Source organism: Marmota flaviventris, chromosome 20, assembly GCF_047511675.1.
Source record: "Marmota flaviventris isolate mMarFla1 chromosome 20, mMarFla1.hap1, whole genome shotgun sequence".
NCBI lineage: Eukaryota > Metazoa > Chordata > Mammalia > Rodentia > Sciuridae > Marmota > Marmota flaviventris.
The window spans coordinates 10,501,031-10,573,119 of record NC_092517.1 but is presented as its reverse complement, the minus strand read 5'-3'; the positions used below and the strand labels follow the sequence as shown (position 1 = coordinate 10,573,119).

The 72,089-nt window shown below is 42.4% G+C and overlaps 1 protein-coding gene across 2 annotated transcripts; it reads right to left on the bottom strand.

Moving 5' to 3' along the window:
• Positions 1-33,983: 33,983 nt before the first annotated feature.
• On the bottom strand, positions 33,984-59,913 carry Edem1 (ER degradation enhancing alpha-mannosidase like protein 1). Of its 2 annotated transcripts, XM_027931746.2 has the most exons (12): positions 59,244-59,899; positions 54,230-54,302; positions 50,903-51,006; positions 49,490-49,661; positions 48,311-48,494; positions 45,774-45,948; positions 44,103-44,223; positions 43,477-43,647; positions 40,787-40,860; positions 39,299-39,395; positions 36,756-36,959; positions 33,984-34,282 (listed from the first exon to the last, which is right to left on the bottom strand). In XM_027931746.2, the coding sequence occupies exons 1-12, from the start codon at positions 59,759-59,761 to the stop codon at positions 34,193-34,195; spliced, it is 1,983 nt and encodes a 660-aa protein (XP_027787547.1). In that variant the 5' UTR covers positions 59,762-59,899; the 3' UTR covers positions 33,984-34,192. The 2 variants fall into 2 exon arrangements, with proteins under 2 accessions (XP_027787547.1, XP_071462027.1); XM_071605926.1 differs by lacking the exons at positions 39,299-39,395; positions 40,787-40,860 and having other exon boundaries at positions 59,244-59,913.
• Between the last annotated feature and the right edge of the window lie 12,176 nt (positions 59,914-72,089).

Sequence of the window (72,089 nt, the reverse complement as noted above, 5' to 3'; positions counted from 1 at the left end):
AGGGTTCTCTTTTACAGAAGCCCGCTACATTTATTCTGTGTGACCTCAGGAAACAGAACTTGAGTCAGTGGGTGCATCTGGAGATCCCTCCTTCCTAGACCCAGTTTTTCAATCCCAATTGCTCTAAGGGTTGGCAGCCCACTTTTCACAGCCCCCCTCCCTAAAGAATTAGCACAATGAATTGGGACCAACTCTATCCTTTGGAGCCCCAGGTAAGGCAGGACATCATGGCAAAAGTGTGTGGAGGAGGAAAGCAGCTCAGGATATAGCTACCAGGAAGCAAAGAGATTAAGCTCAGCTTACCAGGGACAAAATATACACCCGCCCTCAAGTGATCCACCTGCTCCAGCCACACCCTACCTGCCCACAGTCACCACTCAGTTAATCCATTCAAATGGATTAATGCACCGAGTAGGTTAAGGCTCTCATAACTGGATCATTTCACCTCTAAACTTCCATGCATTGTCTCACATGTGCTTTTGGGGGACGCCTCTTATCTAAACCATAACACTTCCTGCTGATATTTTATTTATTCCCTAAAGCTTTTCCCTGACTCTGATAAACTGCAGGTTGATTATTCCCCATCCCCTGTGCACACCTCATAGTGGTCTCTTTCCCTTAATTAAGGAAAGTTGGAGGTAAAAAACAAAGATGTATGGCCCTAGCAAAAAGCAGTTGTGAAAAACGTCACACCAGGATCAAATATTTATGCTGCACCGAGCTAGCTAACTGATGGTAACATCCAAGGATAATAAATCACTTGGAAAAAAAGGGAGAAAAAGCGATCAATGTGAACAGTATAATTTGACTTCCATCAGGGGCTGCTGAGAGTCTGATTTTTTTTTTTTTTTTTTTTTTTTGGTGGTTGTTCATCTAACAATGATCATTTCTGATTTTCTTTTTTTCTCATTTAAAAATACATTTCTTTCCCTCCCCCAAGCCACTCAATGTTCACTATTGTTAGATGAGCTCTGGTAAAGGAGGCATCAAATTCCACATTTTGTGCCCTGTGGAAGGAAACACGTGTAGTTTTCTGTAACCTCTGTCCGTTTTTCCGTGGCTCTGCAGTGGTGACACGATTACAAAATTGACTGAACTCAGAAATTGGAGCATTTTAGAGAACAGCCAGGTTCAAATTATAGATTTCAGGAAATGAGAATTATAAAAAAAAATTAACAGCAACCAACTGGCCAGTATTTTCATCCCCAGCCACCTTCTCCCTCTCCACAAGCCTAAATGAGTAGCAGATAAGAAATTGCATGTACATAATGAAAAAAAAAAGTGGGGGGATGGATAATGAACAATCTGACATCTCTAAGGGGATGTCAGATTGTTCATTATCATTTTTAAATGCTACCATCCATCTTGTTGCATTTTAAAATTTTTCTTTTGTGCTTCTATTATTAAAAGCTTCCTGGAAATGTCTGCAAACAAGGTCATACTTACAAGATGAAGCGCCCTAAGCTTTATCATCGGTCTCTTAATTGTCAGTGAAAATAACCTGATTCTTATAGAAAGCTGGGTTATAGAATTTGGTCCCATTTTTAAAATGTATTTATAACAACTATTGGGATATGTATGGTTCACCTCCATACAAGTTCACTTTTGAGGTCCACAATTAACTCAAAGGGTTTTAGTATATTCGTAGTTAATTTTTGTTTTTGTTTTTGTTTTTAAGAATAATTCTGTTGTTTTGTGTTAGTGTGGAGGAAAAGCCTTACAGAAAACTCAAAAAGAACTTTTAACCTCAGGAACAGTGAATTCAAAGAATCAACCACAACTTTTCTTCCACCCTGAGGCTTCCTTCTTTGTAAATTTTTGCTTTTGAAACTCTGTCTAATGTCAGCACAGACAAAATCCCACTATGTTAAAGTTACTCTGGAAAGTACAGTTGGCACTCTGTTGCTGGAGTACAAAAGCCTTCCTCCCCTTGTGCTTCTGACAGACCTTTATGAGCACCACTCATTGCAGACTGATCTCTATGACTCCACATTTGCTCAAGACAAGTGATTTATCAGGAGTAGCACAAACACAAATTAATAGAAGAAAAATCTTTATAAAATGTCAGTACACCAAGGTTCATTTCCACATGCACGACACACAACCATTTGGCTGTTTGCTGTGACACAGCCCAGCCCACATGTCTGATTCTCCTAGTTTTGTTTTGTTTTTTTCCTTTTAGAAGACCTTGGAGAGGTGGGGCCCCAGGAATCTGCATTTGAAGCAAATTCTCCAGGTGACTCTAATGCCCTGATACTGGATGACACTGGAGAACCAAGGCTGTGCCCTTGCACACTGAAGACTGGGTTTGCACTCAAGCAGCAGGTGGCTTCAGGTTATCTGTCAAGGAAACAGAGGCACTGGGATCAAATCACTGCCTGTCTGGAAGTGAGAACATCCACATCTGCATGGGAGATGAACATTTACCATTCACTCACACAGGGGCTGCAGCCCCGTGTCTAGTGGGGATGTGCACACGTGAACCAGTAATTACAATAAAGTACTATAAGTACAAGACCAAAAGCTCTGTATATTCCATGGTCAAGTTGGGGAACACCTTTGGATTTCCTTTATCTCCTCTTTTCTTCTAATAAGCAACCTTCTCATCCATCAGCCAAAACATGCACCCACCTAAGCAAACACACCACACACACACACACACACACACACACACACACACACACCATATCATATGCACATATGTGCACAGAGACAGATACCCTGGCCCACACACTCCCCAAATACAGTACAGACAGGATTGCTGAATTTAGCAAATACCATACAGAATAGCCAGTTCAATTAGCATTCCAGATAAACATATCTGGGATGCACTGACACTAAAAAGAAATGCATTGTTTTCCTAAAATTATTAGGTAACTGGGGAACCTGTTTTACCTGGCAACCTCATACACATTTCATACACCCACACCCTCATGCACGTGCACACCTCCATATAACTTTTATATTGGCCTACTTACTAAGTTGCTCAAAATCCCAAGATACTTCTGAGGGTCACTACCTTTTTGGGGGGGAGGGTGTTCTTTTAGTCATACATAACATTAGGATTCATTTTGACATAATTATAAAAGCATGGGGATAGAATTTGTTCTAATTCAGTCCTCCGTACTTCCCTTTTCCCTCTCCTTCTTCCTCGCCCTGTTCCCTTTCCTCTACTGGTCTTTCTGCTATTTACTTTTAGGTTGCTTTTTGTTTGTTTGTTTGTTTAATTAGTGTCTTGTGGATGTACATGATGGTGAGATTCACTGTGACAGATTCACATACGTACATAGGAAAGTGAGGTCAGATTCATTCCTCTGTTCTTTTATTTTTTTGCCTTTCTGTATTGTTTATGTAAATATGTTTAACCTACATGTGCTACCTCTGAAATTAGAAATGCAGAATCGTTTGGAAATATTTTAAATGCATATCTAAGTGTCCATTAAGCCCCCAGCATTCCTGAGAACATTCCCTCTCTTCAACAGTTTGTGAACTGCCCTAGAGGGAACTAGGGTGGGAGTTGGAAGGGAAAAAGGCAAGAACAGAGGCCCAGCAAAAAGAGCAGCTGATAATGGGTGCTGGAGAAGGCAGCAGGGGCCCTGGCATGAAGACGGTTAAGTGCTTTTTTTATTTTCCCCCAATGGTGAAATCAATTACAATAATAAGTTACTAAGACTGCAAGGTTTTGGTTATGCTACGTATACACTGCTAGAGCCTTGCTGGGGTGGGGGCAGCGGGGGGTCCTAGGGTCCCCCTCCACCATGCTTAAAGGGCATTTTTTTTCTAATTTTAGAAAGGCCCCATAGGGCCTAAATGCTAACAACTGCCTCAGTTACTTGGCATTTAGGACTAACTGTTACATGTTAGCTAGCTAGCTTGCTAATTTGACTGAAGATTCACACCTCCTTGTAGGAAGTTCCCTATTACAGAAGGAATACAGCTCTGGGAAACTTGGAGTGCCAGCAGATTAACCTGGGAACTAGTCTATCTAACACAATGACAAGGGTCACGCCTTGCTCAGGCTGGACCCTCTCATCCTGGACTCCTAAAGGACGGGTAAAGGACTGCTTTCTCCCAATGTGGCTGCAACGTGTTCTTCTACAAGGTGACTCTCCCTCCATAGGTGGAGTCTAATTCCCCAACCTTGAAACCAGGCATAGTTGCAAGCCATCAACTGTGCTCTGCTCTCTTCACCCAAGAGAGCAGAGCACAGTTGATGGCTTTGGGGGCCGGGTCATAACAGGTGAGGGAAGAGTCCACCTTGCTCCCTGGGCCCTTTGAGGTTGGAACACAGAACTACAATGTACATCCAGCTACCCCAAGGCCATACTGCTGTGAGGAATTTAAACCACAAGGAGGAACCAGGTGCAGATTATAAATCACCCCAGTGCAGGCACGAAATATGTGCAGGAATGAACCTTCAAATGAAGACCCCCAACACCCTTGAGCAGAGATAAGCCATCAAAAGAATGGCAGAACCAGCCTCATTTCCTGACCCACAGGATCCATAAACACAAGTGTTGGAGTCACTTGTTACACAACCAGTACACTCAGAACAAGATGACCAAATGACACCTGACATGATGAAGCCCAACGAATTCTAGCAAATTCTAGCTAAGCCTTCAGAACTGAGTGGTATGAGCAAGGTCCACTATCTTGTCCTGAAATCCAGAAAATTTGGGCAGTTTCCCTCTCTGGCCTCAACAGTACTTTGATCTAACCAAGGCAGAAAATACAGAACATAAAGAATCAGCAACTTGCAGGGCAGGGTGGTGCACACCTGTAATCCCAGCTACTTGAGAGGCCAAAGCAGTAGGATCACAAGTTCAAGGACAGCCTGGGAAAATTGGCAAAACCCTGTCTCAAAATAAAATTTAAAAGGCTGGGGTTGTAGTTCAGCGATAGGGCACCCCTGGGTTTAATCCCTACTACCCCAGAAAAATCAGTGACAAGCAAAGACGGCCTTATATCTCATTATTGTCTGGCAGAAACAATGGTAAACTTATATCAGATTCTTCCTGCACTACTGCTGCCCCCTAGGGAAGATGAGATTCTTCAATGGTCTGAACATTCCTGAGCCTCAGGACTTGCATAGCCCACTCAGCAGCACAAGCTGCTTCTCCCAAGAAGAAGGAATGTGATGCCTATTAATGCTTTTCCCTTAGTAGAAATTTTGACACCATGATGCTAGTCAGTCTCTATTCTCTTAAGCCACATTTGGGAGACAGTGCAAACTTTTCCCTGATGTGCAGAAGATTGTGAATAACACACAAGCATGATTTCTAAATAAAGGAGTGTTCGTCAGAGGTTCTGCACATATGATGCATAGTCTTCCCCTGAGTAGATAGGTTTGTAGTCCTTTTTTTTTTTGGAAAGAGAAACAGAAACCTGAGAGACTCCTAAAAAGTTATGGCAACAACATAGGTGTCCTTCAACAGATGAATGGGTAAGGAAAATGAAGTACATATACACAATGGAATATTAGTCAGCCATAAAGAAGAATGAAATAATGGCATTTTCCAGGAAATGGATGGAACTGGAGACTATCATGCTAAGTGAAATAAGCCAATCCCAAAAAACCAAAGGCTGAATGTTCTCTGATATGTGGATGCTAGCCCCCAAACAAGGGAGGCGGGGAGGGGACTAATAGAAATCTGTTGAATTAGACAAAAGGAAACAAAGGGAAGGGAGTAGGGAAGGGAATAGGAAAGACAGTAGAATTAATTGGACATAACTTTCCTAGCCTTGTATTTGGATACGTGACCAGGGTAACTCCACATCACGTACAACCACAAGAGTGGGATCCTAAATAGAATAAGCTATGCTCTATGTATGTGTAACTTGCCAAAATAATTTCTACTGTCACGTACAACTAAAAAGAACAACAACAACAAAAGACAGTTGGAAAATGGCCACAGCCCATTGATTCCATCAATTGTTCAGGGAATGAAGAAGTCCTTTCAAAATGTTGTCAGGGGGTCTCAAGACCCAGACAAGGGGGCTTTCCTAAGGGGCTCACTCAACATTTGTATGGATGTTAAATAAGCACTTGATGGGTTCTAGTTAGGTCCAGGAGCACACCCCAGATCACCTCTATACCTTCATGGGACTCACAGTTTAAGACACTCAATTGTCCCCAAGAAGCAGACTAGCCAGGATCAATGAAAGAGTTCTGGATCAACTGAAGAGGTCATGTACTGCTATCCAGAAACGACACCAACAACTCATTCTTCATAGCAACATCAGTGTTGTGCTTGGGATGCCAACGTCCCCCCAGGGTTCATGTGTTAAAGTCTTGGTCCCCAAGGTGGTGCTACTGGGAGGTGGTGGGACCTTTAAGAGGCAGGGCCTAGTAAGGGGTTTTAGGTCACTGGAAGAATCTCTCTGCAGCTAACTGTGGCTCCCCAGGCTCCTTCTCATGCTCTTTTCACTTCCTGGCCATGAGGTGAGCAGTTTTGTTCTATCATGTGCTCTCACTATAATGTGCTGTCTTGCCACAGGCCTAAAAGTGATGGATCTGCCCAATCATGAACTGGACCTCAAAAACCATGATCCAAAAATAAACCTTTTCTACTTATAACTTAATTATCTCAGGTATTTTGTTAGAGTGATAGGGAGTTGACTAACAATCAGCAAGCCCAACAAAACACTCCCACTTGGAGGCCCTGTTCATAGCAACAAACTATGAACTTGGTGGGCCTGGTAACAAGTTTCTGAAGCTTCAATTTAGCCAGACCTACTTATAAATCATGCTAACATGTAAGACATCTTTCTATCACTGTGATAAAATACCTGAGAAAATCAACTTATAAGGACAAAAGGCTTATTTTGTCTCCTGGCTTCAGAGGTTTCCGTCATGGCTTCAGCGCCCTGCTACTTTGGAACTCTGTCAGGACAGAACACCAAGGTAGGAAACATGTGTGGAGCAAAGCTACCACCTCATGGCAGCCAGGAGGCAAAAAGAGAGAAAAGAAGGGGGTGCCAATATAACCCCTTCAAGGGCACGCTCCCACAATGACCTAACTTTCTTCCACCAGCCCCACCACCCACCAAAGTCTCCACCATCTCCCAATAGTGCTATAGTCTAGTGACCAAGCCTTCAACATGTGGCCTTCAGGGGGATATTAAAGATCCAAACTAGAACTAATAATCAATCTAAAAAGGACGGCATTAACCCAGATAAATGAATGATGCAGACTGGGGTTGCAGCTCAGTAGTAGAGCATGTACTTAACATGCAAAGCCCTGAGCGCCATCCCCAGTATCTGAACGAAAAAAAAATGGACAATGTCCAAGGCACTCACAACTCTCCAATCCAATAAGTGAAATGACATGGTGGCTCAGGAACTAGCCTCAGGCAAATTTGAATCTCAGACTGTACAGTATCCTACAAGACCCTGACAAAGTCATGCTAACATCTTTGGAATCTCAACATCCAAACCTGTAAATGAGGCATCTGGATCAGTGTAAAATGTGTTTCTTAGAATACTGTTTCTAAGACCTTTCGTAAATTAAAAAAAGAAAAGAAAAAAGTGTGATCAAATAAATTATTGGGAACATGCTACACACTGAATCACCCTTTAGAAGTTCTACAAGATGCATAACAAAGCCGAGTTCTGAGAAGTCTTGTAGTGAAGATGCTGGTTCACCTTGCTTAGCTCAGCATTTCCAAAACATGGCTGACTTAAAAAAAAATTTTTTTTTTTAAGTACCAAAACATGGTTGACCACAAACTAATCCAGTAACTCCAATTAGCACTTGCAGAATGGTTTCCTGGAACCCACTTTTAGAAATGCTGGATCATGTTCATTCAGTCATCTACTCATTCATGAACACTTGTTCCCTCAGTCACCCCAAATTCCAGAATCCTTTCATTCCGCCTCAGCATGTTTTCTTGTTTGAGCAGGACACCCACAACGTGGATTGAAAGGAATGGAGTCAGAACCAGATCTGACACAAGACACTCTTTCTGCTGGATTTGGGTGAGGGACAGCCCCAGGTCTCATCATTAAGTCTCTGGTTATGAAAAAAATTAATAAATGAATTTTGTGGAGGGTAGCAGGGGGATCCTAATGGAAGCACTAAAAATAACTTCATCATCATACCCATGGTTTCTGTTATTCTCTGCAAATCTCCCAGCACCATTGAGCCTTGATTCTGTTCACCAGAGTAAACCATTCCTCCTTCATAACCCCCCAAAAAATAAGAACACCCTCTTCCTTACCAGAAGTAAACAACTCTGAGCAATCTTTCTATTGCAATTCTCTGAGAAATGAAAAAGTTTTTTGAAATTTTTTTATTAGTTGTTGATGGACCTTTACTTTATTTACTTATTTCTATGTGGTGCTGAGAATCGAACCCAGTGCCTCACACTTGGTAGGCAAGCACTCTACCACTAAGCCATAACCCCAGCCCAGGAAATGAATATTTATCTCAGATAAAAAGTCTGTTATAAATCCAAAGATAGCAACTAGACCTATTCTCTCCCCTTCTTGGACTATGGAGGAAAGGAGTCTAAGGTCACATCCACAGTCAGGATTTCCATGATTGATTAATGATGTCTGCAAGGGATCAGGGAGCACAGACATGTTCCATGGATTTGCACTCCTGGCTCTCAACTAAGGTTTAAGATAGGAGCCACCATAGTCTAGGACTATTACAAAAATCAGTCATAAATTAGCCGGGGAATTTTAAAGTGGATTCTTGTGTTTTGTTTTTGTTTTTAATATTGTTCTTTGTATACCACCAGCCCTTGAGGAAAAAAATTGTGAAAAATGAGTCCATTTTATTACACTCCCAGATCCTGCTACTGATTCTAGTGGGATTAGAGTTAATAAATCTCTGAGATGGAAGATTGAGTTTGAGTTGTATCTGCTGCAATCCCCATTTTATTTTGTTACAGATAATATGTGCTCACCAAAAGGAAGTTTATTCTTATTCTGACATATTTTATCTAATTCAGAAATGGACATTCCAGCCATGAAATGTGTGTGCTGCATGCCAACGTTTTTAGAAGCTTTGCAAATCCTGAATGCTAGTGTCCATGCTTGGCTCCTCTGGGTGAAGTATACCTTGAGTGGCACCATGATCAAATTCACATGAGCATGTTAGTGGCGGCTGCTTCCAGCTGCTCAGTCACTATCTTATAGTGAAGAGGGCAGAAATGAAGCTGCTCTGGGCCCTGCTGTCTGTCCTGGAGTTGAAGAGCACTCCCAGGTCCAGCACAGTCTAGACTTGATGCCTTCTGCTGTCCAATGCTCAAAGTCTCCAAACAGGGTAACACAACCAGAAAGCCCAGCCATACATAAGGCAAACAGTTTCAGGAGACCTGGGTTCTAGACCAGCCTCATCCAACTGCACTTTCTATGGCAATGGAAATATCCTATAAATGGAACTGTCCTCTACAGTGGTCACATGTGTCTACTGAGCACTCACAAAGTGGCTCATGCCACTGAGAAAATAAAAATTTTATCAATTTTTTTAAATTTTTAATCAGAGTGATCCAATTTATTCAACATAAGAAACAATTCAGGCAAGAGTAAACATATGGACATTTGTACTAAAGAACCCCACATGATGATGGTGGTTAACACTTGTTGGGTTGGGTGCCTGCTGGGCAACAGGCAGTGTTCTGGACAGTTTGCATGTTATCTCATGTTAATTAATAAAAATTTAAATAACCACTCTGATTTTTGGTAACGTTACTTATTTTTTCCCAGCCCTCAGTTTTTCTTTCTACAGACCTCTTATTCAGGTATGAGGTGTCCCCCAAGAGCTCATGTGTGAAACAATTCAAGGAAGTTCAGAGGTGAAATGATTGGGTTGTGAGAGTTGTAGCTTAGTCAGTTCATTAATCTCCTGGTATGGATTAATTGGGTGGAAACTGTAGGCAGGTAGGGTGTAGCTGGAGGAGGTGGGTTCCCAGGGACAAAAATGTCTTCAGAGTTTATAGTTTGTCCTGATGAGAGTAAGCTGCTCGGTTTGTCTCTGCTTCCTCGTGGCCGTGTCCTGAGCTTCTTTCCTCCTCCATACCCTTCCTCCATGATCTTCTGTCTCATCTTGGGCTCAGAGCAATGGAGTCAGCCAACCATGAACTCCAAATAAACTTTCCTCCTCTAATTGTTCTTGTCAGGGCTTTTGGTCACAATGACAATGATAAAGGTGATGAAAACACCTACAGCATGCACTCCTTTCCATCTCTCTGCCAGCTCTCTAATCCCCCAATCTAAGCAACTCAGGTTATCTCTATCCTGGGTAACCACAATGGCATCCTAATTAATTCTCCTTGCTGACTGTAAATGCTGAGCAATTACAATACTCTGTTACTGACTTCCCAAACGTCTCCCAGGAAGCCATATAATTAATATGGCCAGCTCATGGAGCCCTGTGTGGGCATCTGGGCCCTCCTGGTCTGAACTCTCCCCACGATGCCCTCAACCTCTAGGCTCCAGCCACCCTGGCCTTTCTCTGGCCCTTGAAGACATGCTCCCTCCTGCCCCATGGTCTTCCTTTCTGATTCCTTGATCTCCTTCATCCCCCTCTCTCCCTTTGCCATATTTCCTCTTGTACATTTACTGGAATGCAGCTCAAACATTACTTCTCCCAAAAAACCTCCATACTGGGTCCCCATCCTGTGCTGCAAGGTCTCTTGGGTTTGCAGTTCACTCTTCAGAGCACTGTCATCTACCAATATCCAGCTTATTGTTTATCACAATAAGGTAGAACACAACCTTATTGGAATATTAGCAGCACCTGAGAGAGGGAAGGTAAAATTGTAATATTCAGGAGATTTGAGGAAACTGATTCATGGCAGGTCTTTTAATATAGTGGGGCCAGGGCAAAGTTCATAACATAATCATTTAGGACTGTGAGTCAGGGTCTAGAAGCAGTTTTGAGAACTCATTTGATGATCCTATATAAGTGACCCATTGCCCTGAGAGAGGGATATTCATCCTAATGAGAGCTAGTAGGGAAGTCTCCAATATGATAAATGGGTCTTCCGAAACCATGCAGTTCTTTGCATTCTCAGGCTCCAGGCTTAGAGTTTTCTGGAATGATAAGCCATGGTAATGCAGCCATTCAATAATAAAGCTTTACTACTGCCTAATGACAAGAGAACCTAAGTGCTTGTGGATGGCTCTAGTTCTCAGCATCTAGAACTGAGAATTTAGGCAATTATTTCATTAATATCTTCCTGTTTTAATCAGCTGTTTGGCTTCTGTGACCAAAAGACCTGAATAAAATAATTTTAGAGGAAGAAATGGTTATTTGGGGCTCAGAGTTTCAGAGGTCTCAGTCCATAGACAGCTGATTCCATTGGTCCTGCCCAAAGTAAGGCAAGAGACATTGTGGCAGAAGGGAGAGAAGAAGGAAAGCAAATTAGGGCACAACAATCAGGAAGGATAGAAAGAGAGCAGTCCTCACGACAGACAAAATATAAACCCCAAAGGCACCCCCCCCCAATGATCCCTCTCCTCCAGCCACACTGTACCTGCCTACAGTTACCACCCAGTTAATCAATGTCGATGGATTAATATACTTATTGGGTTAAGGCTTTCATAACCCAATCATTTCATCTTTAAACTTTCTTGCATTGTCTCACACATGAGCTTTTGGGGGACACAGAATATCTAAACCATAACACTCCCTCTCCTTCTAGGCTACAAACTCCACGAGAAAAGGACTCTTATCTGCTCCTTGAATTACCACAGTATCCCAACACTTAATTTAGCATTATGTCTGGCAACAAATGTTTGATTAACAAATAAAAAAACAAACACAAAGAAGGAGGAGAGCAGCAAGATTTTGCATCAGTGAACAAGTTAATCATGAGAAAAATTCTGGGAGGAGGAAGAGTTAGTTATTCAAGGGAAGCAGATTAGAGACCTCACTACTTGACTAATCAGCAGGTGTTTCTGGTACAGAGATACATTCAGGACCCAGAGGTGCTCTGCCTTCAGTCTTCAAGATCCACAGCTGTCTATCTCTGATCTTTACAATTTCTTCTCAGGAACCTGGGCTCCCCTACCACCCTCTTCTCACCTTACCCATTCCTCCATTAAAACCTTAGATCAATCATATTTCATCCATCCCTGCAAACCACGGTCTCCATCTCTGGCTTTGTTTCTTGTTAAGAAGCAAAGGCTATTCCACTAACAAAGAGAACTCTTGATGCTTCTTTCCCCAGCTTCAGGTAAGCTGAGAATGATTCCATAAACCTGCACTGAATCTCTTCTGTGGGCACAGGTACCTCTTGATCAAGCCTGAAGCAGAGAACTGGGTTGACAATGCTTCCAGGCATCTACAGAGATCTCTGCTGACACATGCAGAGATACATTCCAAGGACTGGTTCTGGCAGATTTTCCTATGAATTTACAGAAACACTTCCAGAAGTAGGGCATTGTGGCGTCCTCCACATTCAGGTCATAGGAATCCCCAATGAGGCATCTTCCTATTGTAAAAGACGGAAATCCCACTCAAACAAGCTGAAGCAAAGATCAATGTGTTGGTACCATTTCTAGGATGTCCACAGCAGGACAAGACACACAACTAAAACTTCATCCTAAGGAGAATGCCTTGTTCCATCTCCTTAGCTTTGTTGACTTCATTCTCAGGCAATCTCCGGGCTCACGGAATCCTTTCTATTTTCAGACTCAGAAGGAAAATTCCCTGTCATTTCATAGCCAACTCAATCCCTCCAAAAACATTTTGAAGAGTCCTTCCCAGGCTCAGAAAACTTGAAATGCAACCACCATTTGACCCAGCTATTTCACTCCTCAGTTTATACCCAAAGGACTTAACATCAACATATTATAGTGATGCAGCCACATCAACGTTCATAGCAGCACAATTCACAATAGCCCAACTATGAAACCAACCTAGATACCCTTCAACAGATGAATGGATAAAGAAAATGTGGTATACATACACAATGGAATATTATTCAGCCTTAAAGAAGAATGAAATTATGGCATGTGCAGGTAAATGGATGGAGCTGGAAAATATCATGCTAAATGAAATAAGCCAAACCCCAAAACCCCAATGTCAAATATTTCCTCTGACAAGCAGATGCTGATCCATAACTGGAGGGTAGGGAAAATGAAGGAACTCTGGATTGGGCAGAGGGGAGGTAGGGGAGCAGAGGGGGGAGGGGGTGGGAAGGATGGTGAAATGAGATGGACATTATTACCCTATATACATGTATGATTACACTACCAGTGTGACTCTGCACCATGTACAGCGAGAGGAAAGAGAAGTTGTGCTCCATTTGTGTACCATGTGTCAAAATGCATTCTACTGTCATATATAACCAATTGGAACAAATTTAAAAATTAAAGAAAAAAGAAAGTACATTGGGAAAAAAAAGAGAACATTAAAAAAAAATCTACTCTAATTCAATAGAAGCCAGGGGACTTGGAAAAAGCTTGACACTTCTGTTTTTAATCACTAAATTTTTATTGATAATCTTTACAAAAATGATCTTTTATTTAGATAATCTTTTTATTTAGATAACATTTATAGCCCACTAAATCCCATGCCACTGTGAGTTCTTCCCCATATCCAAATAAAAAGAAGAACAACAAAAAAAGAGAGAGCCCTGCCCCGGTTGTACACCAACCTTTGCCACACACACGGGTTCTCTGAACAATCTGAAACCATATGCCACCCCTATGCAAAGGTGGCTGGGCACCTTGGTTGGCAGAAAGGGTGGAGACAGGGTGGTACTCACAGTGACAAGGCACACACCAAAGAGTGGCAGGTGTCCACTGCTTTAGCACTTCTCCAAGTGTGGTCCATGGACCAGAAGCATCATGTCACTTAGAAGCTCCTTAGAAATGCAGACTTTGAGGCTCTGCACCTGACATGCTGACTCAGAATCCTTGAGACTAGAGTCCATAATCTTGGTTTTAAGGTGAGTCCGATGCAGGCTGCAGCTTAAGCACACTTTTCCACCCAGTTTCAAACTTAAGAGTCTTAGTTGTCCAATAAGCCACTCCTGAAAATCAGGGGCCTTGAAACATGGGCCAACCAGCATTTATAAAGGCTTTTCTATCATCTAGTCATCACTAAGTGGGCCCTACTGTGTGTGTTAGGACCTGCACTAGATTCTGGGAGCCAGAGTCATTCATTTTAGCAATTTACAACCAAAGATTTTCAGTCTAGAATGCACTTTATAAATGCATTGTCAGGGCTGAAGTTGTGGCTCAGTGGTAGAGCAGTTGCCTAGCATGTGTGAGGCACTGGGTTCAATTCTCAGCACCATATACCAATAAATAAATTTTTAAAAATTTAAAATTCATCAACAATGAATAAAAATGTTTAAAAATAATAAATGCATTGTCAAATTCTATTCATGAGAATAGAATTATACACAAGAATAATGACCCAAGGCTTCTAGAGGGCAATCAAGCAATATGTACCAAGGATCCTAAAAATATTAATGCCCTAATAAGTCTACTTCTAGAACAAAATTTCCTAGGAAATGAACAGTGATGTGGATCAAAGTTTATATATAAATCTCAGTAGCACTAATCATCACAGGAAATAATGAAGGAAGTCACAATAGCCAATAATAGGAGAATAGCTAAATAAATTATGAATCGTTCATAAAAAATCATGCTTGTGACTAGTTTTTAATGATCTGAGGAAATGGTTACCACATACTATTAAATTTTATAGAAGCATAATATAGGCTCTGCCTCAGTTTCCAATCCCCAGAAAAATGTATTAGTTATTGATTGCAAGCTAACAAATGACCCACAAACTTAGAGGCTCAGCACAATACCACTAACTGTATCACAGGTGTGTGTGTGTGTATGCAATATAGGAGTGGCTTAGCTGAGTCTCCTGCCTCCTGGCTCATGTTCTTTCATAGGCTACAGTTATCTTTTTTTTTTTGGGGGGGGGGGCGGCAGGGGGATAGGTGCCAGCAATTGAACCCAGCACTTAACCACTGAGCCATATCTCCAGTCTTTTTTATGTTTTGGAGACAGAGTCTCACCAATTCGATTGGTGCCTCACTAAGTTGCTGAGGCTGGCTTTGATTTCACATTCCTCCTGCCTCAGCCTCCCAAACCCCTGGTATTACAGGCACATACCATCATGCCTGGCTGGTAATGTCATCTTTATTCTTAAATTATGGGAGGGTCACCTTCCAAGCTCATTCTCATGGCTGTTGGAGGGCGCAGCTCCTCGCAGCCTGTTGGCCAGAGGTCTCCTTCCATCACTCCTCACATGGACCCCTCCACAGGGCAGTTCATACCATACAGCATGCAGCTTGCACATCAGAGCAAGCAAGAGGCAAGAAAGAGTGTCAGCAGGGCAGAAGTCACAAGCTTTTATAGTCCAAACTTGAAAGGAACAACCCATCACTTTCATCATGTTTTATTCATTAAAAGCAACTGTACACATGTTCACCTGGTCAAAGTCCTTGTAAGGCAAAGTCACAGTTCTTTCCTGTGCTTGCAGGTTAGCCTGCTGGCCTCAGGAACCATGCTAGCAGATTATATATACTTTACTTAGATCCAGAGAGACCCCTAGATCAAGCCCACACAAGAGGATTCTATAAGCCTGTGAATACCAGTAGATGGGATCATTACATGCCCGGGAGAAACAGCCTACTTCACCTTCCATAGTCAGCCAGAGGGCATCTGCCCAGATCTCACCTGGCCTTTCCCATGACTTTCAGCAATGCTAAGAGAACAAAGCACATTTTAAGCACCTGACAGCTTTCACTGAGCCAGAGGCCGATGAGCACTGAGCATACAGAAGCAGCAGATGCAAACAGAGCAAAAAGGAATTAAACATTTAGAAAATCCTTTCATGTAAACACAAAGACTGAAGATCAGGATCATTAGAGAAGCACAAATTAAACACCCAGAGGAAATTTCAGATCCCTCACTTGAGGTTAAAAGTCCCCAGAACCAGAGCGTCTGTCAGGACCAGAGGGATTTTTGCACAGAATTCTGAAAAAGAAGAAAAACAGATGTTTGGCAAGATGACAGTAGGAGTCTCTGCGGTACCCAATGGGAAGGCCACCCTTCCCCCCAAATCCTCACACTGCCTATTGAGAGTGTCAGTCACTAATGGAATTACAGTGGCCCCTTCTCCAGAGAATTGCTCTCAGATGGCCGGAGCCACCTGTTCCAGAAAGTTGTATGAACAGCCCAACACAAATACAGTCCACTAGTACAAAGCTAGATCACCTGAATCTCCATCCTTCCCTGCTTAACTCCTTCCCCATAAATATCCTGCTTTCCCTACTCTCTTACAGCCTTCTCCTCTCTCATACCCTTAAGAAATCACATACATCCAGGCTGGGGATATAGCTCAGAGTGCTTTCCTAGCATACATGAGACCCTGGGTTCAATCCCCAGCACTGCAAAACAAAGAATCACATGCATACAAATTCCTGTCTCTCAAGCTCTGCTTATAAGGTAACTGACCTAAGACAGATGTCAGGAACTGTTGGAAGAGAAGGTCCTACAGGTGTGTGTACACCCAGTGCTATAAGAGTTGATTGATTACAGTCAGAAAAGGCCAACTATCCAACCACTAGGGTTGATGTAGGAGAAGTAGAGGGAATGGTCCTATAATAATATTTATTGTTTTTCAAGGGAACTAGCATTAAAAACTCAGGAATTTTCTTTTTTAACAGAAGACAGCTGCTCAAAAATGGTACAGCTGTTCTTATGAATCTCAAGCTGGTAGGTAAAGATATTAATCCCAGGCCATCCTAGGCTGGTTACGAGTGGCTGTCAGAAGCATCACGTTGATAAGAACTCTGATTTTTATTTTCAGATCAGTAAGAAGCAGGATCAATTAGCAACAGCTGACCTCTATGCCAGGGTGAAGCACCAAGCCTGAATACTTTGAACCAACCAGACTCAGACTGAAGATATGAGATGTGGAGGCAACGAGGTCCATGTTAAAATTCTAGAACAGCTCGTTCCTAGCACTTGGAGCCTTGGGCAAATATTCAACTCCCCTATGTCTCTGTGTATTCATTTCCTATGGCTGCTGTAACAAATGACCACAAACCTGTCGGCTTCAGAGCACACGTTATTCTCTGGTTTGGAGGCCAGCAGTCCAGAGTCAATTAGACTGGACCAAGTCCATCTTGTTATCAGGGATAGTTCCTCCAGGGACTGGGTTCACATTACCTTCTCCTCTTCTGTGTTGAATCCATCTCTGCCTCTATCTCCCTCTTACAAGAGCACTTGTGATGACATTTAGGAACCACCCAGAGGATCCAGACTACTTCCTCATCCCCAAATCCTTAATTCAATCCTACCTCCAAAGTCCATTTTACTTTACACAGTAACATTTACATGCCCCAGGAATCCAGATATCTTTGGGGCCATTATTCATCCTACCACACGCAGTTTATCTCTATGTGCCTATCTCCTCTCAGGTGTTGTAATGATTAAAATACTCAAATGCCAGGCCCCTCCCTTCCCCTGCAGGGACACACTGCCTGTCTTCAAATCCTAGCTCCACCGCTGAGCAGTACAGACTCTGGTCTCACCCGAAGAGAACCCTGGCCTTTGTCTTTGGTAGTCTGTCATATCTGATCATAGTGTCTTTGTTTAAGATGAGACAAGCCATACCTGAAAGTTATGGGGCAGGGACTGACCACACCAGAAAGACCACTATGTGATTGAGATCAAGGTGTAAAATCAGTTAACCTGAAGACAATCAATAAATCAGTTAATTTTGACTACGTGATTATGCTCCCATGAAAACTCTGGATACCAAAGCTTAGGAGAGCATCCCTGTGGTTAGCAATACTGCATACAAACTGCCACACATCAGTTCCAGGAGGGGAAGATAATAAAACAATATAAGTTTCACATTTCAGACTCTTCCAGACTCAGCCCCATGCAGCTCTTCTTTTAACAAATTAATTTTAATCCTTGACCTGGAGTAAACTGTAGCACAAGTATACTGGCTTTCATTGATCTCTGTGAGTCCTTCACGGATACAATCAAACCCAAGGATGGTTTGGGGAAGGTATTGCTCCAACTTCGTGATTGGCTCAAACTTCTTGTATTCCCTGCCGAATGTGGGTAAAGTGTTTTATAGAAACTATTTTATGTGGAAACCCTCAGCCTTTGCAGTTTGGCTGACTGTAGGCAACCACTTAACAAGCTCCCTGACCTTGGACAAGTTTCTTCTCTGTACCTTCCTGTGCCAGCTTTAAAGTGGGAACACTTGAAATGTTGGTTGTGAGGATTACATAAGTTAATATAAATATTTAGAAGAGTGCCTATGCAGCCGGGCATGGTGGTGCACTCCTGTAATCCTGGAGGCTCAGGAGGCTGAGGCAGGAGCATCATGAGTTCAAAGTCAGACTCAGCAATATAGCAAGACACTAAGCAACTTAGCGAGACCTGTCTCAAAATAAAAAACTACGGGGGCTGGGGATGTGGCTCAAGCGGTAGTGCACTCTCCTGGCATGCATGCGGCCCGGGTTCGATCCTCAGCACCACATACAAACAAAGATGTTGTATCCGCCAAAAACTGGAAAATAAATATAAAAAAATAAAATAAAATAAAAAAAAATAAAAAACTAAAAAGGGCTGGCACGTGGCTGAGTGGTTAAATGTCCCTGGATTTACTCTCTGGTACCCCACCCCTCAAAAAAAAAGAAAGAAAGAAAAAGAAGAAAAGAAGCCTGTGCATTCAGAGGAAGCACTAGACAATGAATACTTAATGGAGGATGCAGTGGCGCAAACATGGTGCTTGGAGGCAAAAATGTGTGTGTGTGTGTGTGCGCGCACACACACACACACTCAGAGTGCCTTGAGTTCAATCCCCAGTACCACCCCCCAAATTCCTTGGAGGTGAGGAATGAAAAGAAGATCAAGAAACATCACCCAAGCTGGATGCTAACTCTGGCCATGGTGGTGATAAATAGTTGAAATATAAAAATGAGCTATTTCTGTCACTTGGGCAGATTCCCAGTCTAAGTCCTGGTCAGTGTTGCTCCTCCAGAATCCAGTCCTCACCATTCTCACCCTCTTCCCAAGCTGTCAGGATCCAAATCTGGTCGGGACTATTCTCAGATGGAGGAAACAACATTTCCTGCCTTTCCCCAGCCTAAATCTCATTTATGCACAGCCAAGACTGCCAGCCCTGCTCCCTCACCTCTGCCCTCGTTTTGCATATTGTTAAAATAAAATCATGTGGATGTCTGGGCTGAGAGAATTTTACTTCTTTCCTTACTGAAATCTGTTTTGAAATTGATAGATGTGTTAAAAAAATGCAATGTAAATTAGCCTCAGAATAACTGATTTTTCCGCAATGCCCAGAAGAGAGACAGGGCTGCCCTAAGAAGGTGTCATCTAGCTGCACAGAATTTGAATCAGAAAGAGAAAATCCTTATCAGTATCTTATTATAGATCTCTCAAGCCAGTGCCAGGAAACACAGTAATTTGCGGCAATGAATATCATCAATGCCATGAATTCAGTGTAATCGTATTTCATTGAGAAAAGGAAAAATGCCTCTCCCCAGCATACTCATGCACCGTACCATCTGGACTATGAGAACACAAATAAAAAATAGAACAGTCACTCATTCTATCACTGGGAACATAGTCACACGTCTCTTAAACATAAAACATGAATACCATTAGACTCAAGTAAAAGAAATCAGCTTGAAGGCGTATTATTTTCTGGGAAGCTATGATAACTGCCTCATGGGTTCTCTCTTCTGGCTGAATCTCCTCACCAGCTCTTCTTACAGAGAAGCTAGCAGACTCACAAGTGGCAGAGCCAGGTGTGGAATACATGTTCCCTGGGTTTAATACTAGGACTCTAAGAATTTTAAGAGACAAAAATAGGTTTCAGCATTTTGGAAAATGCAACTTATGGGCTGGCCAAACTAAAATGTCAAGGAGTAACTGCTTGCTTCAGACATGGCTGTAACTAGCCATTGAACAAAATAATCAGGGTTCTCTCCTCTGAGCTGTGCTTTCTCTGAGTGTGCTTAGTGCAAGAAGTCTCTTCCCTCTCAGTGGTCCCCAGAAACCCCAAGTCTAATTCTTCACAGTCCAATACTCCAGCAGATATTCAGAGAGGGTTTTTTGTTGTTTCATTTCTTTCTCTTTCCCATAGAGTCTAGAAAAGCCCAGTCTGATCCTCCTTTGGGTAGCTTGTGCCCATCCCTGAAGTCTTCACTTTGGGGGTAAGAGAGATGAATGCTTTGATTGGCCAGAACTGGACCATGTGACTAACTTTAAAACTGTGCATACGGAAGGTGGAACATTTTGAACTGGGAGGGGTGGGGTGAAAATCAAAACGTTCTTTCTAGAACAAGCATTAAAGGGCAAATATAGACACATAGACGCATTATCTCCATTATCCCGGAAAAAGCAAATACAGCAGCTGCTTCCTTCCTTCCACTGCTCTCTCCATTCAACCATCTGTCCTTGAACCTACTGGGCCCTCAGCTCTCAGGGCACATATCCATTTATAAGAAGGTGTAATCTCATCGCTATGTCACCAGCACATACTTGTGCTTACTAGACACTGAATAAAAGAATAAATGAATCACAGAGTCCAACTTGTCTCTCAACTGTTAGTAATATATGACATAGATAACAGGGCATGTTAGAGAATAAATAATCTTTGATCAGTGCACCTAGTAGGTGCTTAACAAATGCCCACTGCCCACAAACACAGGAGAGTGGAGAATGCCCCCCACAACCTATCCACTTAAAATTGGGGGGCTGGGGCTCAGTTGTACCGCACTTGCCTGGCATGTATGAGGCTCTTAGTTTTATTCTCAGCACCATGTATAAATAAATAAAATAAAGGTCTATCAACAACTAAAAAAATAATTTAAAAAAAGATTGAAAGAGACTCCCTTATTTTGGAGGAAGGCATACTAGGGATTTAACCCAAGGGTGCTTTACCACTGAGCTAAATCCCCTGTCCCATATACATATATATTTGTTTCTTTGAGACAGGTCTGGCTACATTGTCAAGGCTGGCCTTGAACTTGCCATCCTCCTGTCTCAGCCTCCCAAGTCACTGAGATTACAGGTATGCACACTGCAACTGGCAGTAGTCTCCCATTTTGTATAGTGGCTATGCTCCAAAACCTCCAGTGGATGCCAAAAACTGGATAATACTGAACCCAGGCTATATTTTTCCTTTATGTACATTCCTAAAGTTTAATTTATACATTTGGCACAGTAAGAGCTTAACAATAGTAAAATATGATAATGATAACAATATACTATACTTGAAAGTTATTTAAGATTTATGAATTGTTCATTTTTGGAATTTCCATTGAATATTTTCAGGCTGTGACAGACAGGGTCATTGAACCCAGGAAAAGGGAACCATGGATAAGGTCCCCGTGGATAAGGGGACTATGGTAAACAGATTCCAGGATGGTCCCACATGGTGAGGAGAAAGACCCACGGGTCCTCACAGGAGGGCAGCCATCTCTCCACTGCAGAATCACCTGGCAGGCTCCTTAGAGCACAGGTTGCTGGGACCCACCTCCAGAGTTTCCCAATCAGTAAGCCTTAGAGAGGACTCATGAATTTGCACTGCCAACAGATTCCTAGGTATTGCTGCTCTTACTTCAGGAACATTTTCAGAACAACTTTCCTGCTGTCAAAGATAGCAAATTCTAATAGTTATTCCAAAGACGAAGCAGCCAGCTGAGAGGCAGAGTCCATCAGAAGGTATAGCAGGGAACTGCCTAGAGGAGCCACATTTGCAAATATTATTAAACCAGTCCCTAAAAGTAAGCGTGGAGCTGTGGGATGTGGTGCATCAATGTGGTTCTCAAACCATGATCCTCTGACCCTGCTGCAAAGTCCCCTGGAAAAACTGGGGAAAGGCAGATTCTGATCTGTGCCATCCAGGAATTTTTTGGCAATCCTATTATGGACTCTTATTGAAATTAGATAACCACTGGAGTGTACCAGAACCTTAAGGAGGTCAGTGACAACATTCTGTGAGGTACTCTCAGAACCAGAACCTATAGCGGAATACAGGCAGCAAATCTGAGGGTAACAGAGGAAGATAGGGAAGGAAGGTTTGCTGAGCAGATTCATGCACTGTGTGCTGGCCTCTGGTAGATACCATTGTCTGACTCCCCCGGGAAACCCTGTTTAGCCCCATTTCACAGATGAGGAACTGAGACTCAGAGAGGTTTACTAATTCACCCAGCTGATATCAGTCTTGGAGATCAGGAACGGTTCCAGTGTTGAAGATTAAACACCCAAGAAATGCAAAGGCAAGTATAAAAAACAAGTTTTATTTAAGAAAAGGACAGAGACAGACTTCTCTCAAGAGAAGAGACCCCAGAGCTGAGTGTCTTTGAGAGGGGGTGCAACTTGTTCTTTTATAGACCTCAGAATCCCTCTCTTAATTATTGCTTTCTGTTTCTTCCCCCCACCCATATGTGACCAAGGACAGTGAAGCAAGGTTCATTGTTAACAACCCAGAGTGCCCAGAAGCACAATCACAGAGGTTAACAACCCATTGTTCTCTGTTTGATAACCAGTCATCATCCTCTCTTGACCCCCAACATTCATATCCTACACTAACTACCTGACCTTTGCTTCTTCCTTTTTGCTGAGGAATGTGACATATCCTGTCCACTCAGGCTAGGCAGGTCTGCAAGCAGATTACTTTATGGCAAAGAAAGTATGGAGGGTGGGGGTTCAGCACAGTGGGCTCATTTTATGGAATGATTCTCTTAACCTCATATTCCCGCCATCCCCTTCTATCTGCCCCCTTACACAGCTAATAAGAAGAGTCCAGATACGAATCCACAATGCTGATTCCAAATTCTGCCTTCTGTCTGCCAAGTCGTATCACAGAAACTAAATACAAGTTTAGGACCAGCAGGAAGCCCAGGAGGTGAGAGAAGCTTCCAGTGGAAAAAAGACAACAGGGAGGAGAGGTTCTGGGAGCTGTGGTCTTGGGATACCCCCATCTGTGCAAGGTTCTGCCACAGTGACACCCTTCCTGACTTTACCTAGAACCATATTTCTACCCTATTTCATACCAAGCTGAAAGCAACTTCACAGGATGAAAAGAAACCACCCACCCCAATACACAGGAAGGCCTGGCGCACTTTTCAAAGAGCAGATCTACATCCCCCGCCCCCGCCCCCAGCCCTTTTTTATGTCCCTGGTACTGAAATATCACCACCTAATTAGGCAATTTGTGACAATTCTCTGAAGTTCAGTTTTATTCTCTGGAAAATGAGAATATCAAGACACAATGGTATTGTGAGTAAGAACTGAAGCACATATAAAGAGCTATGATATTGAGACCAAGACCCTACAGAGGCACAAGACGTCATTACTGTCACCATTATCACTCATGTTTCTTCCCCCTCCGCCACCTGGATACTGGGAGTTGAACCCAGGGTGCTTCACCACTAAGCCACACCACCAGTGCTTTGCATTTTATTTATTTATTTATTTATTTATTTATTTATTTATGAGCAGGGTCTTGCTAAGTTGCAGAGGCTGGCCTTGAACTTGCAATCCTCCTGTGTCAGCCTTCCAAGCTGCTGTAAAGTGCACCCAGCTTCTCATGTTTCCACTGGTAGTACATGCCAACAGTTTGATACACAATTCCAAAGGACCATGGTATTACAATTTTGCCTACTGTTTAAAACATGCAACACTGTTTTTTGTTTCTTTGTTTCTGTACCACTGGGTTGGTCAAACTGTATTTTTTAAAGATACCACTAGAAAAAGTGAAGCAATAGTGATCTCTTGTGGAAGTGAACAGTATTTCCCAGTTTTTATAACCTAATACTGAAACACTGGATATTTTCCATACCCATTGGTGAAAAACGACCCATTTTTAGAATGACTTTCAAAGTTCAGTGCCTAAAACATAAGGCCATATTTAGGAGCCTTTCCTTGGAACCATAAAAAGTTTTTTTTATTTTTCTCTTGGCCCCCAACCCTCTTGCTCTAAGTTCCTCAAATTACCCAGGTAAGCCTGAGGCAGGTGTTCAGGAGAGACTCTTTTAGATATAGTAGTCCAAGGAGTCTCACTGGTGTGGTGTGCTACACAACACTGTGTTTTCAATAAATACTATTTTCAATAGGGGCCACAATATTCAAAAACTTTCCACTCAGACACCCATTTAAAAACGGGCTGGTAAAAAAATCAATCAATTAATTAATAATTGAATGAGAAATTAATTAATTAATTAATTAATTTAAAAATGGCCTGGAAACCTACTGACAGCTGCTCATCTATCTGGGTCCATGGAAAGTAAAGAGTAAGGCTAGCTTGGGAATAACAGAACTAAGAAGGTTGGAGAGGACTCAAACTATTTGGTGAATTTCTCCAAATTCCTTCCTTCCCTTTATTCCTGTGTTACCCTCAGATCATCTGGTTCTGAGAGTACTTCACGACGAGCTTCTCGATTTGGAAAACTGATGTCATAAACAATGTTAAAATTCACTTGTAAAATTCAGCCTATACACTTAGTTGGGACTGCACCACAGATTATTACACACTGTGTGGCTTAAATAACAAGCTTCATTTCTCACAATCCTAGAAGCAGGAGTCCGAGATCTTGGTGCCAGCAGGGCCCTTTTTCCCCATTGCACACTGACAATTTCTCTTTTATCCTCACGTGGAAGGAAGAGGTGAGCTAGCTCTAGAGTCCCTTCCTTGGAAGGGCACTAATTCCAACTCCTGAGGACTCTTCCCTCCCAGCCTAATCTTCTCCCAAAGGCCCTGCTCCTGGTTATCATGATGGGGGGGGGGGGGGGGGTGGTGTTAGACTGCGCCATGTGAATTCTGGCGCATGCGCAGAGAAGGGTGAGGGGACACAAAAACTAAAACCTATGCACCCTATAGGAATAAAAACCGAATGACTACCCACGCAACTGCCACCCAAGCTAAGCAAAGAATGTCACTAGTCCCTTCCTTCCAAAACCCCAGTCACATCTACCCCAGGGAAGACCCCTTGTATTGAGAGCCCAGGGCCAAAGTGGGGTTCTGGGACCAGGGTGCTAGCAAGCCCGCCCTGAGGGAAACTGAAGGGGCGCTGCAGGTGGGTGCTCACAGGGAGCCATTCCCGGGACACTTCCACCTGGCCATGTCTGGTGCCTAGGACCAGGGGTCCCTCACCCGGGATCCTTATTTTCACTCTGGAACTCCTGTCAGACCTCCTGGGAGCCCCAACTGGGGCAGCTCGTATTTCTTCATGGGGTTAGGGGTGGGCACATATTTACCACACAGGAAAAAAAGCTAGAAGAGCTTTACCTCAGGTTCTGGGCAAGGAGGGTGTCAGAGGCGAGAAGGTTCTGAGGTGAGGAGGGCATGAGGCCTCGCGCCCAGAGCGAGCGCACAGACGCAGGCGAGGCAGCAAGGAGGCGCCCCCTCAGAAAGGTACGCATGCGCACCAGCGGCGAGTTGGGCAAGGGGTCCAAAAAGCCGAAAGCAGGGAGCGCGCGTGTGCACCAGCAGCGGGCCTGGCAAGGCGTCCAGGAAACCATGAGCGAGCCAGTAGAGCGCGTGCGCACCTGCCGCAGGTCAGACGAGGCGTCAAGGAAACCACGTGCAGGGAGCGTCCAAGGGCAATGGCACCGGGTCAGACAAGGTGGTAATGAGTTTGGGCAAGAAAAGCCGTTATAAAGAGCCTTGTGTCACCTGGTTCCCACATGCAAGGAATCCTCTAGACCAAAGGTCAGCAAATTATTTTTTTCTGTAGAACACCACATAGTAAATATCTAGGGCTTTGGAAACGAGACAGTCTCTACCATTTTAACACAAGCAACCATAGACGATGTGTAAACAAATGAGCAAGACTGTGCTCCATTAAAACTGTCTTCAACAAAACAAAAACAAGCAGTGGCCTGATTTAGGTCACCAGCTGTAGTCTGCTGGTTCGTGCTCTAGATAATTTCCTTAGGAGGGGAACTACCAGGACAACTCAGAGCGGTACAGTGGACAACCTGGCTGCTGGGCCATGGAGCACATACACACCAACTCTGCAGGGTGAGGCCAAACTCCCAAAATGGTTTCAGTTTGCACTAGAAGCATTTATTCACAGACATAAAATTAAATTGGAGGGGGATATTCCATCATTTAATAAAAGAAAACATTTCCAATAAAGCTTTTACTTTTTGTTACTATCAAAATATAAGTGCATTGTTTCTATACTAATTGTAATGTTAGCTGGACCCTAAAGACTTTCGAATACTAACAGCCTTATGATTACGGAAAACTTGTTAAACCGTATATGGATTTGTGAACACTATGTACATTTTCGTGGCACTGCATGATTGTATAGACAATAAGACTTCAAAGGATTGTCAGAGCTGGGCACAGTGGTACTGACTGTAATCCCAGCTACTCAGGAAGCTAAAGCAGAAGGATCGCAACTTGGAGACTAGTCTGGGTAACTTAGACTCTGTCTCAAAAAGAGCTGGAGATGTAGCTCAGAGGTAGAATGCTCCTGGGTTCAATCCCCAATTAGTAACCCATTCTTGTGGTTGTATGTGACGGAGTTTCATGGATGGTGTGTGTGTGTGAGAGAGAGAGAGAGGGAGGGAGAGAGAGAGAGAGAGAGATGGATAGACATTGAGATTGTTATGTATTAATGTATTAAAAATTGTCACATGTTAACATTTTGTGGCAAAAAGAGTAATGGAAATACCAATTCAAGTAGAAAAAAAAATTACCAACTAACAAAGAATTTACTGAAATATATACTCTTTAACAGATGATGTTGGCTAAAAAGTTGCAATGGTTTTAAGATATCAATGTATACATTTTCACCTAGGAGCTGGGGATATGGCTCAGTGGTAGAGCATGTGCTTACATGCCCAAGGCTCTGGGTTGAATCCTCAGCACCGAAACTAAAAATAATCACAAAAAGTAACTTGCAGTGTTATTTATTTTATTTTCATGTATTTATTTTTGGTGGTGCTTGGGATTGAACCCAGGGCATTGCACATGATAGGCAAGCATTCTTATCACTGAGCTATAGCCCTTTACAGTGTTATGCTAAAATGTTAGTATTTTATCATAAAAATCAGCTTAAGATGGTCCAGATGGGTTTTCAAATAATGGAAACTGGCTCTTCATTCCTTTTTCGAGCTCTCTGACTAAGCAAGCATTAAGCTTTCCAAATAATAAGGCGATTTTCTCAAAATCTGATTAGCTCACTATTGAAGATCACTGAGCCCTTGTCCTTAAGAGCAGAGCTTACCTCATGAGGAGAGAAACTCTACCTTGGAAACTGTTTCTTTTTTTTAATTCGTTCTTTTTAGATATACATGACAGTAGAGTATATTTTGACATATTATACATACATGGAGCATAGCTTATTCCAATTAGTAACCCATTCTTGTGGTTGTATGTGACGTGGAGTTTCATGGATGGTGAATTCATATATGAACATAGAAAAGTTATGTCCGATTCATTTCACTGTCTTTCCTATTCCCATCCCCCCACTTGCCTTCTTTCCACTTTATCTAATCCCCTGAACTGCTATTCTTTCCCTCCCCCCACACTTGTTGTGTGTTAGTATCCACATATCAGAGAGAACATTCAGCCTTTGGTTTTTTGGAATGGGCTTATTTTACTTAGCATGATGGTCTTCAAATCCATCCATTTACTGGCAAAATCATAGTCATTCTTTTGATGGCATTAGTATTCCACTGTGTATATGTACCAAATTTTCTTTTTCCATTCATCTGTTGAAGGGCACCTAGGTTGACCTAGGAGAGCCAGATTCTTTAAGGGGAGGTTTTCTGTTGTCTGGAGGTAATGCAAACTCCCAGAATAGCAATAGCCTCCTTCACACACCCTCACTTAGGCACAGAGAATATTCCAGTTTGTAAGGAAAGGGGCATTCACTGTGGCTTCTGGGGGTCTTCATTTTCTGAAGCTCCAGGGCCTCGGCACCTGGGAGCTGATGTCCCAAACAAAGAAGCAGGCATGCTGCCCAGTCTTAACCCCTTTCCAACCCTCTGGGAAGGCACCACTTCAGATCAAGGGTTGAGCTACATTCCTTAGGCAATATAGATTTATATCCCTTCTCTCCATATGGGACTGCAGACAAATTATTCACCATGGTACCTGTTATGGCTTGGATCTGGAATGCCCAGACCCAAAAACTCATGTGTTGAAAGAATAGCCCCCAATGCAGCAAGATTCAGAGGTGGGGCTTTTAAGCAATGACTGGATCATGAGGGCTCTGATCTCATCAGTGGATTAATCCACTTTTTAAGGGTTAATCCATTGATAGCTGAATGGACTATTGGGACCTAGTTGAAGGAAGTAGGGCACTGCGAGGCATGGTCTAGGGGACTAGATCTGTCCCTGAACCCTCTCTCGCGCACTTCTTCCCAGCTACCATGAACTGAGCAGCTTTCCTCTGCCATACCCTTCCACCACGTTTCAGCCTTGGAGCCAGCAGACCACGGACAGACTCTACTGAAACTGTGAGCCAAAATAAATCTTTCCTCCTCTTAGCTGTTCTTAGGTACAACTAATTACCTAAAAGAGTTCAAGGCCATTGGTTCAAGTGTGAGTGGGACAAGGATGTGTGCCTTCTAGTACTCTCAGCTGCAGAAATAGAACTGACCTCCCAGGACTTCATTGAGGTTTGACTGTGAAACTTCACACACACACACACACACACACACACACACACACACGGTGGCAGAGACTGTTCATTCCATGTGCCAGAGATGAGCAGACCATGCCAGGCACCCAACTATAACCACCAGTGGTGCTGGGGCACAGGTATCATACCTAGCACCCTGACCTTACAGTCTGGGCGTCTGAGATAGGGAGAACAATTGCATTCTTCCCTGATTAAAACTTCATAAGTAACATAGGTAAAGCTTTTAGCTGCTGCCACCTGATATGCTCTAACAAAATATAGCTGCTGCTTTACTTTGCCCTCACATGAACCCCTGGAGTTAAGGTACTGTTATCTCTGGCTTTACAAATGAGGAAACTTCAAGCAGGTATGACTCTTGACCCAAGCCACACATGCACAAGGACAAAGCCAGGCCTATCTATGGCAACTTCCCATTCTTATTTCTTCTTCAGGGTCCCTACTGAAAGATACTAAAACTTTTTTTTTTTTTTAATAATTTAACCTTTGTATTTTATTTGTTTTTATGTGGTGCTGAGGATCGAACCCAGGGCCTCACTCATACAAGGCAAGCGCTCTACCACTGAGCTACAACCCTAGCTCCACTAAGACTTATCCTGGGAAACAAACCCACCTTGGTCATCATCCTAGGAAACAGAATCTACTCTGTACCTGGTGCTATTTTACTTACATCACATATTAATCTACTCCAGTCCTCACACCACCCTGAGTGTGGGCTATAATCATCCCATGATGAATGGGAGAGCTGAGGCCATAAAAACTGTCACTTGCCCAAGGCACACAGATAGTCAGTGTAGAGCTAAGACTGTACCCACGTGGCGTGGGCTGTTCCTGCTCTCAGCCCTGGCACTTAACTGCATCTTCACAGGCTGCTCCATTCCACTCACCAACGGCTGGCTGAGGCCACACACATCCATACTACGGAGGCAAGGCATCTTGGAGAAGGCAAGTAGGTGCCAAGGTGGCATCCCTGGCTCTTATGGGTCCACTCGGTATACCCGGGCCAGCCTACCTTTGTCAAATGGCTGCAAATCCGTGGCACTTCACAAATACAGCTGCCACCTGCCTGGCAATGGTAGATTCCGTTCTTATTAGCAAGATGCTTCCGATCTCAGGACTCTCCTCCAACCTATTGTGTTTTACAGTCTCTAAACAAACCCATCAGAATTGCCTGTGGCCCAAAACTGGGACAGAGACATCAGACACCACGAGATGGGATCAGCTCTCTCCCTCAAGATCCCATCAGGGACTTGAGTGGAATGCCAGAAGGGAGGCCAGTGCTCCCTGCATTCAGCTAGCATTGATTCTAGATTAGACTCAAGCAAATGGCAACAGATTTAGGAACAAGTCAGAGCCTAGGAAAAAGGAGGTGAATGGAAAGGGGAGGTTGGTGATGAGACCCGCCACATGAAAGGGCCTTACCTACTGTGCTAAGCTAAGAATATTTACATGCAAGGGTGTGACAGACAAAAATGTAGTAGGATTCTACAAGGAAGCCTGGCTGTAAATAATGAATTTTAAAAGATTTTATTCATTTTCCCTTCATGATTTTCCCGTCCCACATGTAATGTGTATATAGTGTACAAAGGAGAAACACGATGACAACTCAAAAAAATTCTTTAATAAAAATTATTCATAAAAATCCTAATAAATTTCAAAGAGCAAGATATTCCTTAGTACATTTATAAAAGAACATTTGGTCCTTTTACAAAAAGCTCCCTTTTAATTTAAATACATTTCTTATTTACAGATTAAACATAAAATATCTATAGTTGCAAAACATATTGCACATTACAGAGAAGCATTTGTGTATTTCAGTGAGTTTTCCCAGAGTTTCCAACTCTAGATTTTTTTTTGTAAAACAGATTTACCTTTCTCATGTATAATAAATAAAAATTCAGCTTGTGTTTTGCTATTTAAAATTAAAACAAAATACCTTTTTAAAAATATTATTCCTCTGCCTCTCAGAAAGAGGGAAGGGAGTTGTGAATCAGGGAGTTCCACAGGACTGTTTTTTTTGTTTGTTTGTTTGTTTGTTTTGTTTTGTTTTAATCAGATTCACATCCAAATTCAAGTGCAGCACAACCCCGAGCCCTGTGGCCCTGGGAACCCATGGCCCAGGCCGCCACACCTCCTGGCTTTCACACGGGGTCCCTGCCCTGCAGGGAAGAGGCACTAGAGTAGGAGCTGGAGGCTTGGGAATGGAAAAGCAAAGATTAGAATTTTTTTCTAAGGTCTCTGCTCAGCTACTCCATGGCCAACATTACCACTGGACCCTACCTTATTACCAGCACTAAATTTGAGACTATCAAAAGAAAAAGAGTTCTGGAGCCCTCCAGAAGAAAGGAATGTCTGACATTGAGTCTACAAACTCCAAAGTGACGAATTACAATTGGAAATTATTCAGTAAACTGAGCTGAGAAACACTGAGGGATATTTTTCTTTTGGGTGGGGGGATCAGGGGAGAGGTGGATAGGTGTGGAGGGCACTGAGACCCTCAGATTATAAAACTGCATTTACCAAACCAGATAACTGGACTCTTGGCTGGTATTTACCTGCACAGACACCACCCTGACACATTTTGTTTAAGTACATAAAAAATTAAGTGTTGTGCATAGCCCACAATCCAGGGCAAGCAAAGCCCAGAACTTTTTATCAAAAGTGGGAGTTCAGTAACAAAGAACAAGCTCTGAAAAAGAAGCTAGGAAGAAAATGAAAAGAGGATTAGAAAACAGAAGCCAGTTCTTCACAAATGGCAGCACAATCAAGAGAGCTAGCAAACATTCCTTTGTGACATACTCTTTCAGTTACATTGTCTAAAGGAGCTAGGCCAGCTTTGTAACAATTTGAAACTCTGGCATGGGATAACTGTATCCCATCAGTTCAAACCATATGGTAGTTTTCTACAACAGTTCTTTGCAAAACTGACTTCAACCTGCTGACCAAGCCTGACACTAGAACTAGCTACTCGTGGCACCATGGGATGGTCCAGCCTCAGAGCTGTTCCAAAGGATGAAGTCTTCAGATTGGAGGGGTTCCTGGGACAAAATACGGAGCAAGGGGATTTCTCTGACATTCTCCTCCTTGGCCCTTCCCTACTCAGTATTTCAGAATATGGAAGAGAACACAAAAGGCCTGCAAGATATGTTACTGCTGCTGACATCCTGATTTTTGAAAAGAAAACAAGCAAGCTTTGAACTTGGCTCAGAGAACCTTCTTTCATAACTGAAACCAAACAGTGTCCTGGCACCTAGCCACACAAATAATTGACAATGTCACATCACACTTTAACCTGGACAGTCTGGAAGCTCAATAACCAGAATTAAGTGGCAGTAACTGATTCACCCAGAGTCTCACCAACTGGTGTGAGTCGAGTAGGCAGAAGCCAGGAGGGTTTAAGAGTAAATAAGGGGTTCGCCTTGGCCTGTACCCAAGACCCGCCTGCTGTACTCAGGCACCAGGGTGTTGCCTATTCCAAGGGCAGAAGGAGGAAGAAATGCCTGAGCTTGCTCTAGAATGACAGGTAATGGGCCCAGGTGAGAAGGGGAACACTGGAGAGCTTGCACACCACCATTGCCACAGAAGCCACAAAGAGGGCTGGGAGGGTAGCCATAGAGAAAACCATGCCAAAGCACTCACTTCCTTCCCTGACATACCTGGTCTTCCGGCCTGTTCTCCCAGGTGTGTCATTCGTGGTCCCACCTCAACTTGCTTGGAGAAAAAGCAGAGGTGTGAACACATAGTATGTACATGTGTGAGTTAACATTTTACTGAGTTAATGAAAATATTTAAAGTAGTATTTTCAAAGTATTCTGTTCAGTAGATGAGACACTTAATAGAACAATACTTCTAAAATAAAAAAAAAAAAGTATTTGACATTTTCTCACTTTAAAACAAATTGCATGAGAAATGTTACATTTACTGCTGAAAATCACCCCTTTAAAAACCCCACAGAAGTGAATGATACATGTTTTCAAAACAAGTACACTTAAATTTTTAAGAAATAAACTTTCTCTCCCTTTTGACTAAAAATGCAATGGTTTAGATGGCTCTTCTTTCTAGGTTTGTTTTGTTTGTGGTGTTGCAGACTGAACCAGGTGCATGCTAGGTAAGCAGTCTATATATACCACTGAGCTACATCTCCCACCCTTATTTCTAGTTTTGAAAAGACTAAAATTGTGTGAAGTATATGAACATTCATGGGTGAGAAACATGATACAGGAGGCTGGCGATTTTTAAGAGACTTCCTGCCCTTTCAACCTGTGATGCTGCACAGAAGCCAGGCTAGCAGTTGGGTCCAGCTCTGCTTTGTATGAACAGTCAGTTTAAGTTCAAGGAGAGAACCTTCTGTCTGGCTAAGAAAATAACAAAAAGGAAAAGAAGGTGTTTTGGCACAAGTTCTTCCCATATGCTTTGCTAAAATCATAGATTGACTGGTCCACTGAATTAAGAACTTCCAGAATCTTCCTAACATACACCCTATTCCCCTTACACTACTGGCCCCATCAATCTGCAATACAAAACAAGCCTGCCACACCATAGCAGTAGGTGTGACAGCCCTTAGCCCAAACCAAAGTCCATAAGGCACTAATCTAAAGCCTGTACTACACAGAGAAATGGCTCAAGGTCATCAGAAAGTTACCTGATCACTTCTTTCTCCCTGAATAGCTAATTGGCACTAGACACAGGTCACAAAAATGAAACAAAACTCTTAATCCAAAGTTGGTCAGAATTCTGAATCCTTGGTCAGGAAATATGAGAAAGAATGAAGCTCAGACAATCTTAGGGATTTTGTTGTTTTCTTTTTTTTCCCCTAAAAGGCACCCCCGGTTCTGGAACCAAGGGAGTTCCTCACATAGGTCCAGGTTCAAAACAAATGCAAGATATCACTGTTAGCTAATCCTTACACCATAATAGAACAACCAAAAGACTGTTAGGATTCCAGTTAGACCATTATTCTTAAGCAAAGAACTTTGTAACACTGAAGATTACCTGGGGGCATAATTGAACAACTGGATGGTTTCCCCCTTCGTGATCCAAAATCATAGTTGATATATGGGGGAAAGCCTCAGTGATCCAAAAGGAGAGAGAAAGCATGACATTTTCAATGCAATATATAGGGATGCCAAGGGAACTTCAGGCCCTTTTGCATAGAAATTCCATTCCCAATCCTCTAACCAAGAGGTGGCAATACTGTAGAAGGGCAAGTGCTGGCAAAGCCAGGAGACTTGGGCCCCAAATATGAAGCTGGGAAGATCCATCCAAAGATGCCCCACCTATTGTGCTCACTAACATCAGCATATCAACAGAAGCCAATTTCCGTGTACCTTCTCATTTCAAATTATAACTTTAAGAAAAAGCAGGGCATTTTATTGAACAGAAGGAAAACACTGAAGTGTGTAAGGATTAACCCAAGGTGTGTAAGGAGTTGGACAGGAACTCCCACACTGTCACAGACAGCCAGATGCCACCCCTTCCCCTGCAGACTGGATGCTGGCGTGGTCTGGTTCAGGTGTTTAGATTTGGTTTAAGATGAGGTCACACAGAGGAGAGCAGATCAAATCAAGCCAACCATTTGGTCAATCTGTCGCATGTAGATGCTCTTTAGGGGCAGGGAGTACCTCCTCTCATCAGGAACACGATTGCACTAGGAAGACAAAAATGAATACCAAATTAAAACCCACCAGTTGACCTCTTGGGAGATGTGGTTGCATGACCTCTTGGGAGTTGGCCTCCCCACCAGGCCATGCACATGCCCAGAATCTGGACCCCTCTGATGGGCCTGTATCCTGGCACTTGACACAATGGGATCAGTGAGTATGGCAGGTCAGAGGTCTCTTCTCTCTAAAAGAAAAGGCACTGCCTGAGACTAAACCCAGCTCCACTGAATAAACCCAGGGTTCCTCAACCCGGGTACTACTGACATTTGGGGACAGATAACTCTGTTGTGGGGAGCTGTCCTGGGTATTGTAGGACAGTAAGCAGCATTCCTGGCTTCCTGCTAGAGACCAGTGACAATTCCCAGCCCTCAGTTGTGACAACCCAAACTATGTCCAGTCATTGCCCAGTGTCCCTGGAGGAGCAAAATCACTCTCTGATTCAGGATCACTGATGAAATGTAATACCCTTACTTTATGGGTAAAGAAATGGAGATCCAAGGAGACCAAGGCATTCACAGTAAATGCTTAGCAGCCAGGAATAAAAGCTGCATCCCTTGGGTCCTTTAATCTATCCAGAATTTCAGAAAATACTTCAGCTTTTTGAAAATGGTGTGTTTTTCTTGAGTTATGTTCTTCTCGTCCATATACAATCTAAAAGCTTAAGAGTACAATTTTCTTTTTATTACAGGCACTCCCCTCATACACTCAAGGACGATGTGGTTCTTGCAACTCAACCAAATGTATTATCCCTGGAAACAGCTGTCCACATGCATTCCTTATACAGTTCTTCCCCAAAGCATTTACCCAGGGCTCTGCACTAAAACTCACAGAGTAGTGCACATCCCCCAAAGATCAGGACCTCAGCCCTTCTGTTGGTCCCACATTCCCTCACACTTTTATAGACAAATTCTTCTGCCTGAATATCCCTTCTGGGAAGCTCCTCCTCATCCTTCAAGCGCCAGCTCAGTGAATCCTCCCTGATTTTCTTACAGGTTGCTCCCAGCCCTTCAGTATCCCCAGCACTACTAACATACACCTAGGGAGGAGTTGGCCTCCCCACCAGGCCATGCACATGCCCAGGATCTGGGCCTCTCTGATGGGCCTGTATCCTGGCACTTGACACAATGAGATCAGTGAGTATGGCAGGTCAGAGGTCTCTTCTCTCTAAAAGAAAAGACACTGCCTGAGTCTAAACCCAGCTCCACTGAATGAATGACCCAGATGCCACCATGTCTTTACTCATCTACTAAAAGCGGGTTGTTGTAAGAAATATAGGAAGCATGTAGAGCACTGCCTGGCACACAGTGAGCACGATGTGCTGCCGATCATTAACACCCCTCTTCCTTTCCTTCACAACTTTGCTTTGTTCACTTCATCATACTACATGGCCCTGTGGAAACTGAGGTGGTCTACCTGTGCTCTGGCCTGTTGATTTAGTTCACAGAATGATGGGAAAACTTTCACAAAAGGAAAGGTGCTGAAAGGGTGCCCCCAACCAGGCAACCAGTGTGGGAAAGGGGCAGACCTGACAATGAGGCTTTTTCTGAGAAGACAGGTGGCATCCAGTGCACTGTGGGACAAGATCTGAGATTTCAACTGGTCCAGGGTCCATTTCCTGATCCTTACTTTCAAACCATTCTTATGATTCAAACCAACACAACCCTATGGGCCTTCCATGAAGGCCTCAGGAACTTGCATTTCCACATCTTCCCACTGTCCACCAGGAGAACCTGGGTGTGCTGAGTCCAGCACTACTGTAAATAAAACTGGAAACCCAGTGTACTTTGAAAAGCATCATCAGGGACTGGGATTGTGGCTCAGCGGTAGAGCGCTCGCCTAGCATGTACGGGGGCCCTGGGTTCAATCCTCAGCACCACATAAAAATAAGTGAATGGAATAAAGGTATTGTGTCCAACTACAACTAAAAAATAACATTAAAAAAAAAAAAAAATCATCATCAGCTGTAACAACTCTGACTGCTCTTCCCTCTCCTGCTGGCAGGTGACTTTGCTGGACCTCTTTCATTGCCCCTGCAGATCCACTCTCCATCCACTCTGGCACCCAGGAGGACAACCTAATGGATTGCATCAACAGGCTCCTTTGCCTTCTGGCTTCTCATGCACATAACCAAAGAGAAGTTCCAGTAAGAGATCAGAAGGAGGAGGAGGGATCAGGTATTGCCTACACCACATCCAAGCAGTGGCCCGTTCCATGGCCACACCTCACACATGACACTCTCCTTCCAAGATGCTGTGGCCATTGTCTCCACTGCCCTTGCAGCCAGGTAACTGCTGCTGCTCCTGGTTTCCTTACACCTAGATGACACATCTAAGTCAATGGTCCCTTTATGAAACAGCAAACTGAGTGTGCCATTCACTTTGTTAGGGACTCTCAGTGCTAAAGGAATTAGGTTTTTTCCTCTTCCTCCACATGCATACCACTCCTGGAAATGCAACTCACATTAGAGCTGGAGTTGAGGACTTTTAACTCTTGAGGTTTTGGCCTGTGCACAAACTTTCCCTCTTGGTCCTGTCCTCTATCTTCAGAGAAGAATTCCTTCCAAGGTGATTCTCGAAGATGTTTGTCCACGGATACAATGTGGCCCTCTGTTGTAAACATGTATTTCGATCCAGATTTGTGTACTGGGTTCTCCTCATCAAATAGCTAGAGGGACAGAAAGAGAAAAAATGGCTCAGTGGTACAGTATTTGCTCAGCTAGCATGCATTAGGACATGGATTCAATCCCCAGCATCCCCCCACACCAAAAAAATAAAAGATATAACTGGCAACTGTGAGGCTGTGGTTGTGGCTCAGCGGTAGAGCGCTTGCCTAGCACATACATGTGAGGCCCTGGGTTTGATCCTCAGCACCATATAAAAATAAATAAATAAATAAACAAAATAAAGGTATTGTGTCCAACTACAACTAAAAAATAAATATTAAAAACAAAAAAAACAAACAACTCGCAACTGTGTACTTCTGACTAATTCATAGAAGAGTGTCCCAGCTACTCAGACCAGACTTGCAAGAAAAGGCATCAATTGGACACTGGTTTCAAGGCAGGATCCACCTATTTAAACTCAAATGCCTAGACCTGTCCCAACCTCCATATCCCACCCACACCCAGAGACTGAGAAACCCCCCGGGTTAGGACCCAAGCACACATGGTCATGGGCCCAGCCCAGAGACTCATACATTTAGCTCAGTCTTGAGTAGGGCTCTGCAGCCACAGTGGCTCACAGGCAGTCCTTTCCAGCAACAGCAGATGTGAAGGGAATAAGAGAAGGTGCAACGGGGCATCAGGAAAAAACTAACCCACTATGGGTGAGTCGGGGAGAAGGCAGGTGTTCAACAAATGCTGAATGAAGGAAAGCAGCAGTCTCACCTTATCCATGAGGGACAGTTTCAAGACATTCCACAGATGCCCAGAATCACAGACAGTACTAAACTCTACATATACTGTTTATTCCTACCGAAAATTCTATGATACAATTTTATTTACAATTAGATGTAGTAGGAAACTAGCAATAATAACTAATAATAAAGTAGAATAATTGCATAACAATATACTGTAATTAAAAATTTAAACTTGTGAATTGTTTATTTCTAGAATTTTCCATTTAATAATTACAGACTACAGTTAAACTCAGGTAACTAAAACCATGAACAGCAAAACCACAGATAAGGGGAAATTATTACACAGAAAGTTTATGGGTGACCTAAACTAGTTTACAGATGAAAAGTGAGTCTTGACATAGCTCATGGGAAAAGAATGGGGTACAGCCTAGGTTTTTTTTCCTCCTAGACTGGGTTCTTTCCCCTTGCACATGCTATGGGGTCTCCTTCCTTTATTCCAGAACTGGTCCTGTTAACATCCTTCTGACACCAATGGCTGCTGGCTGGAGAGGCTTAGCCAGGCTGCACTGAGAACAAGACCTCTGCACACCCAGGGTACAACCACAGGCTACTGGCTACTGTCCTCCCACAGGCTACATGGTCTGTCAGTGGACACATCACCTCCTCTCTGGGCTTCTGCGGAAAGCAACCAGTCAAGAGAGTGATCTGGAACCATCAGACCAGTAGCTCCAAAACATGGCTTTGTACAGAATCACTGGAAACACTTGTCAAAATCAAATTGCCAAGTCAACTTGAAAAAATTCTGACTTAATAAGGGCCCCACAGTGATTCTGACCCAGCCAGCTCCAGACCTCGGAACCACTGAAATGGATGACACAATGGATCAGTACTGTTGCTACCTCCGAATCCTCCAAGCAGGAGCCCCTGACGCTCTGCATCTCCAGAGAATTCTCTGTACGTGGCCATACCAAGTCAAGTAGCAGAGAAGGAAGGAGAGCAGCTACATACACAAATGCAGAGCAGAGAAGTGGAAAGAGCTCAGGACAGGAATGAGGAGCACCATTCCAGCCTCAGCTCTGCACGTAGTCACCCCAAGACCTCAGGAAAGCCATCTGAACTCAATGTAGGCTGTGCTTTCCAAAGGAAGAACAAACATGGACTAAGTGATGCCACAGGTTCTTTCCAGGTCCAGAAATTCTCCCTGTCCACACATGCACAAGTGTGTGCCTGAGGGTGTTTTATGGACAGAGACAGCTGGGCTGCAGGTCTTGGGCAAGACCATGTACAGAGAGAGCAGTGAAAAGGAGTCATAAATGCCACTCTCAGGCTGGGCTGGAGTGCATGCCTACATTGCAGAGAAACAAAAAGAAAGGAAAAACATAAAAAAGCTAACAAAAACCACTGCTTTTCTTCTCAGAGAAGCCTTCCCAACCACTATGCACACAGCTCCTAATCAAAAGTTTATTTATGTTTCTCTGACAACTCCTCCCCAAGGTTTGCAACCATGAAGTACTAGCCATAGTACTGAAAATGCTGGCATTCCAGAGTATGCACGGTGTCCAGCACACAGCAGTGCCAAGAATGCTGCAAAAATGCCTGCTCTGAGCCATGCTAAACAGCCTTGGTTGATCTTTCAGCCCACATACCAGGTATAAGTATTTACAGGTCTCACTGAGAAAGAAGCTCTCCATCCGGTCCTCTTTAGACTTGTCTATAACGTGGTGCAATGTGGCATACCCACACCTGCAAAACAGATGTCTGGTCAGTCCAGCCTCTGCTCCTTTCCCCCGCTGATGGATATCAGAAGAGAAGTATTTTATTAATCTGATAACCAACCAAGTTACATAATACCATATGATGGATTAACTATAGGGCTAGGGTTATAGATCAGGGGTGAGGTGCTTGGCTAGCAAAGGCAAGGCCCTGGGTCTGATCCCCAGTTCCAAGGGGAGAGGGAAACCACTGCAAACCTATGTTATTTTGGAATGCTATTACTTTTTTTTTAGCCTGGATAGTTTGTAAATTTATTTTAAAAGTGTCAGCTGCTAAACTACCAGGTTAGTCCCAAGACTGGGGAAGGGAGGACAGTGCAAGATATTTGTCAAAGATACAATATGAGATCAAGAAAGTGATTGGCATCAAATTTAGAAAGATTGGTTTAAATTTTTAACACCAGTACCTAGAGAACTTATTATGTGGGTATTCTAAAATAGTATTTTCTAAGAAAATACTTATGATACACTGATGTATAAAAAACAAAAGCTGAGCTGGGTACAGAAACACATGCCTATACTCCCAGTTACTTGGGAGGCTAAGGCAGGAGGATCACAAGTTTGAGGATGACCTGGGTAACTTAATGAGACCCTGTCTCAAAATAAATAAAAAGGCTGAGGCAGGAGGATCACAAGTTCAAAGCCTGCCACAGCAACTTAGTGAGGCTCTAAACAAGTTAGTGAGACCCTGTCTCTAAATAAAATACAAAAAGGGCTGAGGATGTGGCTCAGTGGTTAAGCACCCCTGGGGTTCAATCCCTGGTACCAATAATCAATCAATAAAAATAAAAGGGCTGGGCATATAGCTCAATGCTAGAGCACTTGCCTAGCATGTATGTGGTCCTAGATGGAAGGAAAGAAGGAAGGGAGGGAGGTAGGAAGGGAGGGAGGGAGGGAGGGAGGAAGGGAGGGAAAACATAGTCAGCAGGTCACAAAACTGAAATATAGAATACAGTTTTATGCATACATACATATATGTACACATCATATATACAAATATATTTTAAAAGACTTTATATACTTAAATGCTGACTATAGTTATCTGTAGAGATCACAATGAGAATATTCTAAATCTTGGTATTTCCTTTACTCCCTAAATGTTTTTGTATGTTATTTGCATAACTAAGGAAAATGAAATTACTTAAAACAAAAACAGTCTGCTGAAACCTTATAGTTTTAAAAAAAGAGAGGAAACATAAAAATCAATTCCCATTATACTGAGATGCTACTACATCAAAAGGTAAACCATTTCCCCACAAAATTAACTCTAATGATCTTAGTTCTACAAATTAAAATACAAAGTAGGATATTTCCCCACAATAACTCAAATCACAGAGAAAAGAAGGAACTTAGAAAACTGACTTGACTTTTGTGTACTTTTCCAGACTCTGTAGAATGTCCATTCCTACATGGAGGTAGAAGGGATTCTTGGTTGCCTACAGAGAACACAAAGAGACTTTTATAAGGGCTGGGAAGACATGCTATCAACAACCGTCATGAGTGTAGGGTTCCCCAAGGAGACGTGTCACCAGCTGGAGAAGGGTTCAGCTCACTTCATCTTTAAGGTCATGTATGTGAAGGACAAGATGTCCTATCAGTCCACATCACAGCACACCTTTAACAAGGGTCAGAAAATCTGGTCTTGGGTAGAACAATACTCTACTTTGGCTCTCCTGATCCTCATCATGGTCAGAAATGAAACAATGCCCACCCTGACAGTACCACATCTGAGAACAAACCTAGTTTCTACCTTGCCTCAAAACTCCCTAGAAACCTTAGATACACGCACAGGAAACAGGACATTGGTCCCATCCCAATTATAGCAACATAAGGTGAGGCTAATGGAAATAAGCCCCTTAAAGTATCTATGGAAGGCCTCTATAATCAGTTCTCAGGTTGATTCAGTATTTAAAAAAAAAAAAAAATTGAGGGGCTGAGGTTGTCAACTTAGTAGTAGAGCACTTCCCCGGCATGAGGAAGGCCCTGAGTTCCATAATGCCTCTTCTGTCATATGCTCTTAGATGATTTTGGGGGGAGAGGAGCTGAGTGTGGTGGTTGGTGCACACCTATAATACCAGCAACTTGGGAGGCTATAGTAGGAGGATCACAAGTTTGAGGCTAGCCTTAGCAACTTAATGAACCCTGTCTCAAAAATAAAGACAAGACAGCTGGGCATGGTGGTGCACGCCTGTAATCCCAGTGGCTCGGTAGACCGAGAAAGGAGGATCCCAAGTTCAAAGCCAGCCTCAGCAATGATGAGGTGCTAAGCCATTCAGTGAGACCCTGTCTCTAAATAAAATACAAAATAGGGCTGAGAATGTGGCTCAGTGGTCGAGTGCCCCTGAGTTCAATCCTCAGTACCAAAATAAATAAATAAAGTGAAAATGACTTGAGATATAATAACTCAGAGTAGAGCACCCCTGGGTTCTAGTACCTCCAAAAGAGAAAAATAGGAAAGAGGAGGTAGCAACAGAAACAAAGAGGTATAAGCCCACAGGCAATAGAACTAAGCTTAAGAGAACTCAAGCACGCATGCCGTGCTCAGAGCATGCACAGCCACACTCCAGCAAGGGTCAGAGAGGCCACACTCCAGCCAGGGTCAGAAAGGCCATGTATGATATCACCTCTTCCCATTTTTGAGAGGTTCTGAAAAACTCTTGAGGTCTCACTTTAGGCATGAGGACTATTACCAGTTTCATAGGATTTCTCCTTTTTTCATCTAAAAGCAAATGGCAATGATTCAGTATAAGAAAATTTTTGAGGGGCTGAGGTTGTCAACTCAGTAGTAGAGAGCACTTCCCCAACATGATCGAGGCCTGAGTTCCATAAAGCCAGCAACCGCCTCCCTGTCCCTGCCCCAAAATTACTAAATAAATCCAAACTGCAGTACCATAGTACTACCACTAGAGTGTAAAACAAATCAGGTTCTACTTGGCCCATGCAGGCATCTGTCAGAGGCCTCCTGAGCTGCATGGGAGGGACAGCTTCTTGGAAAGTTCAGTTACTCTACTGTGTATGTGAACTGGAACAGACTCTCCATGAGTATGCATGTGTGACGTGCACAGAAGCATACATATCAGGGAGGAGACTTTCTACAGTTAGAATGACATTCCCTTTGGCACTAAAGCAACTGGATGAAAGGTGAACATCATGGGTGTTTATTTTTTTTTGTTGTTGTTTTGTTTTGTTTTAATGGTACTGGAAATTGAACCCAGGGCCTTGTGTATGCAAGGCAATCTACCAACTGAGCTATATTCTCAGCCCATTTTTTTTTTTTTTTTAGTATTAGACAAAAATCAGCATTCAGAAGAATCCCAGATGACTTCCTCTACAAATAAGTAACAGACTGTCTATTTTTCAGAATAATTAGTATAAAGACCAGGATTCCACAGCACACTGGAACTGAATTGCAACCCAGAAAAGGATACTTTGGTCAGAGTTGAAACATATTAAGGACAAAATTTTCCTCACAAATATTAGAAGAGGTGTGAAAAAAGTCCTATAGTAAAAACATGATTCTTAGCAAAATGTGAGGTTAACAACATATTTAGTTGGGAGGCCAAGGCAGGAAGATTGTGAGTTCAAAGGCAGCCTCAGAAACAGTGAGGCACTAAGCAACTCAGTGAGACTTTGTCTCTAAATAAAATACAAAATAGGGCTGGGGGTGTAGCTCAGTAGTTGAGTGCCCCTGAGTTCAATCTCTGGTATACTCCCCCCACACACAAAAAAAAAATCATATTTAGGCTGCATATATTACAGTGGCACATGCCTATAATCCCGATGACTTGGGAAGCTAAGTCAGAAGGATCACAAGTTTGAGGCCAGTCTGAGTAACTTAGACCCTGTCTCAAAAAAATTAAAAAGGCTGGGTAAGTAGCTCAGTGGTAAGTACCCTGGGTTCAATCCCAAAGACCAGGAAAAAAAAAAAAAAAAAAATTTAGCTGCAGATGCTCACTTTCTCTCCACCCTGTGGAACCCTGACAATATTACAAATAGGTAGTAACTCTGCCAAGTCTCTGTGAAACAACAAACTGTTCAACGAATGCCAGTACCTGGTAGAGGAGATATGTGGATTCCACCAACTCTGGTCTAAGTGGGTAGAAGAGAACATCAGGGGCCTGCAGCTGCCAGTTATACCTTTCAGGGAGGGCCCCATATCGTTTCCATATGGCATAGTAAAAGGCATGGAGGCAGATGGCATCTTCCACGTCTCCTATCAAAACCTAAGAAGAAGACGACACAGGTCACCAGGCTGAGATGCTTTCTCAAGAGCAAGAAGAAGTGACACAGAGGCTTTTGTCTGACCCCTGGTTCTAATCTGTCCTCACATAGCTGGAGATAAAACCAACCCAAAAGCAGTGGCCCAGACAGATGCACTCTGTATCTGGCCATCATATGCCACACTGATGTGAATGGCATGGCAGAGCTTAAATGACTCATGAACAAAAAACAAACAGCAGAAATGGATCATCCAAACATCCCATGCAATTACTTTGCAAGTCTGGTTCTGTACTTACATAGGTTGGCTCTGTTTAATATTCTAGAGTCTGATTTCACAAAAAATAATCATGACATGTTATGCAAATCCAGAGGAGCTAAAGAACACTCAAGAGATTGAGATAGGGGGGAAACAAGGTATGGAATCCCTTTCCATTGATTCATTATTCTTAGCAAATACCTGCAGTCCAGGGAAGAAGGCCTGCAGAGAGTCAATCCAGGTGTTCATGAGTTGCCCGCTGAACATGTTCACATTGACGTAGAGAGGGGGGTCTCCTTCTCCTTCATTACAGGCTTCCCGTCTGCAAATTCAAGCAGCACATGCAAAGGTGAAAAGAAAAAGAAAGTTCACTGAGAGCTCTAGCAGTCCCTGGTAGTTTTATTTAATCAGAATCATCATTAATTTTTCTTAACTCGTTTGGAGATAAGATTGCCACTAGCTGAATATACTAGAATGTAGCAGAAGTTAACATCTACTACAGAATAAAACGTATTTTGCAAAAATCACTTTGGCATTCAGATATAAGAATACTGCTATGTAACAGAATTGATACAATGCATGGTTCTATGTGGGATTTGACTTGAATGGGGAAACTTGGTTCTTTCTGTACAAAGACTTTCTTCTCATGGACCTGAAGGAATAATACATCAGGGCAGGACCCTTGGAGATTACTGCTTAGTTTAGATTGGGATTTTGAAAAGCAAAAACGACTTAATTCTAGCCAGAAACCCTCTTCCTTAAACACAGCACTCACACGAGTGCTTCCCACAATACCTAATGTAGAAATGAGTCCAAGAAAATCTTACGAAGCAGGAAGCTCAGTAGCCATAACCCACATTGGCCATTGAACACATAAATGTATACAAAAATAAACCTGGAGAAGAGTGACAGCAGAGTAAAAGCCACTGTAGCTCTGAATGGCTCTCCCTTTACATTCTCTCTCTCCTGCTATTTGGAATGTACAACCAAGAACAGCAAATAATGCTGTTTTAACAAGCTCAGAGGGAGTAAAAATGTGGTAACTGTCATTTCTTTCATCAGGTATAAAGACCAATCCTAGCAATTCTTCTGAAAGAAAAGGGATGAAAATAATGATTGCCTTGAATTACAGCTCTCTCTACAATTACAGCCACTGTTAGACATAGGGATGTGTCATCCCTTCTAATAGCGAGTGTCCACAATGGCTCCCAATGACCTCTACTTTCTGGTGGACACACTTATGCATCAGGGGTTGGTCTGGGTGACCAACAGTCTGGCAGAAGGGCTGGCACATCATTCCCATTTGAAGTCATGAAAGCACTATTCCTTCCCCTCTCCTTCCCCCTCCCCACCCCTGCTTTTTTTTTCCCTCTCTGTCCTCTCTCCCTCTCTCAGATCACTCATTCTAGGGAAGCCTGCTGACATGAACTCCCTACAGAAAGGCCTCTGACAAAGAACAGAGACTTCTAACCCATAGCCAGTGAGAAACGAAAGCCTGCCACCCCCACCCCCACCCCCACTAGTGAACCTCAAAGGAGATCCTCCAGCCCCATTCACGTTTTGAATGGCCATGACCCTGGCCAACAGCTTAAGAGCAACCAGGAAGACCCTGGGCCAGATCCATGGGCTCAGCTGCTTCAGATCCCTGTCCTTCAGAGACTACACAAGCTGATGTTTGCAATGATAAGCCACTAGATTTTGGAGTACTATGCCATGTGACAGATAACTAATACAGATCTTCACCCCCCAAATGACTGACAAACAAGTAGGAGAGATGGTAAGGTGAGGGCAGACACAGAATAGGAGTTTATGTTAATAAAAATGGGAATATTTAAAAATGTAAACTCTTCAAGTGACAAAAAGGAAACATACCCTCTTCTTAAGTAGTTTTGAATGCTCTGATATGCAGCATTAAACATTTCTAGGTCTTCTTTTTCTCCAAAGAGAATGTAGGACTTCAAGAGGTATTCATAGAAGGAGTCCAGCCCAGCACCCAAGCCACTCTGCTTTCCAACCCAGTCACCTGTCTGGATGTTCACAACATTGCCTGCAGAAACAAACAAGGACTTCAGTCCCCTTCATCTTGGGGGGAGGACAGTCCTCCTACTTTGACCTCACTGCTTTACAGAGCCCTCATCCTCACTAACAAAAAAGTGAATACGTGGCCCTAAAATTTTTATCAGTCCTATCAGTATCTTGAACAGCCTAAAGATCTTTCTGAATATATAGTACTGAAACACTGACATAATTTTGTTTTTCACTTTTCCCCCCTTTTCCACATTTTTTATTGGTGCACTGTGGTTATACATAATGATGGGATTTGTTATTACATTGTGTACATGCATACAATAAAAAAGGGGGATAAACACTTAATGCAAAGAAAAATAGGTTTTATCATTTTGCTTTTCCAGATTGGCAATCTATTTCAAAGTCCAAAGGAATATTTACAGCCCTTAACTCAGTACTGTCACTCCTGGGAATGTGTTCTGAAAAGATGTTTTTAAAACAAAAAGTGTAGCCAGGCACAGTGGTGCATGCCAGCTAGTAGGGAGGCTGAGGCAGGAGGATGTCAAGTTTGAAGTCAGCCTCAGCAACTTAGGGAGATTGTGTCTCAAAATCAAAATAAAAAAGCCTGGGGGGGGGAGGGGCTGGGTTGTGGCTCAGCAGTAGAGTGCTTGCCTAGCACATGTGAAGCCCTGATCCTCAGCACCACATAAATGTAAAAAAATAAAATAAAAATTAATGTATCTAACACTAACTAAATTTAAAAAAAGGCTGGGAATATAGCTCAGTAGTACTGTGTCCCTAGGTTTAATCCCCAGTACCAAAAGAAAAAATTATATTGTTCAACAGAAAATTATCTGTAACATCGAAAAAAAAAGAGAAATAATATAAGTGTCTAATACCAGAGAAAGAGTTAATAGATAATTATGTAAGCTTTTAAACATGGTGACTATGAAAATAAGATAAGTCAGAAACACTGGAATGAACTATCAAATGTAAGGCAGAATAAAAATCTTTTGAGTTTGTTAACATGCTATAATTTAAAATATATAACAGTTGCACATCCCAGGCTACAAAATTAAAAATTCATGGTGATACATGTAAATCATTTGGTGATGGACTGACAATTTAAGTGACTTTCCTTCTAATATTGCTGTTAAATATAAGAAATTTGTATATAAATTTTAGAATATAAGAAAAAAAATATGCAATCACTTGTGTGTGTGCATGTGACAATGGAGACTGAACCAGGGCCTGGTGCACCCCAGGCAGATGCTCCACCACTGAGCCACGTGCCCAGCCCCCACAATCTCTTTTTTTTTTTTTCTTTTTTGGTACTGGGGATTGAACTCAGGGGCACTTGACTACTGAGCCACATCCCCAGACCTATTTTGTATTTTATTTAGAGATTGGGTCTCACTGAGTTGCTTAGTGCCTCCTTAGTGCTAAGGCTGGCTTTGAATCCGTGATCCTCCTGTCTCAGCCTCCTGAGCCACTGGGATTATAGGCCTGCGCCACCGCACCCAGCCCCCATAATCATTTTTAAAAATCAAAACTTGAACCCACTACAATTCTATGGTTCTAGAGCAATCCACCAAATTACTTCCCAACACCAAAAGAAAACATGTCCCAAACAAGTATATGAGGGAAAAAAATCCATTGTGAGTTTGCAAAATAGATAATTATTAAAGATGAATGATGAATATGTAGGTGTTATTTGTTCATTATATTTTCTTTCTACTATTAATGTTTGAAATATTCCATAGTAATTTTTCTTAAATATTTATTTTTTAGTTGTAGCTGGACACAATATCTTTATTTTATTTATTTTTATGTGGTGCTAAGGATTGAACCCAGGGCCTCGCATGTGCTAGGTGAGTGCTCTACCACTGAGCCAACCCCAGCCCTCCATAGTAATTTTTAACTAATACATTAACCCAACATTCTCAAGGGGAAAAGCCCACCTAATATGGGTCTAATCTGGGCTTTCAATCTACCATCACACTTCTCAATATTTTAAAAGGAATTTATCCCATAGTAATTCTAAAATTCCTATATTTAGAACCTTATATTAAAGTAATAAAATCTGCCTCGTGGCTGTTCTTTTTATAGCATTTCCATTAACAATTTTCAAATGGAATATGCCAAGGGATCCAAAATGGAAGTGAGCTCTCCAATAGCATAAGCATTATTCTTTTCCATCAAACCCTACAGTCTCACTCTAAGCCAAAAGTCACATAAAGAATTTGGGTATGGAGACAATGAGGGCCACTCTTACTGAGTTGTCAGTTTTCAAATTCACTAGTACAGGAAGCAACAGTGAAGGAGAGCCCCAGCCAGAAAAGGTAAAAGGAGACGAAACCACATGTCATGTAGACCCAATGGCAGAAGAAGGGGTACCACACCTAATAATCCCGTGTCATTGCTCCGGAGGTTCCACAGGGCTTTCACTGCTCGCCTGGCCACCCACTCAAATGTGGAATCCCCTAATAGTCTGCTCAGAATCCCAAACTCCACCAGGAGAGAGCCAGCTCCGGCCGTACATGTCTCATTATTGCTGTCAGGAGGAACACCTGTCTTCAGATTCACCTGGAGACAGGAAGAGTGAAAGGTCTCACAACAAAATCCAAGAACCCATGGGCTGACAGGCCAAGTCACAGACCCAACACTCAGCTGATAAACCCTGAATGGTGAGAGTCAGCCCACCATCTGCCTGTTATACCCAAGATAAATATGTGAGTTCAGATTGACAGATACAATCAAGACAGTAAGAACACTGGAGTCTTGTCTCATTAATAAGAGCAAATCTTCAGGGGATAATTACAACACTATTCACTAAACCATCTCTTTCAGGCAGGTTTTCTTCATAGTTACAAATGCACCAGGCTCTGGGAATAGAGAAAAAGGCAAGTTATAGAATCATTTCTAACTTTTAAGTGAGCTACTATGAACTCACTAATGCTCAGCAAACAAACAAATCTAGACTGGGAGAGAAGGGAGGTTCAGCCAAAGTATGACAGTCAGTGTCATCATGGAAGCTCTGTGGTCTGGCAGTTCTCCCGGGTTACCCAAAAGGCTGACTCAATTCCCAGAGGAGCTCTGGCTTGGCAAATGAGACAAAGATACAATCTCATTCTACATTCTGCATTGAAATCAGCAGCTAATTTGCTGTTTTGTCTAATCTTTACTTGAAAGATCCATGTAAGAACATTCAGTAAGCTCCTACAATATACACGAGGACCTTTGGAGAAAGAGATCCAAGTCAGAAATGAAGACAAATTTCCCATACAACTTGGTAGCAGGGGATATAAGTCACAGGTATAAAAGGACTTGAGAATACTGAACATGGGAACATAAATTTCTTAAGGGGATGGATTAAGTCACCATGTCACTGTGTGCCCATCTCACAGTAGGTACTCAGTAAAACTAAATGAATTAAAACCCATTTACATTGTATTTAGAACCAAATTCTCCCAAGGACACCACTTACCTCTCCTACCTCAGCCCCATCCCTTCTATCAAAGAGTTTTAATTCAGGAAAATGGTCAGTTGTCAACCACAAAAGGCCAAACCAGTCTACCTACCCGAGGATAGGGGATCCCTGTCTTGGTGTTTTCAAAGGCAGGAAGGAGCCGCACAGCCAGGTCATGGGCCATGTGCAACAATTCATTATCATAATCCTTGATTGCCATGTCACCAAAGGGCTGCTTGGAGTCAGTTATTATTCTGTGGGCAGAAAGGAGGCTTCCCAGAACCCTAATTGCAGGAAGAACAAAACATAAAATGAAATACTGTTTCTTATATGTGCAAACAATCCAATTCAAAATGACAGAAGAATTCTCTATTTCCTTATGGACACTGAGCTGACTTGACTCAATGGTCTCCTGAAGTCCTTCCCAGCCCTAAAAATCAAAGTTCACAGCATTACTGACAGGGAGAAAGGGGAGTCACTCATCAGATTTGGTCACCTATACCACAGCACATTAAGAAAAGGTCTGACTGTGGCTGTAGCTCAGTGGTAGGGCACTGGGTTTGATCCTCAGCACCACATAAAAATAAATAAATAAAATAAAGGTGTAAATATTTTTAAAAAGAAAAAAGAAAGAAAAAGTCTGTACTAATTGGGTGTATGCTAACTGTTCTCAAAGTACATATTATCTAGTAGTACTATTAAATTATTCTTGATTTAACTCACTTGGGGGAAAATTTAGCCATATAAGAAACAGAAAAAGGTAAGACAACAAATACCAGGTAACTTGTATAGTTTGACCTCTGATGAACTTCATAGAGGAAAATGACCTACTGAGACACAGGAGGCACCACCCTAGATCTATGTCCGTATAGACCCTCAAGTGTCCCATTCCAATGGATTGTGACTTTTTTTAGAACAAACGATTTTGTAACTTTAATCTTAAATAAACATTACATCTAGAAACCAGAAATGTCACATAGTAATACAATTTTCAAAAAGTCTAAGTTAAATAGGAAAATAGAAAAAAGTCAAGATATTTCAAACTAAAGAAAGCAAGATAGAAAACTGGCTACAGAGCAGGATTCCAATACATTTAAGAGAGAGAGAGACATTAGTAAGAAACACACAAGAAGGAAATAAATCAAAATGCAAACAAACAGTGGTTTTCTGCGGGTGGGGAGATGAGAAGCTCTCGCTTCCTTTAGAAATATGAATGTATTTTCCTAGGACAAAGTGAAGGAAGGAAATGAGACCAGACAAGAGGGAAACCACGAGAGTCTGCACTAGAGGGACACCCATCTTACACAACAATGAAAACATGTTTGTTTTTCCGTTCAGTCTACAATGTGATTACTTTAAAATCAACTGTTCCGATTTTGATAAACACTAAAATGAACACGAGAAACACAGACTGCACCCTAACATGTATATGGACTCTCTACTTGGATCCTGGGGCTGGAAAACTCTCAAGGGAATTTATCTCCTTACACACACAGAGAAAGAAGCCTTTAATGCATTTTATTACCTTATTGTGGCCTCAAAGACTTGGACGGTGGAATCTTTGTCAAAAGAAACTGTGTTGATCACTAACTTGACTGCTTTCTGGAACTCGGATGAATTTCCCATTATCTTTAAAAAGAGGAACATAAACCATTATAGCAGCTCGAAATGAAACGGAGGCAGCATCTGGGCCACTTCATCTAAATGTCTGTACTGTATGTGGTTTTGCCACTGTGGGAGTGGAAACACAAAAGGGAGAAAAGCACAGTTATTTTCACAAATCTTCTGGGACAGATGGCAAGCCCGTTTCCTGCAACTCAAAAGTCCTAGCTCCAAATGGCAAAACTGTGAAAACACTTCCTCCTGGGATCTCTGGCACTCCTCCTCTTCCCACTCCTCTCTCTCTCCAGCTTCAGTCTGATTCTATTTAACATGCAAGAGATGTAGTTTCTAAAGCTTCCAGGATTAGTAAAAATAAATCAGAAAATTAAAGAAACAAAAATATGACTTTCCCTTTGCTCCTCAAATAAATCCACAGCTTGGGTGCTTGGTTTCCAGGAGACCAAGCATCTGGAAAACTGATTGAACCTGTTGCTTCTGTCCAGATGTCTGAACGCTTTTAAGAACCAGTGGGAATATTTTTTGAAGCACAGCATAAAACAAATGACATTTGAAAAAAAGAAAACATACAAATAATCAGCTGTATGTCCATGATTTTGGTTTTTGGTTGTTGGGTTTGTTGTTGTTGTTGTTGTTTAGGGGGAGGGGTGTTGGAGACAGAACCCAGGACAGAATCCATGCTAGGTAAGCACTCAACCACTGAGCTAAACCCAAAGCCCTCTATATCCATTTTACAAAGTTATCTACAAGTATGACTCCTGTTTGGGGTGTATAGTTATGTCAGACCCAGGTACGCTCCCCTATATTTAGTGCAAATTGGGCATAAAACTTTATACATTAACCTAAATGGAAATAAAATTGAACTGAATTGTGCTGAAAATTTTATGACAATATTAAGACTGTAATGACATCATAAGGGCACACACATATATCACAATGAAAAATCAAGAAAAAAAAATAATTCTTTCAGACACGACTGCCTTTGAGTATGTCTTCTTTTTAGCCCTAATGATTTTTTTTTTTTCCTCATTGTATTTGCTGTAATGTCAAAGCAAGTACAGAGGTTTCTTTTCTGGCTTTCAGTTCTTTCGTTTTAAAAGATTATGCAATCAATGTGGTGAGTTGCATTCAACAGTCAGGGACTGCTTCCCCCTACCCCCTGCAACCCTGAGTATGGCCGAAATACATCGGTTACAGCCTATTTAAAATGCTAGCAAAAGAAAAAAAACCTCAACCTATAACACCTGAAAAAAATCAGCCTACAACACTAACACATTAAAGGCTGGATGTTCTAGAATGAAAACCACAGAAATGGGTCTGTTTCCTTACAGATTTTCCCCAGCAACAATGTTTGAGCAGCTGTGGTACTGATATGATCTCAGCCCAAGCGGAGGATGGTGAAGAAATCCAGTGCCTCTGAATTCCACATTGTAGTTTGCCATTTTAGTCAGATAGCTACCAGTGTACAAAATCATTCACTCATGACTTAGGAAAGGTGGACTGGATGAGAGTTAAATAGGTTTCTTTACTGCAAGACTTCTCAGAGCCTTTTGAAATACTGATGTGCAACATGGGTCTTCAATAATCAGACGCAGAATTTCTTTGGTTCATTTAGGAACAAAATTCTTCTTTTGGGGACTATATCCTTGGAATGTTTGCTGGGAAATATTGGGTTAGTTGAAATTCATTTTTGAACAAAACTTTGCACTTCTACAGTATGCCAGATACTATCAAGTGTCAGGGAGAATTCTGCAAATGATAGAGATAAGGTATGTATTGATCATGGGGATAAAAGATTCATTAGGGATTAAAAAAAAGTTCAGGGACAAGTGAGCATTCATTTTTAAACCAACACTCTTAGGCTGAGTTAGCCTCCAGTATCTTCAACAATTTGCTCTAATTAGGCCACACTTACTTGTCTGGGCACATTTTGATCAGTGACGGTGGATGACTCAAAGGGAGCAGCAATGACTTCAGGAGATACTGGGAAACTAAATTGCTTTGCAACTACAGCCTAGCAGAAGGAAATCCAGGAGCCCAGACTTCCTATTAGACCAAGGGTCTAATCCTATTTCTGCTACTAATAAAATGAAAATGTAGAGTGATCTCTACAGTTCTTTCCAAATTCTAGAAATTCTATTACTAGCAAAATACAGAAGAGTTGTAATGCAAACATAGCTAGCATTACCCAATTCTAACTCCTAACAGAAAGCTTTAAACTTTTCTAAAGTATGTTAAAAGAAACCAGAAATAAATTATTAAATATAGAATTTGAGCTACATTGTAATGGGAATTTTCTAATGGTAAAGTTTTGATGGATGACAGAAAAGAGTTGGATTTTTTGTTTGTTTGTTTTTGGTACCAGGGATTGAACCCAGGAACACTTAACCACTAAGCCACATCCCCAGCCCTTTTTATAAAATTTTTTGTTTTGAGACACGGTCTCGCTAAGTTGCTTAGGACCTCACTAAATTGCTGAAGCTGGCCTTGAACTTACAATCTTCCTGCCTCAGCCTCCAGAGCCTCTGGGATTACAGGAGTGAGCCACCACACTGGGCTGAGAAAAGATGTTTTAAAAACATCACTAAGGAGATTTTATAACAATGCTAGGCTGCACTAGTCCCTGGGAAACTGTACTCATGAGGCAGCTGAGGCACACAGATAACCTGACAACATGCCCATAGTGCTTGTGGCCTGCCACCTGTGTCACAAAACTGTTCAGGTTTCCAGTTCCAGAGTCAATGAGGGAAACCAAAGGAAAGGGTGAAACAAACACCCCGAGAGCAGTCCAGGACTGGAATGGGTAATCTCCAGCCAACAAGAGGAGTGAGGACAGACAGGGCCTCACATGTGGGCTGGCAGCAGGGCACAAACACACTTCAGGAACATGTCCACCCTGAGATCTTTTACTCCTAAATTACTGATTCCAGAAACTGTATATATATCAATGACATTGTCTATGAATTCCTTTAGAGGAAAAGCAGGGAAATGGGGGAAACTGGTTCTCTATAAAACAATCATATAGTTCTTCTTCATTGTTTAAGATAAGCAATGCTTCCCCGGTCATTTAACCTTCAACCCTTCAACATTTCCATACAGGTCACTAAAATAAATAAAAGCCATCAAAGCTTTTAAGTATCAAGTTCCCTGAAATTCTCAATCCTAAGGGGAACATGGGGTTAACTCCAAAACATCTTAATTATCTCAAGTGAAAAAGAGGCTGAATACTTACTGCAAGTGTATCCAACGCATCGACAAGAGTCAAAGAATAGTTCCCCAGGACATCATTGATGTTCAGATTTGAACTGAAAAGTAAGTAAAATTAAAATTAAGCAAAGGTATTTGAAAAAAGACCATAAAACTAAACACCCATCAGAAATGAAAATTGCAAGCAATTCTTATTTATTAAGACACTAGTTGTGAATAGATTGGTAGGACAAAGATTTTCTATCTCAAGAGCAAGAGTTTCTATAATGCCTGTAAGTAGAGTGGAATCACAGAACTAGGAGACTTGCTTGGACAGTCCTAGGGTAGACAGAACTCAACAGGAAGTAAGGAAACTGAACAAGGGTCCTTTGCCCTCTATGAGTTAATTTGCTCACCACACAAAATTTCTTTGATCCTGTCCAACTTCAAAATCCTCTAAATTCACAATCATCAGGAATTAATAGAACAGAGAAGAGCCCCAAACCCTGCTTTGGTTCATGCTAAAAGATATCCCCTCGAAATTAACAGAAATAATGGGGAGTCTGTAGATGAGATGTTAGTGGTAAAAAGAGTATGAAGAAGTCAATTTTTTCACATGACCAAAGGATAGATGAGTAATACTGATACTGTAGCTGAAGGTATTTTATTCTTTTTGTTTGTAATGGACTGGAATGTGTAATTTCTGAATTAAGTATCATAAGTAGGTCATATGATGGGGTTTCTGCTAAACCTCCCACCTTCATAATCAATACAAATTTTCCATTCTGCAACAATAAGAAACTAACTAAAGGGCTGTGGGTATAACTCAGTGGTATAGCATTTACCTACTATGCACCAGGCCCTGGGTTCAAATTCAAACCCCAGCATCTAAAAAATAAAATAAAAGCTTCTTGCTATAATGCCCAGCCACTAATAATTGATAAGAGGGTGTATACCTGTAATCCCAGCTACTTGGGAGGCTGAGGCACGATGACTGCAAGTTTAAGGATAGCATAGGGAACTTAAGAGTCTCAAGATTAAAAAAGGGGCTGAGGGTGTATCTCAGCAGTAGAGCACTTTCCCAGCATATATGCGGGACTGGCTGGATTCCATCCCCAGTACTGAGGGGAATAAAAGAGTAGCCACAGTGGGGGAAAATGTATTTGCAATAACCCTAGTGGTTCCTTCTCTCCACTCTAGTTAGACAAATCTACTTAAAGATCTGGCATATTAGGCCAAATGTGGTGGAGCACACTCATAATCCCAGCAACTCAGGAGGCTGAGACAAGAGGATCACAAGTTCAAGCCCAGCCTCAGCAACTCAGCGAGATACTGTATCAAAATAAAAAATTAAAAGAGGTGAGGAGGTAGCACAGTGGTAAAGCAACCCTGGGTTCAATCCCCAATACTAAACTAAACAAAAAAAGATCTGCCATGTTCAATAGAATACTTTTAAAATTCCTTTCCAACAAATAATTGCTATATACATTCTCTTTAAAAAGTGTGAGAGCATGAAATTCTCATCATTCCATCTGCCAGCAGCTTACACTGTGGACTTGTTCTTTAGACACTCTTGCTAAAGTCTAGTCACCTGACAGCTCTTAAGGGCCTCAAACCAAGGACTCACCCTTCTAGCACAAGGTGAGAGCACACATCTTCCCAGTACAGCTGGCTGAACCACAACCAGACTCTCCATGAGTGAATGGCCACAGCATTCACCCCACATGGAAACTTTTGAAACACATCCTCTTGAAACAGAAAAGATGGAGAAAACTGTGGCCTCTGATAGAAAATATATATATATATATATATATTATTGAAGTAACAAAATCAAACTAAAGTGGTTTTTTTTTTTTTTTTTTTTTAAATTCCCACATACATTAAACCTATAACAGCTGTTCAGAAGTGTACCTGGTGCTGTGTAGGTACAGAGAGAACATGAGAAACAGTCCCTGTGTTTCAGGAACTAAAAATCTAGGGAGATAAGACAAAGGGACTTGAACATGAATACAAAACAGAACTGATTTCTCAGGCATTGTTAAAATGAGGACCAGCATCTCAGAGCAAAGGAACAAAAGGAGAACTGCGTTAATCTGTCACCTTCACACAGCTCAATGGCAATACACAAAAAAGACTAGACTGCCTCTGAAAGAGAATAGATTTTTAAAGAGAGGAAGAGAACATCTTAAATTAGGAATACCTAATAATTAGTCATTTGGGGGCCAAAATTTGGTTTGTTCATTTGCTATTTGCTTTTTGTTTTCATAGCAATATAACCGAGGAGACAGAAAAGTCATGTGCTCAAGGCCTGAATTTATAGTGAGCATTCACAGGATTACAAAAATAACATCCAACATATTCAAAGAAACTCTTGAATTTGGACCCTCTAATACAAATCAGAACTGTGAGAACTAATTCTGCATAGTGATCTATAACTGAATAGAAAAATTTGCTCTGTAAGGCACTGAGGTTTTATTTACATTGTGTTAACGCCCCATGGGACCCTGCCCTGTCATTCAAGACAGGCAAGACAAGCCCGGAAGAATGACAAAAAAAGATACACGTTAGGCACCCACGTTTTGTTTCTGTATTTTTTATAAAATATCCTAATGGCGAGTTCATCCTACTTTTTTGAAAAAATCATGAAAATACATTTGATTTAAAAAAAAAAAAAAAAGGTGTGCAAGCTGGGTATGTTGGCGTACACCTGTAAATCCCAGCAGCTCAGGAGGCTGAGGCAGGAGCATCACAAGTTCCAGGCCAGCCTCAGCAACTATAGTGAGACCCTGTTTCAAAAGAAAAAATAAAAAGTGCTGGGGATGTTGCTCAGTGGTAGTGTCCTGAGTATCACCAAAAGCAGATAAATAAATTATAAATAAAAAAACTGAAAGATTTATGATAGATTTGTGTGGAGGATGTGAATGTGCCCTACTGTTTCGAGCCAGAATGATAAAGCTGGGGTTCTAAACTTTCCTGCAAAGCACCAATGCCCAAGAGGAGTTAAAAGTAAGGGGAACATAGAAAATAAGCCTTTTCATTCTACTGCAGTGGTGTGAGGCTCTACTCGAGGCCACATGACCCCAGAATTCTTCCACCTCCTCAAATGTGTACCAATCAAAAGGTCAAATACCATCAGCCAACACATCTTTCCAACAACATACCTGCCTAAAAGCAACCTGACCTCAGCTCACACAAGTCACCACTGAATGGTCCAACCAAAGACTCATCCAAGACTTTTGCCTGAAATTAAGGCCTACATCACATATCATGCCACAGGGACCAGAGCATCAAATCAACCACCACCATGCTATGCTGAAGAGGGGCTCCCAATGCTCCAGAAGGTTCTGAAGGTTCATTAAGAAAAATATTAAAATGACATCAACTCACTATCCAGACCATCATATTCCCAGTGGAACATATTGTCACAATTCCCCTTTAAACTGTTTCCCAAATAAAGTGTTAAAAATGGACTGAGAAACAGTCTGGGAGAGAGAATAAGGCACTTCCTGAAAATGCTCTCCTCTTCTTGTCATACCATGAGCACTGGTGAGAAAATGCCATTAAGATCCAAAATATGTACACACACTTTAACTGCAATCATATAAAAAATGTGTAGGCATATGGGCAGCAACTGGCAGAAAAGATAAATTAAATATAACTGTCTGGAGGGACTTTAGGCTTTATTATTTTATTTTATTTTTTGCAAAAATTTAATGAAGCTATTCTCTCAAAAATAAATGAAGAAAAAAAAGTTGAGCTTGAAAGAAAATACATTTATAATAATAAAGTCCCCTCTGGTTAAGACAAATAACTCATTAATTCCTACAAGTATTAACTTCTACCAGTATTTTTTCAAAATTTAATAGTTTTTTTCTCAAACTGATATAGTAAATACAATCATATGTAAAAAAGACTGATATGATTAAGTGAGAAAAATTACTCATCAGTTTTCTACAGTTTTTGAAAGGCCCAGGATGTGCCCTCCTTGCCACACTAAATATCATGCTATCAAACTGCAAATTCAGACGTGGATGTGTAGATAAAAACCATCTGTAAAACTCTTCAGTGTATAGGCTTCCTTCTTAGAACCTAAAAATTGGATTCCACTGCTTTCCAAGGAAAACACAGGCCTCACGTGTTCCAAGGAACCCATATGTGGTGTCCAGGCATTGGGCAATTCAACTCCTCAGCTCCAACCTAAGACCAGGGAAACAGGAAGGCAGTCACCTATCCTGCCTAACAGGGTCCCCAGGAACTGCACACCTCTCCGCTCCAGGGAGGAGGAGCTGGGTGTGCTGCCCTCTTGGACTCTTAAGGTCTGCCTTAGCAAACAAGGCTAGTGAATGGGGAGGGCTGGGCGACCTTCCCTGAAGGCCGCTGGCAGCTGCAGCCACGACAGCCACCAGATTGGCATTTGTGGAGCGGTACAAGGCAGTGGGGTTGACAGCCAATTCAGAGTCTAAGAGTGTCTTGAGTGTCCAGACCCCATATCTGGGCCAGAATTTCTCTCCTCCCACCTAACTCAGACTAAGAAGTCCCCCTGGGGGGAGAAACACTGGAATCCCACTGCCTCCAGCTCACCGGATGGTTTTCAAGAAGTCCTTTCCAGGAATCAACTCTTCATTTTTATATAAAGAAGACCTGAGTCTGGCAATCTAATTAAAAGTGGGGAGGAGGGTCTTCTGAAGCTGCATTTACAAGGGCAGCATACATTCATTAGATAACGTATCCATCTGAGAAGGAAGATCCAAAGCCCCCCCAAAACCAGCTTTTGGCACCGCCACAGTCCCTTCCGGTCTCTGGTCCTAAGTATCACCATCAGTAAAAGTGTTGGACCGCTGTCCCTAAGTTCGCAGAGTCGCGTAGAACCAAGAAAGAGAAGAGCCGCCAGTCCACCCACGCACCCTCAAGCCCAGGAACCTGGAAGGGGTTCCCCCAGGACCCTAAAGGCCATGGCAGCCCTGGGGGCCCGGAGCGCGGAGGGCTGCACCCAGCCGCGAGGATGAAGGAAGCCCGCGGAGCGCGCGGCCCCGGGCGTCCGGCAGGCGCAGGCTACTCACGGGTCCCCGCGGTCTGGCCCCCGGCCGCGGCAGTGGATGGGGTTGAGCTCGTCCTGAGGAAAGGCGTGCGCCATGTAGTTGTCGTAGCCGAAGACGAACATGCCCCGCGCCAGGTCGCGCATCTGGGCACGCAGCTGCGGCGGGAAGGCGCCGCTGTAGCGCTTCTCGTACTCGTCCGGGCCGCAGCCCCGGCCGCCCAGCATGTAGCCCCAGTGAGCCGGGTCGCACACGCCCCGCGCGGGCCGCCGCGGGGTCCCCGGCCGGCCGGCCGCCACCCCGACCGCAGGCGGCTGCAGCCACGACGGCCCCGGCGGACCCCCGGGGACCCCGGGCCGGCCCACGGACCCAGAGGCGGGCGACAAGAGGCCGTCGGGGCCCCTCAAGCTCTGGAAGCCGAAGCTGAGCGGAAAGCGCTGGTAGAAGCCCATGCTGGGCCCCAGCCCGAAGACAAGCCACAACACTCCATGGAGGCCGAGCCGGAGAAGCACCAGCCCCAGGACGAGCGCTCGCCATTGCATGGTCGCGCGGCCGCCGCGGGCATTATTTTAAAGCGCTGGGGACCTCCCCAGCCGACCACCGCACCCTGCGTCCGCCCTGTAGTCCCGCTCACTTCCCCTTTAAGGAACTCCCCCGTGACGCACCAGGAACTGGCCCATTGTCCCCCACCCTCAGTTTCTCTGGCCCGGCCGACCAGGCCTCGCGTTCGCCCGCCCGGTAGCCCAGGATTGGCCCGGCCCGGGCCCGGCCTCGCGGGGCGCGGCCCGGGGCTCCTTCCTGCGCCATAGGCCGCCAGGTCGTCCGCAGTCGTGAGGCCCCGCCCCATCCTCAAGCCCCGCCCCCTGGGCAGTCCACAGTCCGGCTGCCTGGCGTGGCGAGCCGGGGTCGCTCGGGCTCCGGGCGAGGGAACTTCTAGCCAATGGGAGCGCGGCACGGGAGCACCCGTAGGATGCCGGACGGAGACGTAGCCTTGTGACCCGCTCGGTCCAGGGTAGAGCTAGACTCAGTGACTGTACGTTTGTCCAAGCTGGAAGTGGAGAAAGCCACTCCAGGTCTGAGTTACAAGTGGTGAAGCAAAGAGGAAGGAGTGGAAGACTTCGGGGGTTTTTCGGGGGGTATTCCCCATATCCTTGCAGTCCAAAAGATTGAACCCAGGGGTTCTATATCATTGAGCTACCTCCCCAGCCTTTTGTAATTTTTTTCTTTTGCCTGAGAGAGGGTCTTGCTAAATTGCCCAGGCTATCCTGGATCTTGGAATCCTCCTGCCTCAGCCTCTGGAGTGGCTGGGATTACTGATATCCGCTTACATTTCAGTTTTAAAGAAATACTTCGCATATCAAAGGCAGGACTTGTAACTTGAGTGTCCGTTGATGGTGGGGGTGGGATGCTACACTTTATTTCAACCTGCCAAAAACCATATCTCAAATTCTACTCTTTAGTGCAACACCCTAACTTATAAGAATCTCTGGTGGTGCTTCTAAAACATATACCATGACCCCATTTTAAGCCTGTTCTTACGGAGGGACCCGGAAATGTGTTTAAAAAGTGTTCTTTAAGGTTGGGCATGTGGCTCAGTGGTAGATTTCTTGTGCAAGGCCATGGGTTCGATGCCCAGCACCACGAAAAGTGTTATTTGGCAATTCTTTTTTTTTTTTTTTTCCCAGTGCCTTTGTTTATTTTTATGTGATGCTAAGGATGGAACCGAGTGCCTCACACATTCTAGGCAAGTGCCCTGCCACTGAGCTACAGCCCCAGCCCTCTTTGGCAATTCTTAGGACCTGGCAATTTCAGGAAATAATGAGTTATGTAATATTGCCCTTGTCTCAGAAGTATAATTTTTTTTTAAAAGGAGAGGGAGGAGAGGGATATGGGACCGCCACCCAATTATTGTTACCACACCTATTTAAATGTCCTCTCCTGCCCTTAAACTCCCACCATATGTCCTGGGCAGGGCGGCAAATGACTTAAACCTTTGAGGGGCGGGACTGATTCCTGGTTAAATCACTATACTCCTCTGTCTACTTCGTATAGTTAAGAAGGTTGCAGCTGGAGTCTTATGTAGCCCAGCTACTGAGGGGCGGGGTTGGGGGGTGGGAGGGTGGTCTGAGGCAGGAGGATCTCAAGTTCAGGCTAGCCTGGACAACGGAAACCCTGTCTCAAAATAAAAACATAAAAGCGTGCTGAAGATGTGGCTCTGTGAGAGTGCTTACCTAGCATATGCAAGGACTTAGGTTTAATCCCCAGTACTGCAAAAAGAAAGAAAAAGGAAGAGGGAAAGAGAACAAGAAAATGGATGCAAATTTTAGCTCTTAACAATATGATTTTCAGGTAAAGATTCAACACTTTAGGGATTCTAAATGCTTATTTTAAATCTAAGTTTCAAACCATGTGACCTTTAAACCAGAGATCCTAAAATTTGGGAAGCAAAACTTGACTGGACCTCCAAATCACAGACTTGGCCAAGAGACTAAGGGAGTGATTAAGAGGATAGTGAGTTGTCATATGACACTCTCACCACATATTCAAGGTCAGGGGACTTTCTGCAATACTAAGGAGTTGTGATGGAGACTTAAGAAGAAACATTTGATTACATCACATGGTAGCTGGCTCATAGTAAGGTCAGTTTTGTTGACTGAATCTTTTTCCTCTTCCAGAGTTGAGGTAGGTAGTCCCAAGCAATATAGAGAACACACACATACACACACACCAAAAAAAAAAAAAAAAAACTCAAGCCAGGGTATTTTGGCTGCATATTTTGCATGTTCCCCTCTATGAAGGCTGCCTAGGGACCCTGCTGAAAGCCCAACCCCTTGCTTTCATCCACTATTTTCAAGTTCTACCTCCCTAGAACTTGCAAAGTTGTACCTTCTGTCTCCTCCTTAAGCTACTTTCTTGAAAATCTTAACTTAAATCTGTCTCTACTTAAATCTTAACTTAAATCTGACTACAGTCAACTGTAGACCACGTTAGTGACAGCTCCTGTCCTCACACTGAAGAAAAGCTGTAATAAAAATAAATCTCAAAAATAACCATAGAAAACCATCCGACTGGGCTGGGGTTGTGGCTCAGTGGTAGAGCGCTCACCTAGCATGTTCAAGGCCCTGGGTTCGATCCTCAGCACCACATAAAAATAAATAAACAAAATGAAGTTTTTCAAAAAAAAAAAGAAAGAAAACCATCCGATTTCTGAAAGATGTTTCTCATGATAAACTGACTATAGCTGCCAATAGTATAGGTCTTATGTTTTCAGAACATTTTTGAACACCATGTGTCCCCATTTAATTGTCACAGAAAACGACATAAAGTTGATTCCACAGGCCATAACAAAAGAAATCAGGTAGCAAGCTCAATTTGCAGAGCTCATTGGCTCTAGGCAAAAAAAGAGCTACTGTCCAGGTCTCCCACACTTTAGCCCAGGACAGTTTACATTACAAACTGCTAGCCTTCAGGCCAAGAAAGACTCTTCTGAGGCCACTCCATGGATAATATGACATTACTGCCCTGCAAGGCACAGGATCAATTTAGGGGCCAGGTACAAAAAAATGTTTCCTTTTCAAATTAAATTGAAATGAACTGATTACCTTGTGACAAGCCCTTTAAACTAGGACATGCCTCAAAGTAAATGTAGCTGGTAAAATTGAGAAAATACCCGTATCTAATCAGAAAACTTAATCCTTAAAAATCAACTCTCTGCATCTGCCTGTAATTCCAACAACTTGGGGAGTCTAAGGCAGGAGGATCAAAGTACAAGATCAGCCTGAGCAATTAAGTGAAACCTTGTCTCAAAACATAAAAACAGCTGGGGATATGGCTCAGTGGTAGAGTTCCCCTGAGTTTGCTCCCCACTACCAAACAAACAAACAAAACAACGCTAGGAAATAAAACTTGATTCATGAATGATTTCTGGGTATGTAATCTCAAAAAAGTAGGCACTTTTGTTATGAAAATGTGGGAAACACCAAAAAGATGACAGCTAAGATACCAGACTCAGAAGTCTGCCAGGGATTGGCAGGTGTTCAAGTCATAGATCTGCTCTCTGAGTGACCTTGGGAAGTTGCTTTTCTGGTCCTGTTGCTTTATCTACAAGATGGGGAAGTGATGAAAACAGTACTTACCATGCAGCAAGATTCAATTATTACACATATAAAGCATACCTACAATTTGCTACACATATGTCAGGCCCTATTATTAATACTCTGTGAACCTTTTTAGACCAGTAACTAGTAAAAATATCTGGTACTAACCAGGCACAGTGGCACACACCTATAATACCAAGCTTAGGTGGGAGGGTGGCCAGTTCAAGGCCAGCTAGTTCAAGGCCAGCTGAAAGAAAGAAAAAAGAAAAAATATCTGGTACACACACATCAGAGAATTGTTGAGTGGATTGAAAAACTAAGCCCCTCTTATATGTGTTGGGTGCAGAGCAGGCTGAACTGTGTTGTCTGCAGGGCAGGCTGAACAGATGTTGGCTGCAAGATAGCCCACGCACTCAAACCCCCCTCTATCTGGTCCTTTATCACCTGTTTGCCTCAAGTCTGAACATTCAACCCCACTCAAGGCTGAACACTTAACCCCCTCTTGGGCCAACAAGGCAGCTTGCAGACCCAGAGGCCCCATTAGATTTGGGCTATAAAAATTCCCTCCTGCCAGGCCCCCCTCTCTCTTGCTCTCTTTGTCTTTCTTGCGTGCGCTCTCTGTCTCTCTCTCCCTCTTCATCTCTCCTCTTCTCTTTTCTCTCTCTCTCTCCTTCTTTCCTTCTTTCTTTTCTCTTTGTTGCACTGCTGCAATAAAGATCTTTTGGTTGCTCTGCGTGTTGTGGTCACTTTTCTTTCAATATGCAAATTACTATTTTAGTACTTAACTTTGGAGAAAATATAGCTAAGGAAATCAAATATCACAAGGGCTACAACACCAAAGAACAGCTGAAAAAGCCTTGGCTCCTCAAGCTAATTGGAGTCCTAGTAAGTCAGCCAGTGGCAGCTTCTACACAGGACTATCCTCAATCGCTGTGATTTGGGATTACATCCCACAAGGTGATCCAATTTGTTATAGTTTAGATACAAGGTGTTATAGCTTAGATACACAGTGTCCCTGCAAAAGCTCATGCGTAAGACAGTGCAAGAAAATTAAGAGGTGAAAAAGTCCCCATAAAAGCTCATGCGTGAGACAATGCAAGAAAGTTAAAAGGTGAAAAAAATCAGGTAATGTGTGTCTTAACCTAATCAGTGAGATGCTGCACTTGAATGGATTAACCTGGTGCTTAACCTCTGGTCCATAACTATGGATGGAGTCGACTCTGTGAAATGAGACCTCTGAAAATCTGAGCGCCACATAAACTTTTCCTCCTCTAAAATAGTTCTTCTCAGGTCTTTGGGTCACAGCAGTGAAAAAGCTGACTGAAACAAAGTTCAATCTCCTTCTATAGGTGGAAGGAAGTGATCTGGCTAACATATTTCAGTGCCTTTCATACCATTATAAATAGGCTGACATTCTATTTCTTAGAGTCAGCCTTGTGAGTCCTGAGTGCATGAATCAATGCACTAGGTTCCTAAAACTGCAAAGCCAAAAAAGGACTCTATAAATGACCTCAAATAATAGTCCCAGAGCTTCCTATATTAAATACCAAGGTTAAAATATCAAAAGGAGGGCTGGGGTTGTAACTCAGTGATAGAGCAGTTGCCTACCATGTGTGAGGCACTGGATTCAATCCTCGGCACCACATAAATATAAATAAATAAAATAAGGATATTCTGCCATTTATAATCAAAAGTAGGAAAAAAAATCAAAAAGAAAAATTTTCTACTCTAAGGGGATAAAAATAAATGACTTCTTATCCAAAACAATAATGTTAAAACAATCAGGTGATATGATGAAAACTTTAAACTGATTGATGTTTCATGCTGAAGCAATATATAATGCTGTATAGAAGGAAAAATCAAGCAAAAAAAAAAAAAAAAAAGAGGATTATCTGTAATTCAGGAGATCCACTCCAGAATAAAGTTAATTTTATTTTCAAAGTCCTGTAAGAACAACTAAATTTCACAATTTTAAAAAATTAAATAGTATATAATTATAGTTCCCACTTCTTTGGTGGACAGAAATGTTAGTTTGTAAATGTACTGTTAGCAAGACACGGGACAAATTAGCAGAAATAAAAACTAGTATATCCCCTCTGAAGGGCAATTCTTAGCATAAGAATAAACACATTTACCAGTTGACCCAGATATTTCTGAGTTTCTACACATGTACAAAATGATTCACTACACTAGTTTTTAGAAAAGCCAAAATGTTATGAACCCAAATGTCTATCAACAGGAGACCAGTTAGATAAGCTGTGGAGTCCTCACACAATGAAAACCACATAATTAGTGGGGTGCCCCTGTTATGCTCGAATTCGGAACCCCCAAAAGACCACCAGAGAACAAGATCCATGTAAACAACAAAGAGGTGTTTATTGAGAGCTAACTCGGTCCTCTGCGCGCACACACAGCAACTGGTGATGCTGAGAGGCCCCGAGCCCAGGGTTTGCAGCAGTTTTATATATTCTTTGGAGAAGGCAGGAACCCCCACATACATCATAGCATCTCTTAGCAAATCATCACACACCGAGGGAAAATCAAATAACAACTCTAAAACATGATTAGCACATTCACTGGCGGGAACAAGTTGGGTAGGGGTGATTGGTTACTACAAGAGGGGGATTTGTTTGAACTGATTGGTTTAAGCCAAGAGGGGTGTACGTGCTGAACTACAAGCTTTCCCAACACGTTATCAACCACCATAAACTACTGGGAGGGTCATCTGGCATCCCAGGTATTTCCCTGTCTCATGCTGATTAGTGGCTGCTAGGGGGTTGCTATGGATCCCCACCTAGCCTGACTGAGTCAGGGACACCTGGCGCAGCAGATCTCTTCTGTTATTTGTAGATAAACAACTTAGCAGGGTAGGAATTTGCCTAGGAGTGCTCTGTGGGTCTTTCCAAGGACAAAGGTCATGTCCCTTCCTGGGACAGGCTTTGCTCTGTGGTAGAGGCTGGTTTTTCACTCCAGCACTCAGGAGGCTGAGGCAGGAGGAGCACGAGTTCGAAGCCAGCTTCATCAACAGCAAGGCACTAAGCAACTCAGTGAGACCCTGTCTCTAAACAAAATACAAAATAGGGCTGGGGTCTGGCTCAGTGGTTGAGTGCCCCTGAGTTCAATCCCTGGTACCAAAAGAAAAAAGAAAAGAAAACCACACAATTAAATAGCAACCATGGCGCTGCAAAAGAGAAACCTTTTTTTTTTTTAGTTGTAGATGGACACAGTACCTTTATTTATTTTTATGTGGTGCTGAGAATCGAACCCAGTGCCTCACACATGCTAGGCAAGCACTCTGCCACTGAGCCACATCCCCAGCACGAGAATGAGGAATTTATTATGTATTAAGAGAGCCAGGCCATAGTAAATAGAAAAAGCCATGTCCAAATCAGTACACTACCCTCTATGTACGTTAAATGAATAAAAAGATTTTTAAAGGATCCAAATTTCTATTTGATTTTTGCATTTTGTATAAAAGGAATTCCTAGAAAAATAAATAAGAAACTGATATAGGTGTTACCTGTAAAAGCCAGGCTGGGGGGGTGGGGGTTCTTAAGGCATGGGTGGGATCAGGACAATGTCTTTTTGTGAGTTTTTAACTTCTCAATCATGTGCATTACCGTTAACATATTAAAAAAATAGAACTTAGAAAAAAATAGCAGTGAGCTTCCTTTCCACCTATTCCAACTACTAACCCACTTAAACAGATGCAGTGGCTATGCATCAAGAAATGACACTGCAGACTAGGGTTGTGGCTCAGTGGCAGAGCGCTTGCCTAGCATATGTGAGGCAGTGGTTTTAATCCTCAGCACCACATAAAGATAAATAAATAAAATTAAGATATCGTGTCCATCTACAATATATATATATGACTCTCCCCAGCTGCTGTGGAGATTACTGATACTTCCACAGAAAGAAGAAATTACATAAACTCTTACCACTTCTGCGAATGGTGAGGAGGTCTAATGCTTTCATAAATGAGCTAATGGTTTGATAAATAACATTGAATTTTCCCTACAAAATAATACATAACACGTTTTTTAAAGTTACCAAATGAACCCATTGGGTAATAGAAGAAATGACAGATTCTCACCAGTAGGGGCACTGACACAGGCAGGAGGCTGAAGTAGAGTGATCTCAAATTTGAAGTCAGTCTGGGTATGTTAGGGATACCCTGCTTTAAAATAATAATAATAATAATAATAATAATAATAATAATAAATGGTCTAGGGATGTAACTGAAGAGGTAGTATGCTTCTTGGCCTAGCATAGGCCAAGCCCAGGGTCCAAACCCCAGAACCAAAAAAGAAAAAAGAAATGTCAAACTTTTAAAACAAGATAGCACTTTGCCTGATGTAGACAGAACACACTGAGGAAAAGCCAAAGTTGTAGAAGAGCCAGGTGGAAGCAGGTGTGGTGGTACACAACTGTAATCCCAGCAGCTCAAGAGGCTGAGGCAGGAGGATCCCAAGTTCTTCTAAACAGAACTTAGAAAAAAATAGCAACTTAGGCCCTAAACAACTTTGTGAGACCCATGCCTCAAAATAAAAAAATAAAAAAGGGGGTGGAGATATGGGGGATTTGGCTCAGTGCTTAAGGGCCTCTGGGTTCAAACCCTGGTACCAAAAATAAATAAAAAGGCTGGGTGAAGGAGATACTAGATAACAACTGGTTAAAATTCTGTCCATGTTCACAGGGGAACACAGTGGTTTTGTTGTTTCCCTTCCCCCTTTTTTACTTTGAAAGCCAGAATGTTCTAACTGTTCCAGGTTTCTTCAAAGCTCTAAATAAATTCTAGCAGAACCTAGCAACAGAACAGTTACAAACTGTTAAGCATTAGCTCTAAACAATTTACCCCCAAATTGGTAGTAGGTATTTTTCCTCAGTGTATACCAGAGTTAACGTTTTTTTCTGTGGCCTGAAGAAAAAAATGTTAAAATATGTAAGTGCCTTTCAAAATATAAGCCTGCATGTTTACAGCATTTCCTTCAAATGAAATCTAAATTATTATATCATTCTGTAAATGTCTGTGATGCCCAGCTCCTAAATTAAAATTGAAAGTTTTAAAAAAATATATATTTTTGGATTATTTTCAAATAGAAGGATCATGAAATAACACATTCAGTAGGACCAATGGGCATTTATTTATTTTTTATTTTTTTAATATTTTTTAGTTGTAGTTGGACACAATACCTTTATTATTTATTTATTTATTTATTTTTATGTGGTGCTGAGGTTCGAACCCAGTGCCTCACACATTCGAGGCAAGTGTTCTGCCACTGAGCTACAATCCCAGCCCTTTTTCTCTCTTCTCCGCTTTCTTTAACCACCATGGAGATCTCTAGGCTGCTTCAATCATAGCCTGTCATGGAGAGAAATTGTTACAGAAATCCTCTCATTTTACAGATCTGAAACTAAGGTGCCACCAGGGTTTCAGCATTTCACCAGTCACACCATCCTTAATGGCAAAGAAAAGAACCCATTCTGCCAAGTGACAATCCAGCACTCCACAGGACCACACTACATTAGCATTTTAAATGATTCTAACACAGCCCTTCTTTTTATGAATGCAAGAACTGCAATTCCCAGAGAAAGGAGGCTAAGGTATCTTTCCCCACTCCTGATCCCTGCTGGGAAATCTGCACATCTAAATGCCAGCTGTCTTTTGAGATTTTAAAATAGAATTACCTTACTAAAGAGAGGGCTTGTTAAGGAGATGGAATAATGAATGACTACTGCATTTGCTTAAATTAAGAAGCTACCCATTGCAATCCATCTAGCCTGCCAGTGACCTGCATCTGTTTCCCTAAGAACACCCGAGAGGCAACAGTGACAAAAGTACCCATTTTTACTAATAGCTAAATTTTAAGCAGAAATTGTGACAGGCAAATATTTACCAACCAACAGGAAACACCTGCAGTCAGCTGCAAACTTTTACAACAGCAAAGGTACAGGAAGTAAGGCCACTATTTGCCTGACAGTCTTCCTTTTCAAGTCTCTTTACTGTCAAATGCGTTGTGAGGGCATGACCTTAAAAGTTTGTAATAAAATGGAAATGTCTTAAACACCCCCACAGTGGTACACTTCCAGAGTAAAGCATTTGCCCAGCGGGATGTTACAGTCTGGGGTCTGCTAAACTGCATTTAAATTTCTAATCTAGCTCTCCACCAGCCACATCCTTTGAGAGGTTGGAATTATCAAACCCACCAACTCCAGTGGAACTGAATTCCACAAAGACAGAACAGACAAGGCAATTAGTCTTTCAGTTAAAAAATAAACAAGTACAGTAAGGTAGCCAGAACACCTAAAACACCTAATTTACTTGACAGAATCTAGGAAACTAACTACAGATATTTTTAGGTCTGTTTTTGAAAGTAGGTAAAAACTTAGAATGATGCTAAATAGCTATCGTAGAAAAGCCATCTCCCCACGCACACTATTCCTTGAGTAGAATAATGAGAGGGAAACAAACTGTTTGACTACATGGATCTACCAATTCAAATTCCTAAGGATGGAAATGCTCAATCACACATCAAGTTAGCCAGTAAGGGATGGCTTTATAAATTCAAGTATGAAAACTGAAAACCATATGACATCTACTGAGTATAAAACTAAGATAGGAATCTGGGAATAAAGGGAGAAATACCGAGTATCAAAGTAAGCGCCCATAAACCACTGAAACGCTGAGAATGAAGCCAGATTTAAAATTAGGCAGTCAGTGTAGTTAGGTAAATTGGGTCTAATATCCAGTGAAATCTAAAATGGAGGCCATGTTGAGAATGGATTTCCGGAAAAGTTGAGCAACTCTTGAAATGTTAATGAAGTCCCAAGAAAAACCCTAGGCCCAAAGCCCATCCCAAAGAAATGTTAATGAACAGCCCCAGCAGATTTGAAGATAGCCCATCCCAAGTGTTAATGAATCCTTCCTGCCCAGATTACTTCTTTGGCCCACCGGTGTCCCACCCCTCGGGCATTCCAACCTACATTCCATCACTGAAAGAACTATAAAAAGGGGAAACAACCGCACTTCCATGGATTCCATCTCTTGGGTCCCCTTCTTCCTCAGGGAGAAGTCTTTTCTGCTGTCCTTTAATAAACTTCTAATTTTCCACTCTGACCTTGCCTCGGCGTGCTTCTCTGGTGTTATTCTTCAACATTGGGGAAGCAAGAACACCCATAAACAATTCCAACTCCTGAGCAGCAAGGCCTTAGCCCTGCACCCTTGGCCCATACTCTTTTAACTGAGGACAATGAGTAAGTGCAGGGAAAACTGATGTGAAACTGTGCAACTCCATTCTGGCCCCACATCTAGTCCAAGCCTAGCAAGCTTCCTCTATAAATAGTGCCCCACACCAACAGGCTGCTGACTCTCCTTCAGGAGATGGCCTGTCCACATTTGGGGTTCTGGTTACTTTATTCCAAAGGCATTTCTTGATATTGCCACCATTATCCCTAGAATATATAACTACTTTCCTAAATGAACATAGGTCTATGTCTTCGTGGGAGCTGGAATTCTGTTCCTCCAGGTATGCCAAGAACTGTACTGGTCTGAGTCAAGTTCCCTTTTATAAGAACTCCCAACCCTTGGGGACATGTCTTCTCATTTCTCCAATAACTGTCATGAGAGAAGTATTAACTTGTTTTGTTTTATAGTGCAAACAATAATATACTGGCAAAGGGGCCAAATGTTTTACTCTGAAAAGGTGCCTTTGTGGGAAAATCAAGTTTGGTATTTAAAATATCTTCAATCTCAACAGAATTTGGTAAATAGGCATGTTTACCAATTTTAGTTTATAAGTATTTTGCTTTGATTTTTTAAAAACTGTTAGAAAATGCTTTTCTAGCTCCTGCGTTTTAAAAGTCCTAAATCTTCTCTGTCATGACAGTTTACAAGATGTAGCAAATCCCCCCAACAAAAAAGTCACAAAATCAACATTGTGAATATTTTAAAAGTTTATTTCTATTTTAACTAGCCCACAGACCCAACTTTTTGAGGGCTGAGTTGATTTCTTTCTAGCACATGGTCCGTGGACCCTCTTGATGGTCATTTTCTTTCCGCCTCCTTCCAAAACGCACCTTTCATCATGATGCACATTTTATGGTGAAATTGCCAATACAACCCTCAAAATGCAAATTTATTGAATAAAGCTGAGAAGAGGAGTAAACAGACGAAAAATGCATCCACCTAAATAAAAAAATTCTGTATTTACAAAGTTCGGTAACTGTTAAGTTTTCACATGCAGAGGTTACGCACAGGAAAATGTTGGTAGTAGTCTTTCGATGTCTTGAAATGCTAAAAGCAATGAACAGACACACAAACAGGTTAAGGGTTAGCTATAGGTCCATTAACAAACCTACGCAGTTCCCGTGGAGTCACACATTCTAGTTCCAATTCCTCCTTTTAGGCACAAGCAAGTTGTCATATTGAAATGGTTCACAGTGACCATTAATGATGTCCAACTACAGTAGCAAGTTTGTCCCTTTGTTTACAGAACCACCCATCCCTTCTTGGAAGTATGCCACATGCCTCAAAGAATAAGAAGAGAACTTTGAAAGCACAAATTCTCCTCGTTTAAAATGTGAATGTAGAAAAACAAATAGCGTGTGTGCAACACAGTGCAGTATTTTGTACAGAATTTTCTTAAGGCCATGGCAGTCTATAAATTAAAACTTAAAGAACTGACTATTGACTACACTCTGCGTGCTCAACACATCTGGAAATGCACTGTGTATGTAAGTGCTGCTTAACAGAAGAAACAAAAGTCACACACGG

Coding starts and splice junctions, on each gene's coding strand:
- Edem1 (XM_027931746.2), bottom strand. CDS start 59,761: ATGCAATGGCGAGCGCTCGTCCTGGGGCTGGTGCTTCTCCGGCTCGGC. Junction 51,007..54,229: donor ATGCGTTGGATACACTTGCA/GTAAGTATTCAG, acceptor CTCTTTTTAAAG/ATAATGGGAAATTCATCCGA. Junction 49,662..50,902: donor GTCTTTGAGGCCACAATAAG/GTAATAAAATGC, acceptor TCCTGCAATTAG/GGTTCTGGGAAGCCTCCTTT.